Raw genomic sequence first — 72089 nt, 5'->3', positions numbered from 1 at the left:
TCGTCACACTCATTGTCAAGTGCTTCAAAGACGTCTGCAACTAACGTCTTCGCCTCTTTTGTAAAGCATTGCACTTCGGTAGGACGCGGTACGCGATAGGCGACTACTTCGGGGAACGCAATGTTTGCTCATGACGGTGCACTATTTCGCAGGAAGTCTCTGCTTCGTCTTTTTAGCGTGTGCTTCCTACGTTTGTTTAATGGCATGCAAAAAACATCTCACGACATCTGAACAATGGGCTCAAACCAGTGCGCAACTCATTGATTTATTTCCAGCGTAATTGAAACATAATATTCCAATGTGCATGCTTCTATTCTTGCGATGGCCTTGGCAGAAAGTCAAAAAAAACGAATTGCAACACAATTCCACATATTATATTGAGCTAAAGAGCTCAATATAATCAACATGAAGGCCTCTCTGTGGGTCTTAAGATATACCCAACACGCGCAAAAATACCCTACTAAAGTGGCTAACCAAGAAACAGAACGTGCAATGACCGCACTACTTGGCGCAACGCCGGGTCACCGCCACCCCGCTTCGTAGCTTCCTTCCTAGCAACCAGCTTGTGAGATGGAGTATAGTCCTTTTCAACATTATGCAACGTAACAAATGATTTAATAAATCGGAGGATCCCACGCGCAGTGAGAACTGATGTAAGCGAAAGCTTCGCATGGTGCTTGCTTGAATGAAGGTAATTAGTGGTGATGTTGTTGGCAAACGTGTAATTTCTTCAGCGTTTAGTCGAGCGCGCGAGTAGCGAGTTGATGTTACATGTTGCCACATGTGCGCCGCTGCTATTTGTCTGCGTAGTCCACAGAACACACAGGAAGCCTTGTTTGCTTGAGGCGTTGTGCGTCATTGTTCATAATATCCAAGAGGGCTGATCATTATCATCGCCTCACATGGCACATTGCATCGTGGCAGAAGTTTTAAACGATAATTGAAATATGAGGCTGCGCGTAATTCAATTATTATAATTGTATATATTGAATACAAACATTCATACTATGCGGCGAAGAAGGTCCTGTTCAGCGCGAGGCTTTCTTCGGGCATAGATGTCCTCGACGCTGAGTGCACGCTTTAGAGCCATTTTGCTGGCGCATGGTCACTGCTCCTTCTGCATACGGGGCCAGCATGCTGTTGAGACGCCGGCTCCAAGCAGTATTTCCGGGCTATGGGCAATTGGGATGTTTACACTGTCACAGCCGAGCACGCGACCTCCGCCGCACAGCACCTCCACTTTTGTCACAAAGGAAAGCAAGCATAGCACCTGCCATAGGCACAAACTGCGCAACGCTGCCACGGCGATGCCGGCTGCATTGCGCCAAGGCGAGCAACATCTGTTTGTGGTGCAAGAAACACAGCGGCAAGTGCTGCAAGACCACCACAGCAACAGTGCCTGGAAAGTTGGGAAAAGCGGCAAAGAAGGCTTCGCTGTACTAACCAGTATTAATATTGTCCGACGGTAATATTCGAACACAGGTTCTCTAGAGCAGAAGCCCGATGTTGAAGCCATTTCGGAGGAGATGCATGTGTCGACGAGCGGCATAAAGGAGTGGAGGATGCTTGAGCTTCGCCTTTAAAGGGACACTAAAGGCAAATACTAAGTCGAAGTGGAGTGTTTAAATACCTTTCAGAAACTTCGCTACGCTTGTTTCGTGCCTAGAAAAGACTTCTTTTACGAGGAGATTGCATCTGAAAGGTCCTAGGAATTTTTCCAAATTCAAATCTTCCGACACCTAACCAGAGGTGGGGTGACATCGCATACATCATCACCGCTCTTTGGCTGCCCTCGGTGAGTAAAACGGCGCCCGACAGACCGCGGCACCGAAACAAGACAGAGCGGCGGATTCGCCGCTGTAGCTGCTTTTCAGGCAAATTGCGTAGACCATTCGGGCATTCCGCGACGTAACACGGAAGTTGTATTCTCTCCTACTTGCAGTTTCCGCGAGTTTAGCGAGCCAGCAAAACATGCACAGCACTACCACCTTTCTTTTTTATCCAGCGGCCGTGGCACTACGCGATCAGGAAAGTGCTGAGACGCGGAAAGCGTCGGTGGCACAGAGTCGAGCGAAAAAGAAACCTTTCGACCGCCTGCGTCGTTGTCAACTGCAACTTCAATGAGTTCTTTTTTCTAAACGTGAAATAGAACTGGAGAAATAGCAGTGTTCCCTCTTATAATACAATACGAGGATGTTCTTTGCAACGAGTGGCTGAGTACTAGTGACAGAATTTAACTGTGGATTGCTTTCGTCATCGGGCAAGTGCTTGAATGTTCCGGGGGAGTCTCAAATCATGTCCTGCATTTACCTTGATTTCGCGATTATTAAGGTTCTGTTTGCCGTAGTATTGACGCCATAGAGATTTTCGAACACTAATCTATCACTTTAGCTTGACCTAACATTTGCCTTTTGCGTACCTTTAAGATTTGAACGCGATAGCATTCAAACATCCCTAAATGCTGCTCATGCTTCCGGGTAACTGCAGCTTATACATAATAGCAAAGGGGCGTTCGTAGGCCGAAGTTATCGGTGCGCGGGCGATTGTCACTGGACGCCGGGGGCTTCGGAATCCTTTTGCCGCGTCCTGTTACGTTGGACACGTAATGAGGAGGGAAGATAACCGATGGTCATTAAGAGCTACGGAATCGATTCCAAGAGACGGGAAGCGTAGCAGAGGGCGGCAGAAAGTTAGGTGGGTGGATGAGATTAAGAAGCTTGCAGGGACAACATGGCCGCAATTAGTACATGACCGGGGTAGTTGGAGAAGTATGGGAGAGGCCTTTGCCCTGCAGTGGGCATAACCAGGCTGGTGATGATGATGAGGCCTGGTCACGCTGAGCAGCACTTTCTTTCAGAAACAGGCAATCGTTAAGGGTCGTAAACTTGAGTCCAGTGAGCCTATATTTCTTAATTACCAATACACGTTGCGTGACAAATGCGGAACACTCCAATATAAGGTGCTCAAGTGTCTCCCAGGAGCCTCAAGACCTGCACGACGATTTGTGCACACGCTCTTGACGATACAAACGTTCGCGCACCAACACCGAGCCAACTGTTATTTTCACTAAGAGTGCTCTGGCAGTAGGAGGCAAGCCACGGCCACGAGCACGGGGAGGGAACGAACCCTTTTCAGCACCGTGGTCTGGGTACTGCTTTAGGAGGTATCGCCGGATTAACACACTGGCATTGTCAATAATACAAGAAATTTATTGGCAGTTACTCCTGTTGTTAGCACAGGCTGAAGAGAAGCGATCAGTCTCTTCATTTTCAGCAATACCCACGTGTGAAGGTATCCACTGGGCAATGCCGGACACCTCACGAGGCCTGTTATAATTACGGAAGATAACTGAAACATAAACTTAGGCTTCTTTTTTCTCAATAGGAGAGGGGAAATGGAGCGAGAGCAAGCAACGTGCAGAAATGACAAATCAATGCTATCCTTTCTTTTTCTACAGGGCTCACGGACGTTCAAAGAGCGATCGCCGTCTTATAAACGATCAAATCAATATTGTGCATGTCCGCCCAAATTATTTTCCATTCGACTCGAAGAGGAAATTTTTGTTTGTCAGTTGTTTGTCACCAACTTAGCCTGAATGAATCACTGAATAAACTTAATAAATCAGTTTAGAGTAACGAAGGATTGTATGAGAACCCTGCAGGCAGTCATTTCAAAAAATAGTTTGATTATTAGATAAGAAAATGAAGGTCCAAGTATCAGTATTTGAATTTCGCGCCCAAACCCCAGTGCCGGTACGTCACCATGACGTCAGGGATTCCAAAGTACGTTTTCGCATTTGGGCCGCGTTGGCTGAGTAAAGGTTCCCGAAACTTGCCATGTTTAATATTTGGCTCTCTTAAAAAACAATGTAGTCAATCTGTACCGCTATATATAATTACTAGGCCCTAGAAGATGCCCTCAAACTCCAAGACGTCACAGCCACCAGGTGCGGGAACTTAAGTAGGCGTCGCCACTCGTATATCATTCTTGCGCTTTTCCTGGCCTATCAAACGGCTTATCGTTGGAAGAGGTGTTGTAGAAAGGTAATTTACTGACGCAGAAGAAATAATTTTTCACTTTAGGGTCCGTTTAAGTGCATATAAAGTGCCATTTGATATATATATATATATATATATATATATATATATATATATATATATATATATATACTGCTTCGAACTCCCCACAGACAAGACGGAGTGGAAGTCAAATCTCCCTGCAGCCGCGCACGCAATTGCGGAAGTTTGAGCCAACAAGAAGATGTACATATACCTAGGGGTGTAGTGAACGCTTAGATCTGTCTCTCGGCAACTCTCAATACTAGTGAACTTTCTAATCAGCTCCGTGACATTTAATATAGGCATAGGATGTTCTTTCATGCGGCGTGTTTTCTTCGCTTTTGCTCGGCCCTCAATGCACGCACAGGACAGGCCGTACACGTAGTTGCAGTTGACATCAGCAGACATCAGCCACCAAGGTGCAATAATAAAGTTACATCCTCAAATGTGCCTTTAACATAAGGAAACAAAGATGCAAAGAGGCGTTTGCAGATTTTTGTTGTTTCACTTGGCCTACTCTGGGTATTCTTTATGCTGCATGTGCAACTAGAAATTAGTGAGGCTGAGCAGCTGTGTGTGCTCACTCATGTAACCCGGCAAATACTAACGGAGATTTGATAGTTAAGTGGTATGGACAGAGAAAGCAGGCTACTATTTATACATTGGAGAACCATATTCTCCGACGCTGAATGCTTGTTCCCAACCTGAATTATTTCTAAAATGAAGACCCTTCTAAATAAGGTGTGCATCAAGTAGCCGAAGAGGAACAGCGTCTGGAGCAATTACTACGGTTAAGGTTTTGCTTCCAGTCATGCGGTATGAACACGTCGGCTTGGTGATAAAAAACCACGTTTCTCTAAATGTCCCCTGCTGCATTTGCCACGGTTTATTTATATGGAAGCCTCGTTTGGCTGGCTGTGGGTATTTATGATAAACATCTAGTGTCGCTCGTACGGCGCATTGGTTTCTGGGCGGCGGTAGCACATGGTGGTGGACAATTACTCTGCATCAAATCTGTTGCATCGCACAGATGCATAACCTAAGCTCTGGGTGTGCTGACTTGGCTCGCAGCCGTGGAAAAGTCTGTGAGAGATCATCCTCTTTGTGGATGGGAGGCGGGTTTACTATGGCTGCGTGCTATCACGTTTAGCCAAATTTTGCAGATGTGCATGTTTCCGTTACTAAATCAGGGATTGGGAAACCTATGAAGCAGAATACATGCTGTCACAATAAGTAGCAACCCTGGCGTGGTAGGGGGCCGGTCGCCCTCCGCGATCAGCGGTGAGGAGCCACCGGGTCGCCAAGGGCAGGCCTGCGTGCGCTGCTGCGGGGGTCGCACGCCGAAGGTATCGCGACACTGAGATCCGAGAGGCAAGCTTCTTGAAGGCTTTAGACAGTGCTTCTCAGGAGGAGGACACTGCTTTTAGTAAGGCGCTTGTTACATTACTTCGCAAAAATTCGACCAAATGCGCCTCCCTCGGATCGAATTCTTAGGAACCACTACAAGTAATCTGACCTAAGTGCTAGCTAGGGTACCGGTTTTACTTTGAAATGTCAGGAAGTCTTATGCTCTTTTCCTTCTTTAAGGGACAACAGCGACGTGCTGACACGTGCAAATTCATTGCTACACTGAATGTGTCGCAATTAAGCTGCAGACCAGGAACCAACAGTTGAGCCCGTCGACCCAGGCTATGTGGTCGTCAACTGGGTATTCCACGTCATCTGAGTCACATTGTCGCATGTAAAAATACCATATTATCAGCGCATTTAGTATAAGCTCATTAAAACAGTTACTCTTGTGCTCAATTTTTCAACTAATCTGTTAGAAATGTCTTGATAAAACTGTCTTATGCTTTCATGTAACGTGCGCCACTTTGTCGGTTTTCGGAGAACTCATTTACTTATTGGAATTCATTTGCCTCGAGTTGTCGATTGCTTCAACCTCATCATTTTCTCTGGTTAGCTCAGTTGGTGCAGCAACTGTTCTCGAAGGGCCTTAGTGCAAGGTTCCATCCCGAGGTGGGGATGCTTTATCCCTGAACTATTCTGGTTTCCTTATATAAAGAAAACACGCACGAAGTACTAAGTTTCCTAGTAGCTTCCGACAACTTTGTGATGGATCTCAATTTTTTCCGTTCATGAAACTTCCTCTGCATTGCGGATATCCAGAGGACAGTGCATTTGCTCATACTGTGCTCACATCAAACTCTTTAGTAGCGGCAGTTCACTAGCCAATGTTCTGAGTGGGCTGGAAGGACAGTAGTTTGCCGTTGTAAATGCATTTTTGGATCTTTTGCACTAATACGAGCTGTATAATCCCAAGAATGTCTTTTTCTTGCATCCCGATCTTCTTACTTGTGATCCTACGTACCATACGGATGATTCCTTCGCACACGTTTCGGAGCTTAGTGATCACGGATGCGTTCACGCTCTTGTTATTAAGTAGCTGCCAAGCCTGTAATAGGTGTGTAACCTCGGAAATAGTTATGCCATGCACCGATATTTCCGGCGGTGCAGAATGCCCCTTCCTGCGCAGGACGAGGAGCTGTGACTTGTCCGGGGAACACCGCAGTACGCATGCAGCTGCATACATTTCAACAGTGAAAAAACGAGTTTACAGGGGAGATAATCATATTCTTCGTGGTACTCTTTGAAGTTGCTGATCTGCTAATGTACGGGAGTCTTGGTTTAAAGGGTAGAGCACCGGTTTCCTAAGTAATGATTACATAGAATGATGCGCAAAGTAGAGGTCCCAAAAGGCTGGTCTCATTCGGTTTCTGTGTGACTAACCCGTTTGTTAGAACAGTATAGATAAAAGATATGTCAATAAGTCTGCTTACTCGCTTTCGGTGTTGAAGGCGGTTATATCGTGGCAGGTGTCGTACACGTCTTTCTTGCACGCCCCACGCAACTCTTGAGCTGTTTTCACAACACAGCCTTGCGCATTAAGCAGCGCTGCCAGTTGTTGTCACAGCTCTTCCTTGCGCGTTGCCGCAAGCTGCGGGCTCAGCACGCACGGTGGCTTCACTAATTATGGCGGCAGCCGCACTTTTGGCAGCACGATGAACAAGAGAACATTACCAAGCTTGCACAGCAAAGAAATGAATATAAATTTATAACGACTCGCAAGGAATATACAGTGCCTACTCTATCCCACTAACATTCACATTGCGGTTGTTCAGGGGATTGAACAAATTGCGCATAAATTATTGACAACATGGGAAAGTAAACACTGAAATAAGTGGTACTATGTGCATAAATGGCACCACACATCCGCACTTAAAAACATACATAAATAGATGGATGGCCTCCGGAAAGTGGGGGAAGTAGCTTGAGAATCCTAACGCATTAATGCCTCGCCACATCTAATCAGCCACATTGCGTAATTTCAATCTACCTCTTCCCATCAATCACGAACATATTTGCAATCTTTGGGCTAATCGTGCGGAATTCCGCTGCGATGAAGACGGACCACTCCCTTGTCTCCATGGGAACCGCCCGCGAAGACACGAACCAAGGACCTCGAAATTGGTATGAACACAAACTTCTAATGCATACCCAGAACCATGTCTCAAGTGGCCCATGTCGGCGAGAAAGAGATTCGTTGGAGAGCACTACATAATTAGACGTTGTCAATGTAGGAGAGAATCAACACCGACCAAGTTCAGGACATGCTTCAACGTAGTGATATCAGACCATCCTGCAGTGCTTGGTCGTCTGCCGCAGTATAAGGAAAATTGTGAGCCCTTCCACCCTGTGAAGAGGCAAGTACAGCGAAGTTAGTGATATGTTTGGTTTTACTGTCACCGGAACCTTGACGTACCACAACGGAAGCGTTTAGATGGTGGGACCTCACATCGGCGACATGCGTTTTGCACTACGCGATATGCAGAGTCCTGCTATGCATCGCGCTTGCCTTTCGCCTCCATGGCCCGATCATCGTCGCTGGTATTCGCTCGACAGCTCGGCTCGCAAGGATGTTTTTGCTGCACGTCTGTGCTCGACGCGTGCGAATTGCTCGACTTCTAGAAGAGCTTCGCCGGTAATCGATGTTGTCAGACTATGTGCAGTGGCGACGTCCACTGCGGAGCTCCGTTTCCAGCCGTGGTTCCCCGCACTTCTCACCAATATGTTACGGGGATGTTGAGAGTATAGAATAGTGCATTTACAATATATATATATATATATATATATATATATATATATATATATATATATATATATATATATATATATATATATATATATATCCACAATATTGCTCGGAGCAAGATGGCTGACCACCAAGAACACGCTGCAGCCAGCGTTCCGCGATCTTCTTCTTTCTCTCTTCTTTCCTCCTTCCGTAACAATATTAGCAATCTTTCCTTGCTAGATGACAAGGCTTGGCCATGGGTTATGGTCGTGACAGGAGATTCGGCTTCCATTTCACGTCGGATGACAATATATTTATGCTGTTCGTGTGATCCACACACCAAAATTTAAAGAATATTTCATCACACTTAAGGAATGGTATTCCAGACAACTGTCCCTGCAACAGTGGGAGGAGACGTGCAACGAAATCGACGGTCGCATGAGAAAATGTATTAAGTAGAATCTGCTTAAAAGCCGCCTTAGCGACAAACAGTCCAGGAATGCGATAAATCTCGCGGTCGATGGGCTTATACATAGGTAGGTCACCTCGGGCCTCCTTACGAACTGGGCAACTGCGAATACCCTCAGGGCTCGGTCCTATTTCTACTATTCCTATCCTGGAAAAATTCCAATTTGAAAGTTGCAGAGCGGTTTGCAAAACGTCCGAATAAACAGCTTGTCTTTCCATGTGTTAAGTATTAGCGTTTTTCAGCTTACTGCGGATTCCAGCGAAATGAAAAAAAAACGCCATTTGACATGCCCGCTTTCGAGTCGTAATTGCACTACTCCCAAGCCTTCCGCGCACAAACGAACATACCATTTAGCCGGTGTGAACACCCGTCTGCTTATCGCTATCATAACCGCTGCGAGGGAAGCCCATCACTAGGATAAATAGCACAGCCAACGCCTTCATCACTGCCCTATCACCTTTTAAGTGGCAGCACGCCCTGCTAGGTGCTATGTTTGTTTATACGGAGACAATTCGGGTGCACTGCAATCAAGGCGCGCAAGGGTGTATGCCATGAGGCATATTTTTCGTGGGCATCCGCAGTAAGCTGGAAAACACTAATACTTAACAGACAGACAGACAGACAGACAGACAGACAGACAGACAGACAGACAGACAGACAGACAAATAACTGTAATTACAAGGTCCTGAGAAGCTTTGCCCTTGGGCAGAGCTGCGGGCCGCTCCCACGTAGGGACTGGTAAGCCTAGCCTAACCGCCGCATCGTGGGCTCTCTGGACAGCCCAAGTGTGACGTGAAAGTTCTGGGCTCTCGATGGGACAGCTCTATTATTCTTCCGGGAGGATACGATTGGGTCCCTGTAACAAGGGCATCGCCAGATCATGTGTGCGAGATTGCTAACAGCCCCACAGTCGGGGCACGTAGAGTTAAAAGCCTCTGTAATGATCGTGGGGAAAAGGGCCAGGTTTGGATAGCACTTAGTCTGAAGCATGCGTAATGTCTACGCCAGAGGTCTAGCCAGTTTGCTGTGAGGGTGAGGATAAGTCCTCCTACCTAGGTGATAGTGCGTAGTAATTTCCCTGAAAGTAGTGAGAGTGTCCCGAAACTCGAGAACCCCGGTGTCTGAGCTCGATCCTGCTCCCGCGCGATGGGTTAGTCCGCGCGCTTGGGAGTGGGCGATGTCATTGAGACTGGAAAAGGAGTCAAGCTGAGGGTCGAGGTGAGCCGGAAGCCACATGATGGTGTGCGGAGAGATTATCTTGTTCTTGAGAATCTTATGAGCCTCCTCAGCGATGGATCCTGAAGCGAAAGCCCTGACCGCCGATCTCGAATCAGTGAAGATCTGTGATCTGCTGCTGTCTAGGAGTGCTATAGCAACTGCAACCTGCTCCGCTCTGGCTGGTGTTGAGCACTTCAGGGAAGCCGCATTCACTATCTGTTCATTGTGATCAACGAGGGCAATGGCGAAGTTAGACGACTGTTGATATTTGGCTGCGTCGACAAAACATGCCTAGTAAGGATTGTCCTTGGTACGCTTCAGGAGGTTGAGGGCTGTTGCCCTGCGTCTGCCTACGTTGTTCTGAGGATGAACATCACGGGGAAACGGTGCAACTCGTATGTTGTTCCCTTTATCTTCTGAAATTTCATATTTCCGCTCTTCCATGAGGATAGAGTTGATCCCAAGAACCGCCAGGATCTTCTTTCCGGCCGGGGTACAGGATAAACGGGATAGTTGAGCTGATTCCTGGGCCTCCATTATCTCGTCCAATCTGTTGTGCACTGCTAGTTGCATCAGGAGATCCGTGCCCACCCGTAACGAATGCCTAGTACTTTTTATACTTTTTTTCTGAAGAGCGTGTTTAATCGTTTCTTCTCGGAGTTAAACCGGTTGTGCATGGCTGCCACATGAACTATATGACTCATGAGGAAGGAGTGGAGCAACCTGTGGAGGTTGCCTACCTTTAAGCATACACGTCTATTCGAGATTCTGTTGATGAGTCTAACCATGTTCTCAGTCTTGGTTGTGAGCTTGTTGAGCGTCGTATTGTTACTGCCATTGGATCCGATGAACATGCCAAGGACCCGAATAGTGTCTACTCCGGGGATGGTACAGCCGCTTTTAGTGTGGATTTTGATGTTTGTTTCAGACAACGATTTCCAGCCTGTAGGTTTGGGACCTCTCCTGACTGGCCTGTAGAGGAGGAGCTCAGACTAGCTCAGGGAGCATCTAAGCCCCGTATTTTCCAGGTACATCTCTGTTCGATCTACAGCCTCCTGTAAACCTGATTCAGCAGCTCCTTCGCTTCCTCCGGTGCATCAGATTGGGATGTTATCAGCGCAGAGCATATGATTGATCCCTTCTATGTTGGAGAGCCTTTGCGATAGTTTCTTCATGGCGTTATTAAAAAGCAGTGGTGAGACTACCGCTCCTTGTGGCGTGCCTCTGGTGACCCAACTGAAATTGTCGGACTTGAGGTCACCGATTTTGAGCGTCGCCTTGCGATCGCGTAGGAACGAGCTTATGTACCTGTGGAAGGCGTCTCTCAAATTGAGCTCCGAGATGGAGCTCAGAATGTGAGCATGCGATACATTGTCAAAGGCCTTCTCCAGGTCTAAGCCTAGGATGCCTCTTATATCTCTTGTGGTGTTGCCAATGATTTGACACTTGATAAGCGCGCGGTGGTTGTTCAATCGCAGGCGGAAAGGGGTCTCTGTTTGTCCGATATATTCCTGCTTACACAACTCGCATCGAATGTGATTCCAGTAACGTCGTGTACAAAATTCGATGCGAGGTGTGTAAGTAGGAATATATCGGACTAACAGAGACCGCTTTCCGCCTGTGGTTCAACAATCACTGCGCGCATGGGAAAGGTCCCCGAATTTACCCTTCACCAGGCACGTTCGGCTTCCAGATTACTCCTTTGAACGCGTGAAAGTTGCGCTCTTGCAATCTGGTTTCCAACGCACCTGTGCACGCGAGCAGAGAGAATCTTTTTTTCATCCATATATTTGGAACGTACGCTAAAGGAATTAATGAGAGTCCGGGGCGGCTGACGTGCCTCCGGGATATGCCGTGAGAGAGCATGGGAAGCGCGAGTACATGTTCTGTACTCTAAAATTGAGACCCTGGCCACTGCTTGCTCTTCCCTCCGCATGCACCTCAAGGGGGCGAGCGAAAAACAATAAATCCAGTTTCCTCCATCCTACCGCTCAAGGGGTCATTCTGAGTGACCTATTGGCCCTTCTTGGAATCCACACTAGCTGACGCGATATCAGTTGCCGGTTAAACGTTCAAAAACTGGACCACAAGGAGGCTCTTAAACTCGGCTCCCTAAACCTAAGCCCAGGGGCGCACTTGCTTTTCGAATCCCAGGCATATATTCTTTTTTGGAACAATATATTTTCTTGTGCCATAGCTGGACCACAGAGTCGCCGGAACGGGCGTGCCTTGTATATGTGTAATATGACGCTGTGTTTCTTTCCACAAGTTGCCGCTCTTCTGCCTTCTTCCTGGGCCCCTTCTCTATTGTTACCGCCACTGCCCGATTGAACTTGCCCTCTCCCGCTGCAACGGCAGCAGGCGCACTGGTGCGGTGCAGCGACCGTATTCTCCCTCCCTGCATCGTGTCAATGGAAACCTAGCTGCCGCTACTTCCCGCCCCCTTCACTCTCCGACTTATGTCTCTCTCTTCCTCTGTCTCTCTTCCTCCCAAGGCCAAGTCACGTAATTTGCACTATATGCGTGTCTACAGGGTGGGCAGGGGGCATTGTCCCCCCGCCCATTCTGTAGATACGTCTATGGTTCAAGTAACGTTAAACAACACCCTGTGTATATGCAATGGCGATAAACTGCCCAATAAAACAATATATACGTGCAAATGAAGCATACATGCACATGTGCGTCTGTTTTTCACATATACTTTGAAACTCACTGTTGTTGAATAGATTCAACGTTATTCAGCAATAAGTTAAAAGCATTTCGTCAACGACCTGATTGTTGTGAACACTCAACAATGGATCAATCATACTCAATATAAATCGACAATGTATCCACACATTTTAGTCAACGTCTTTATTGTTGGGAACAACTCAATAAAGGCTCAATAATGCTCAATACTATTCAGCTATATGGCAACAGCTTGCAGTCAACGGCTTTTTTGTTGTGAACTACGCAACAAATTTATTGCTGAATTATTGCTATGGGCTTTCAATAATTGCTCAGCCATTTTTAAAAGGCTATTAGGTCAACAATTCATCAACAATATGCCAACATTTCCATGTTCGATTTTATAAGGGAATTCCCTCATTGTTGATACGATGTCGGGCTAGCACCATCCTTACGACCGTCTTATCTCTATAACTACTGCTGTTGTCATATATGTGCTGCCACGCCGACGTTGCAGCCATCTCGCACCGCTGGCCTGCGCATGCTCCCAGAGAAGCACAGCCAACGGGTCCACGTTGGAGAAGCGCGGCGTAAACCTAAAGCTTATATACGTGTAATGTGCTACCACGACAGCAGCGAGTATTAATTGGATAATCTGTCGGACGAGCAAACTCAGTTCGCAGGAACAACGTGGAATGTATAAAGATAATGCTGTGTATCAGTTATTGTTGCCAGTTTTTTTTTATTCCTTTAACGTAGTATATCCAGTTGAAAAAGCAGAGTTTCTTTTCAAGAAACTGAGAAGCAGTGTTGTTAGGTTCCCAGCGTTGTCGAAGCCCTGTGCTACTCGACGGCCACGCAGCACTTCTTCAATAAATTTCTGCATTTGACGTAACGATTCGGAACTTCATATTGACGGCATTTCTTTCGGCATTCTCCTCCGATTTTGATGCATGATCTAGTTTTACCTGCAATGTAGAAATACTCATTTAGTTAAAATCATACTTAACATTTTAGAATATAGATTCGTAGGTGCAACTCATAGTCTGTAAGTAACTCGTAGTGTGTAAATGGTATCACGCATTTGCATAAAGCGGCATGGAACTGCGGATTTTTCAAGACGTGTCAGCTAAGGTGCAAGCTTGCGACACAGGCACGTTTCATAACTGTATTTTGAAGTTGTTTCATTATTCGCTAGAATGAGTGACCCCTGGATGACATGAGTAAATTTCGATTGCTTACGTACCTGTGACGATCTTCAAAAACTGTGCCATTGGAGTTGACTGCGGTTGCAGTGTAAAGAAACGACAATTTCTCAACCGCAATATGTGCACACTACGGTTTGATCTGCTGAAGTCTTAGGAAAGCAGTAAATGCAACAAAATTGCTTTACCGCTAATCGCATATCATGCAGCACAGAATCCTTAATACCGCACCCTTAAGCTGATAAGTAACATTTATAGACTTAAAATTACTATATCTTAATATTTTAATAGCAATGTGTTTCTATGTTCGCATGGCGATTCTTAAGATATGCAAGTATAAAGAAGGAGAAAATGTCGCCCCCTTTTCTTTTTGCAGCTATGTCGCTATTCGGCAATATCTCGCCAGAAAACTGCAGCGTCCGCTTTCTCTTTTATTCCTCATCGGCTTTGTAAAATACTGAATGACCCTCTAAAGCAACACCGATTCATAACAGAAAGCAGGAGCGTCGGAAAGAAGAGGGACGCCTGGCGGGAGTAGCAGAGTAATAGTGACGCAATAATGGCGAATTGAACAGTGATCGACTGGGCGCTTGGCTCAACAGGACGCGTTTTTCTACTATTGACTTACTGTCTTGAGAAAAGAAAAGCTGGGACTTACGGACGTTGCAGCACACATTACCGTCTCCGCAGCCACGGAGTCGGAGCCGATATTTTGGCTTACAAAACTCCAACTTAACACATTCATGCCCCAGGAACTGGCACTGCTTGGACACCCAGTCAGCTGTTAAAAGAGACAAGACGTCCATTATAATATCAAAGAAAAGAGGGCTTAATAATTCTGATTGCTGTGAGACTAATGTATTACTTTGTGTCCTTAGTTGTCCATAGTCACATTTTGGGAATTGCTCTATATGTAGATTTGATAGGTTACAAATTTGAACGAATAAATTTGCAACTTTCAAGCAGTTCGTTACAATTGCGTTAATAATAATGAAGTTTGAAACAACTTTATTGTGTTTGTACCTCAATAGGCATGAAATTTCATGCGCTACGGTTGTACTAAAAGCACGCAGTTTTCTGGCCAGACTTCTGTAGTCTTCCGTCGTAGATGCTTCGCGAATCAACTTATTCAAATTAACTGGGATACATAGCGTAAAAATGGCACAGGGACAAGCAGGAACCCAGGACGAGCGCTATCCTGTGTCCTATCATATTCTATCCTATCCTATCGTTATCCTCAGCGCTCGTCCTGTGTTGATGCTTGTCCCTGTGTCATTTTTGCGCTATGTATCCCAGTTTGTATGCATCCCACCAACACGCCCAAACCGCTTCCCTGTTATTCAAATTAGCTTACGAGATAGTCATCATTAGGCGAATATTGTGTTGAACGGTGTCTATTTTCGCTGCCATTCTTACGGAGTAGGAAGGCGCTGTTCGGCAGTTCACGTGTCGCTTGTGAAGACAACGTTCTGTAAGGCTGGGTATTTTTAACAATAATTTACCGAGATGTTTTAGACGCCGAGTAAAAAGAATTGTCTACGCGGGGTATCATAGTCGAAGACATCCAGTTAATATTGGCCACTACTTCTGCGACGGCAACTGATGCGCGTAAACGTGGACGTATTCTGCAAAACAAACACGTTGCATAGTGGTGCTGTTTTGATGACTCCATCGCTGTCACCGCGTCACCCTCATCCATTGTGGTTCGTTCAGATGGAGTCGCCATCACGGCCACGTATTGATGCTCTCGACGGCACACCATAGGCGTCAACAGAAGTCAAGTAATTGTGCTCATACTGTTCTTGTGATGCGCTCATGATCATTCCAGATTCGTCATCACAACGTCATCACGCCCTCATTGTCACACGAGCGTCACCATTAAAGCGTCTTCATAGCGCTATCGTCAAGCCGTTGCCACGCTGCCGCCATATACCGTCGTCATCCCACAGTTGCGTAACCACCGTTATTATACAGTCGTTGTCATTCCAACGCCCCCGCTGCTTAGTTGTCACACAATCGTCAACGAGTCGTTCCTTTGTGATGCTGTCTTGGCCGTCCTATCAATTCCAATCCGACTTTGCGCATTTGTCATCCCAATGTGGTCAAGCCGTCGTCCACCTACAGTAGTCGTCGTTCCAGTGCTGTCATCCCATTGTAATCATGCTGCCATCGTCGTCATACCATTATTATTCTGTTGTCGGCAAGTCATCGCCAATGTGTCAACATCATAAAGTCATTGTAATTGTGCCAGCCCGCGTTTGTTCTTAGTCCATGTCATGTTTCGCGCCTAAAACCATTTTTACTCATCGTCATTGGGTAGCAGTCATACCGCGACTGTCATCATTCCAAATCGTGATTATTTCTTCGTTGGGATGCAGTGGAGCCGCATGCCCAAGAGCTACAAGATTATATTGAGCTAGGAAACTCTCAGTGAAGATGAGTGAGCGTAGTCTTTCATTTCTAAAGGTGTTTATTTGGCAGATATAGGAGCAGTGCAACGTCGACGGGCAGGGAAGCCCCAGCTTCCAAGCACGAGGGCCGTTGCTGAGCAGGAGCGCTCGACCCACTAGCGTTTAGAGCCAATAGCGCGGAACCCACTAGCGTCTCTCTTCGCTACAATCACCACCTGGGAGCGAGAAGGGAGCCGTCCGGCGACTTAACAGCTCGTCACGATGAGCGGGTCGTAGTAATGCTTTCAACGGTCGACATGGAAAATGTCTCGTCCACGGCGGCGCATGCTTGAAGATGGCTCAACTGGTTCTATGACATAGTTCACAGGAGATGCACGTTCGAGAACACGATAAGGGTCTTCATACTTAGGGACCAGTTTTGATGAGAGGCCAGAGCAGTTAAATGGACTGAGAGCCACACGAGTGCGCCCGGATCGAAGGTGACCGTGGTAGTGGCGTCACCGCGAGTGCTCGCGGCACTCTTCTGCATGTCTGACCGTGGCCGAAATAGGCACGCACTCGGATGCATCCGGCCGGTATGGAAGAATAGTGTCGATGGTGTGCGAAGGGTGTCGACCATACAGCAGGAAATAGGGCGAACATCCAGTGGTGCTCTGCGTAGCGGTATTAAACGCGTAGTTGACGAATGGCAGAATGGCGTTCCAGTTCGTGTGGTTGGAGGCAACGTACATTGAAAGCATGTCGTCGAGCATACGGTTGAAGCGTTCTATGAGGCCATTCGTTTGAGGGTGGTACGCCGTAGTCGTACGATGAACAACGTGGCACTGTTTGAGAATCGCTTCAACTACTTCCGACAGGAAGACGCGTCCGCGATGGCTGAGCAGTTCTTGAGGTGGACCATGCCGCAGGATGAATCGGCAAAGCAGGAATGATGCAACATCGCGCGCTGTAGCTGCTGGGAGAGCGGCGGTTTCAGCGTATCATGTAAGGTGATCTACTGCCCGAATGGCCCAGTGGTTACCAGCCGACGTCAGGGGAAATGGCCCATTGGAATCGATGCCAATGCACCCAAACGGCCGGGTAGGGCAGGGTAGAGGCTGCAGACGAGCTGGCGAGAGGTGGGGTGAAGATTTTCGGCGCTGGCAGTCGGGGCATGAGCGGACGAACTTTTGAATGTGGCTGTACATTCCTCGCCAATAGTAGCGTCGTCGGAGGCGCTTGTAGGTTTTGAAAAGTCCCGAGTGAGCACATTGCGGATCAGAGTGGAACGATGCGCAGATTTCAGAACACAGGCTTGGAGGTACAAATAATAACCACTGGCGGCCGTCAGAGGTGTAATTGCGTCGGTGAAGCAGGTCGTCGCGAATGGCGAAATGGGGAGCTTGACGGCGCAATGCACAAGTGATGACGGATCAGCAAGGCAGTCTATGATGGAGGCAATCCAGGGGTCCTTGCGCTGCTCAGAAGCTATGGTCCCAGTGTCGACGGGAGAAACGTCAAGCTGGGATATTGCGCAGCAGGCATTGTCGTCTGGCAAAGCAAAATGTGAGAGGGCGTCAGCATCAGCATGCTGGCGTCCGTTGCGGTACAGTACGCGGATATCGTAATCTTGTAAGCGAAGCGCCCAGCGAGCGAGACGGCCTGAGAGATCCTTCAATGGCAACAGCCAGCATAGTGCATGGATGTCCATGAGGACATCAAATTGGAGACCATAGGAATAGGGCCGGAACTTGGTGAGCGCCCAGATGATCGCCAGGCATTCTTTTTCCGTGACGGTGTAATTGGTCTCGGCTTTAGTAAGGATACGGCTTGCATATACCACAACATATTCAGGAAACCCTTCTTTGCGCTGCGCAAGGACAGCGCCGAGGCCATCACCGCTGACATCTGTGTGTACCTCATTAGGTGCCGTTGTGTCGTAGTGGCGCAAAATGGGAGGAGACGTCAGCAAACGACGGAGCTTAGTGAACGCCTCGTGGCACTAGGACGACCACGAACGGAGAGCTCCGTTATTGCCAAGGAGCTTAGTCAGGGGCGATATGACGGCGGTGAAATGGCGAATGAGGCGCTTTAAGTAGGAACACAAACCTACAAAACAGCGCAGTTCTTTGACGGACGTCGGTTTAGGAAATTCAGCTACGGCACGAAGTTTGTCTGGATCGGGGAGGATTCCATCCTTCGAGACGACGAAACCTAGTGTCGTGAGCTGCCGCGCTGCAAATGGGCACTTCTTCAGGTCCAGTTGGAGGCCAGCGTTTGCTAAGCACGTCAAAACACGCCGTATGCCTTGAAGGTGCGTGGAGAAGTCAGAGGCGAAAAACAACGTCGTCGAGTTAACATAAGCACGTGTGGCACTTCAAACCGCGGAGAACTGTGTCCATCATGCGTTGAAAGGTTGCTGGCGCATTACAAAGTCCAAAGGGTATGACGTTAAATTCGTATAAGCCGTCGGGTGTGTCAAAGGCTGTCTTCCGCCTATCGTCGTCAGCCATAGGCACTTGCCAATAGCCGGAGCGTAAATATAGCGATGAAAAGAATTCTGCTCCTTGTAGGCTATCGATAGCGTCATCGATTCGCGGCAGCGGGTATACATCTTTGCGAATGATCTTGTTCAGGCGCCGATAGTTTACACAGAACCGTACCGAGCCGTCTTTTTTCGTAACAAGGATGACAGGGGATGCCCATAAACTGTTCGAGGGTCGGATCACTTCGCGGCGAAGCATATCGTCCACTTGCTCATTAATCACATGACGTTCTGTGGCAGAGACGCAATATGGTCGTTGCCGCAATGGCCGTTGGGAGCCAGTGTCAATATGGTGCGTGACAGCAGACGCACGGCCCAAGGAAGGTAGTCCGACATCAAAAGAAGAACGAAATTCTTCTAAGATGCGCCGAAGCTCCGAACGCTGAGGTGCGGTGAGGCCATCGGCATTAGATGAATCGAGCGCACCTGTCGGCAAAGGGTCGGACGTAGAGGGAAAACCGAGCGTGTTGCAACTGGCGCAGGACGTGTCTTCGGGAACATCCGTAATTTGTCACGGCCAAGACATTCGCCTTGAAGCAATATCACAGGGTATGGGATGGGGTTAGAGACAAAAATAGCTGTGGAGCCCTGTTTGACGTTCACAGTCGCAAAAGGCAGCAGCAGACCTTGTCGAGTATAAAGGTGCCCCGACGGAGAAAGTAGTGCGATGGCGTCAGAAAGGCTGCTGCAATGTATTCATACAATCACTGACGAGTTGGGAGGAACGTCGGTGTCGTTCCTGACAAGCAGTTTGTTAGCAAAAGAAGGAATATCGGCAAGCGTCATATCTGAGATCGGCGACAGTTCTAGTTCGGCCCATGCGCAATGAATGAAGGCATCGTGGCAGGCGAGAAAGTTCCACCCCAGGGTAACTTCGTGGGAGCACGTACAAATCACAATAAATTCGACGGCGTATACAACGTCCTCGATGAGAACACGAGCGGTGCGCGCCGCAATCGGGTGAATACGCTGTGCGCCTGCTGTGCGGAGGGCGAATCCAGCAATGGGCGTCGTAACCTTCCGAAGGAAGCGACAAAGTTTTGCGCCCATAACAGATAGAGTGGCTCCGGTATCCATGAGGACATATGTGCGCACACCGTCAGCTAACACGTCTATCACATTGGTTGGGCTACGTTGAGGACTTCCGCACGGCGTCGCAGCCCTTGCCTCATGGACTGCGACGATTAGTTTTCATCATCCCGAGCTTCAGGACGAGGCCGCATCGGTGATGGGGAGCGTCGGCGTGGAGAAGTTGATCGGCGGATGTTGGCGGACCAGCGGAATGGTGGTGAAGCAGCCCGAGGTTCGTCGTCGTAATAAGGGCGCGGAGAACCCGCCATAGAACTTCGCACATATGGCGTAGCGCTAGGCGACTGCACGCGACTACAGTGGCGTGCGACGTGGCCTGCATAGCCGCACGCACAACATATCGGTCGATTGTCCGCTGTACGCCACCGAGTCGTTGCGGCAGGTCCCATCCATGTGGAAGGACGCGTTCGACGTCGCGGCTGGTGAAGTGATTGGTGAAGGCTGTTCTCGGGGCATAGCGAGGACTTCGGCGGTCCCAGTTGAGGCAGTTGTTGAGGCTGGGTGCCGACTTCCGCGTAGCTGAGTGGCACAGCCATCGGTATCTGTTGGCTCCTGGCCATGACTTCGGCGTAGCTGTGAGGCGCAGCCGCAAGAACACGCTGGTGGTGCTCAGGCAAAACCTCGTGCAGTATTTGCACTATGACGCGACGAAGCAGAGGCGCGAAACTTGGCATAGGTGCGTGTACCGACTGCGGCTGTGCAAAATCCATCAACGAGAGCTGACGGGCAACTTCCTCGCGGGCGAACGCCTTGATTTCTGCGAGCAACGCTGCCTGGTTGCAAATGGCAGCCAAACCAGCGAGGTGTTTGGCACGCGGTAGAGATCGGCGGGTCAGTGACCGCTGCCTGCGGAGTTCTTCATAGGTCTGGCACAGTGTGACAATTTCAGCCACAGAGCGTGGACTTTTGGCCAGCAACATGTTAAAGGCATCGTCTTCTATGCCCTTGAGGATGTTTCGAATTCGATCAGACACCACCATGGTCGAATCGACTTTCCTGCATAGGTCCAGGACATCTTCGATATAACTGGTGAATGTTTTGCCTGGCTGTTGAGCTCGTTCTCGCAAACGTTGCTGGGCACGCAGCTTTCGAACAGCAGGGCGACTAAATACATCGATGAGGGAAGTCTTAAATTCCGACCATCTCGGGAACTCTGCTTGATGGTTGTTATACCACAGGCTGGCCACTCCAGTGAGGTAGAAGATAACATGGCTCAGTTTGGCCGCTTCTTCCCACTTGTTATGGTCGCATACCCTGTCGTACGCCGTGTGCCATTCGTCCACGTCAGTGTCGTCCGCTCTAGTGTAGATAGGAGCGTCGCGATGACGAGGAGGCAGGAGGAGGCATTTGCTGGGAGGCGTCTTGGGTCATGGTAGATGGTAGGGTACGGGACCGGAGTTCCAGGATGATCGTCTGAGGGTACCCCGCACACTCCACCAATTCTAAAACGCAAAGTCAACAGGCAGGGCAGTCACAGCTTCCAAGCACGAGAGCCGTTGCTGAGCAGGAGCGCTCGACCCACTAGCGTTTAGAGCCAGTAGCGCTGAACCCACTAGCGTCTCTCTTCGCTACACATGTATATTTGCACATCAACGCTCACTAGCCACTAAGCTCAAAGCTCACTAGCCCGACTCCATTATACGGAGGCCCTAGGTGAACTTCCGATGTCACCGTAATGTTCGATAAAAAGTTCAAGTGCAATAACATCGCGCCAGCGCACCGTGTGGTGTAGGTGCGAGCGAAAACCTGCGAGGGTCAGCCGAGGATTGCAGCTAAGATGCGGCGGTGCTTTCTCGAGCTCACGAGGAAGAAAAGCAGGGATGCTGCGCGTCGCCCCCCACGCGCGCGAGCGAGGCAGCGGGCAAATGTGCGCGCGCAAGGAGAGCAGTGGAAGGGGAGGTTAGGGCGCATCTCTTCATGTACTCCAGCTACGGTTAGAGATGTTATCTACCTGTGTTTCAAGTAAACTCACACAGAGTACATTTTTATTAAATAAATTATCACCGACTACTCAAACCTTACACAGATGGCGATGTTGTTTGCCAATTTAAGTCAGCTGAGAATGTAGTCGCATGGGTGCCCAATCTGAAAAGTTATACACCACGTTGTCTTCGGAATCCGGAATGACGCTCACAACGTGACGACGATCGCATGGCGACAATGAAATGACGACTGCATGACCATGACGGCGTGACACCGTCGCTATGACCATAATCAGGTGGAGTGCGAATGACGACGAGAGTATGCCAGTGTATGTATGATTTTTGCGGCACTGACGCAATAGCTACGGTGGCATAACGACAGCACTTCGATCGCAATTGTATGACGAGCGCGTGATTACACCGGAGCATCAAACAAGACGTGGAAGAATTGACAAAGTGGGTACGGCGTTTATGACATGACAATAATTGGATGACAATATTTAAGCGATGAAGAGGGTAGAACGACACCGTGACTAAAGATGAGTAAACGCCGACGGCGAGACGGGTGTCGCCTATCAAAGTGACAGTAACGACGGTTTAGCGTATGTATAACAGTATCACAAGGAACGGCATAAAGAGACTCGGATGACGCAAAGTATATGATGACTATGTAATAGCGATGATTACCTCATGAAACCTGTATGATGACACTCGCGTGATGATGACGACAGGACAAGGATCGAACGTCGAAGTTAGAATAATGACGATGTAACAATCGAGCCTTCATCACGACGAAGGTGTCACAACGTGTGCATGACGATGACTGTATGACGCCGATGGCGTTCCAATGGCATAAGGACCGTGGCATGGCGACGAATGTATGATCACATTTGCGCAAAGATAGCAGTACCATAAAACATGTATGACGACAATGGCGCAACGACGACGGCAAGACTAGAGCCGTATGACAAAGTTGACCAAGGTGACGAAGTATCGTGGCATGACTTCTTTCAACGGATGCGTGGTAGTGAGTGCGTTACGAGGACGGCATGAAAAGGTCGGCGTTATCCTCATCGAATGACATCCATTATAATTACAATATCACGAAGAAGAAAAGCTGATGCCGGTCGAACGACGAAGGCGGTAGCGAAAGTATGACAAATATGAGAGGATGCTACTGAAGAGATGACTATTATAAAACTACTGCCCGACGAAGACGGCACAACTACGATGCGGTGATAACGATAACGAGATGACAACAGCACCACAGTCAGATTACAAATCTGCAAACTCTACAATGCAACAACCATGATGACATCAATTCCACGAAGATCAATTCCACAATTCCACCTAGATGCTAAAAGGTATTAGAAAAGTTGGGCTATTGGGTCTGAGCTGAAGGTGTGACGACGACCGTATGCAGAGAGTCCCATTCCGAAGCTGGAATGACGATGATTGAAGGGCCACAACGGCATCACTACGGCGGTGTGACGAGGAATGCATGGCGACAGTATGGCGACGATGGCGCCGCGACAAGGGTATGAGGGGTGTAGGAAGAAAAAAGCTGTAATCACGACGATGTAACGAGCTGGACGGCATCATGACCTAGAGCTCACACCTGGTGGCCCAACATATTAGACAACGTAGATCATTGTGTTGGGATGAAAGGCGTGATGACGACAGAATGCCGAAACCAAGATCATGAAGCTGAAATAGTAACGATGTAGCCAATATGACGGCGTCACCATGACGATGTGGCGAAGAATGCATGACGGCTATATGACGGCCATCACCTGAGGACGCTGGTATTTTGTCTAGTGGCCAAAGTAGTCAACCTGGGTTAATGGGTCGGCGTAAGAAGATAGATAGATAGATAGATAGATAGATAGATAGATAGATAGATAGATAGATAGATAGATAGATAGATAGATAGATAAATAGATAGATAGATAGATAGATAGATAGATAGATAGATAGATAGATAGATAGATAGATAGATAGATAGATAGATAGATAGATAGATAATGAAGAATTCATTATAAACGCAACTAAAGAAACGCATGGCTTATAACCAACAGATGTATTACGCCATTTTATTCTAACCAAACTGTCGTTCTCTTTCTTTGTCCCCTTGGTTCTTCCTATTCTTTCGTGGCTTAAATGCAGCAGGCTTCACCCTCCCTCGTTGTTTTTGTTTATACCACCTAGTGCAGTACTTGAAAATATTTCCGATAAAGGAGCACTCTTTTTACTAGAGGTTCCTAAATAGCATATTGTCTTCAATATACCGTGTTTTGACGCAGTCTTTACCACCGTAAGGGGTGCCTGAAGTTTAGCATTTGAAGTCCCCACGCATTTTCTTATTGGGACCTAGTCATAAACCTCTTTGTCTGGTATTTCTTCGTTGCATCTTCGCTGAAAGCTTCTCTTCAGGCGTTGTTTGTAGACATCCTCCTTGTGCGTGCGTTTCTTCGCTTCTGTAATTAAAATTTTGTTGATGATACCCAGTTCGCGATCCGCAGGAAGTGTCCGCGGTACTACTGGGGTGGCAAAAAGAGGGATGCACCCCATGCCACTTGTCCATGAACAGGTATGGTGTCTCACAGCAGCCTCTAACAGCATTTCCAACGACCTGCAAGCTTTGGGTGCTTATAAGGTGCTTCACATCTTGGATGACGCGCTCCGCAAGGCCGTTTGCGGCAGGGTGGAATGGAGAGCAAAATGTGATAGACATTCCATGATCTCAAGTTCACTTCGCTAGTTGGGCACCACTGAAAGCAGGTCCATTATCATACACTGCAGCCTTATGTCTAAAACATTCGGCTTGAAGAATAGAAATGACACTGTAGGTGTCCTTTCCTGTCTTGGCCGCAACCATTTGGTACATTTGTCTATGCATAGCAGAAACGCTTGCGTTTTCCTGACATCTTTACCGGCTTTCTTTAGGTCCGCAAAAATCCACCAAGGGAACAACTTCAAAGAGGACTCATGAATGCTGCGGCATTACTATTATGTCTGTCGCCTGTGTGAAGTTTGCTTTGCTTACTTGCCATGTTTGACATGTCAGTGCGTAGTCGCTGTCTTCTTTCATACTTGGCCATGTAAACCGCTTCAGTAGCTTGTTGTATGAGCCAAAATCCATCATGCCCACCTGACTTTGGAGTAGCATTGTAACAATGAAGGGTCTTCGGAACCATTGTCGGTGGCACGATGTCCTTTATTTCTTCTGTACGTTCCCTTAGCTTCAGGTAATCTATCTCTTCCAGGTATTCACTTATTTCGGTGACGAGCGATCTAGACAAGGCATCTGTGTCATAAGCAGCGGACTAGGGCATTGCGAAAGGTTGAAATGAAATTGTTCCCGGTAGTTAACACACATTGCAATGCGTCCTCATGGTTGTGCCGTGTTAAAAAGGTGCGTCAGTGCCTGATGGTCAGTGAAAAGTGAGAATTTCTCTCCTGCTAGGTAAATTCCAAAATACAGAATAGATTGCAAGACGACCACTACTTATTTTTCGGTGATGGTGTAGTTCACTTCTGCAGGCTTCAATGTATAGCTTTAGTATCCCACCACATGGTACCTTTGGTGGCAAGGTTGGCTTGAGAGCTTCTGATAGAGCACTGCCTCAGTTGCGTAATACGATGCAGAACTGCTAAACGTAAATGGTAGAGAGAAGCCAAGAATTGGGCAAATAGGGTCGGATGATATAAACCTCACTAGTTCATGGTAGGCACTTTACCAGTTGTTATTCCACAGCAATAGCCCGTCTTTCTGTAGCACTTGTGTAAGGCACCTTGTTTTCACTGCTTATTTTCTTAGAAAGACTCTGAAGTGTCGAGGGTCCTAGGCCCAGGAAGACAGGCAGGGACTGTATGTCGTAAGATTTTGCCAACTTGCGAATTCTTTCAACGGATTCTTGTTTTGTACTTTTGCTACAGCTGTGCAGTGCCCTGTCTAGAAATGCCATTTGGAGGAATGCACTTTGCTGCAGTTTACTTTGAAATGTGTGACGTTGAGGGCATGGAGAACTAGGGAATGTGACTTTTATTATTTTTTTGTCTTCAAGAAAATGATTATGCCATCTATATAGACATTGAAAAAGCTGGCCAAGTATGGCTTGAAGATGTCATTCATGAGCTTTTGAAACCAAGTGCTGGTATTCTTCCACACGGAAGGTAGGCGATCATACTCAAACGAGTCGAACGGCGTTTAAATGCGGTCTACTTCTTGGTCTCCTCGCTCAAAGCAATCTGCCAAAATCTCTGCAGAAGTTCATTCAAGAGAAGTAGTGGCAACCAACACCTTCATTTAAAATAGTATTGTTTTTGTCATTTGAAAAGGCATCTGCTCTGTTTGGCGGTTTAGAATCCTGTAATCGGTGCAAAGTTGAAAAGTTGCATCCTCTTTCAGAATGAGGCTTATAGGTGAACCAAATGGCGAAAGTGATAGCCGGTTGATGTCGGCGTCCAAATTTGCATGCAGCTCCTTTTACAGCCTAGCTGTATGTGTCTAGGGAAAATGCTCGCGGTCCGACCACAGAAACCCTCCCGCAGTAGGTGCGGCACCATTGGCTACGACGACAGCGGCGTCGTTTCCCTATCGCAGCAGAGCGCGCTCGGAGCAGTCTCTCTGACTTGCCAATATGATGGCCACACATCGTTCGTTCTCGCGATGAGCAACTGGCCTACGAGCAACAGCACCGAGAGCAGTAGCGGGAGAGACCTCGTCGGTATCGCGCGAACGCCTCGGCAGATCAGGCCTGCGATACAAGCGAGCGGCACAAGGCCGTTCGACCGCAGATCCGACGGCTCGTGCGGCCGAACTAGCTCGCGAAGTGGAGCTGAAGAGACAACGTTACGCCGCAGACACCCCGACCGAGAGAGATCGCCGCGGTGACATCCGGACGAGGATCCGGGGTTCAAAAAAGAAGTGAACTGAAGACGGTTCAAAATTAAATGAAATGTATGGCCCCGGTGTGCTGCTTGGTAACTACGGTGCATACCCGAGTCATAAATACTATGATTAAAGCATTACAAAACACAAATGTGAAGGGTATTTCATAAAGACCTTTATGGACCCGCTGTATTAACACACTGAATGGTTGAGTGCGCGCCTCTGTGATGGTGATTATGCCAAGCCAAATATGTGGCCTTTGAAGTAAAGGCCGTAATAAACCCAAGCCAAACGTGTGCCTAACCTCATTAAGAATCTCCAAGACGGAACCAACCATTTAGAAAGAGTTGAATGAGGCACGAGATTTCAGCCAGCGATAAACAACAAAGTAGCAGCTTAGCGCGAATAAAACCACGGACACAAGGTCGACAGACAAGGAGAAGACAAGGAGATACACGACCAACTAGCCCAACAGTCAACTCTTCTAGATAAACACCGAGGCCACCTATTTCACCTTCGCTAGTTTACCAGCTGTACGGGATCCATGGGCGGTGTTTTTATCCAACCCAGCCTTTTCTCTCTTCACATATTCTATGGAGCATTCCAAACCACGGTTTTGTCTTCGAGTTCAAAGGAAACTGCATGGGACCTTATCGCGGGATGATGTTTTTATATGCATACGAGCTCTGGATGGTTTGTTCTGATGTCTTCTTCGCAGTGAACTAACCTGGAAGGCGAGCTGTCTCTACGCTTATCACCAGTTTAGTATTTTCTTCAGCCAAAGCTTTCTTAACCCATTAAACGTTTAGCTTTTTTATGTGAGGGCAAAATTATATGAAGTCATAGGTGACAAAACGTATTGCTTACAGGTCACTATTTATGCATTGACCTTGAAATTCAATCACGGCTGCCGCCCACTCATTGTAGGAGCTTAGTGCCCCATCCTAACCTTCGATACGTAGGGTGCTCCTTCTGTGCAGACTGCTGCTCTCTATTCATTTCTGGTTGATGATGGACAAAGACGCTCCACTGACCAAGAGTGTATTCATCTCACCAGCATCCATCTTGAGAGAGACATGAAGTAGGGCAGAAGATGTATAGTACACAGCATTATAGCAGTTTTCCATAAAAGGCCGGTCGTCTCCACCCTGTTCTTTAAGGCGTTCGCAGACAGTGGTAATGCGTAGAATGCTACTAGGATTATTCGAAGAGCATTTCGAGGACTTAAAATAGACGTTCTAAAGGTTCTCTGTAAATTTGAATGATCGTATATACGACTGAGGTTCTACGAGCTTATTGATTTCAATGCGGTCCAGGAGAAGTTCTCCCCAGGGACGAATTTACTGTGCTGGTTCAACATGCAAATTCTGCAGACACCTTGTAAGGTCGTCTATTGTATCGGTAGCTTTGAGCTTCAGCTGCTTTCAGAAAGTGAGAAAGAGTCCCAGCGTTCATCATCATCATCAGCAGCAGCATCATCATCAATTATCCAATGATCCTCCAATTATCTCCAATTGTCCCTGTCCTGCGCCAACCAATTCCAGCTAGCGCCTGCGCATTTCTTAACTTCATCACCCCACCTATTCTGCCGTCCTCGACTACACTTCCCTTCTCCTGGCACCCATTCTGTAAACCGAACGGTTGAGCGGTTATTTAACTTACGCATTACATGACCTGCCCAGCTCGATTTTCTTCCTCTCGTTGTGAATTAGAATGTCGGTTATACCTCTTTTCTCTCTGATCCACACCGCTATCTTCCTGTCGCTTAACGTTATGCCTAACATTCTTCCTTCCATCGCTCTTTGCGCAGTCGTCACCTTGTTTTCGAGCTTCTTTCTGAGCCTCCAAGTTTATGCCCCATACATCAGCACCGATAAGATGCATAGCTTGTGCATTCTTCTTTTTATTAATAATGGTAAGCTCCCGTCAGGATCTCACAATGTCTGCCGAATGCTCTCCAACCCATTTTTATTCAGTAAATTTCCTTTTAATGATCAGGGTCCCCTGCGGTCATCGACTTACGTAAACTTCCTCATTTACAGACTCTAGAGGCTGACTGGCAATCCTGAGCCCTCGTTCTCTTGATCGGTTATTGATCAATATCTTTGTCTTCTGCATATTGATCGTCAACCGCACTCTTATACTCTTTCTGTTAAGGTCAATCATTTGTTGGAACTCGTCCCTAGTGTTGCGGAACAGGACAATGCCATCTGCAAATCGAATTTTGCTGAGGTAGTCGACATTGATCCCTATTCCTAAGCTTTCCCAGTTTAATAGCTTGAATACTTCTTCCAAGCACGCAGGGAATAGCACCACAGATTGTGTCTCCTTGTCGGACACCTTTCTTTAAAATGAACTTCCTAATTTTCTTGTGGATAATTAAGGTAGCTGTGGAATATGGTGGATATTTTCCAAGATATTTACGTAAGTGTCCTGTACTGCTTGATTGCGTCATGCGTCTATGACTGCTGGTATCTTGACTTAGTGAAATGCATTTTTGTAATCTATGAAAGCCATATAGAGAGGCTGATTGTACTCCGCAGATTTCTCGATTACCTGATTGATGACCTGAATGCTAGCCATTGTAGAGCACCCCTTCCTGAAACCTGCCTGTTCCCTTGGTTGACAAATGTGCAGTGTTGCCCGTATTGTATTGGAGATTATCTTACTGAATATTTAAATAAATGGAAAGTAAGCTGATGAGCCTATTATTTTTAACTCTTTAGCGTCTCCCTTTTTGTGGATTAGTATAATGTTTGCATTCTTCCAGTTCTCTGTGACCCTTGCAGTTGACAGACAGTCCGTATAAACGGCCGCTAGTTTTTCAAGCAGTATGTCTCCACCATCTTTGATTAAAATGACTAGTATTCCATCTTCTCCTGCCGTTTTTCCCCGTTTCATGTCTTGCAAGGCCCTTCTTCATCACTAGGTATAGATAGAGCCTCTGTAACCTGTTCATTACTACTTCGAATTGGCGTACCATGGCTGATTTGGGTACTGTAAAGGTCAGTGCAGAATTCTTCCGCTGCTTTTCCTATATCATCGAGATTGACAATGATATTACCCAGCCCAACTTTCAGTGCATACATCTGGTTTTTCCTATGGATAGTTTCTTTCTCGCTCATTTCAGGCTGCGTCTATTTTTTACTTCTTCCTTAGTCTTTCTCATGTTATAATTTCGAATATCCCTTCTTCTCATCTTCTCCTCTCATCTCTTCATGTGTAAACTTTCATTCTTTATCCTTTCTTTATTAGGTACTTGGTTACTTGGCAGAGCTTACCTACTAGTTGCCTTTGTGCCTTACCTCCAACTTCAATTTCTGCTTCTGAAGCCAACCCAGTTACGGTTTCATTCATTGCCGATATGTCATCTCCATCTGTCTGTTCTAAGGCTGCATATTTGTTTGCAAATGTCAACCTGAATTTGTCTGCTTTTACCCTTACTGCGTCTAGGTTGGTCTGTTTCTTCGTGGTGGATTTTACTCTTTCTCTCTTGAAATTGAGGTGGATCCTAGCTCCTACTAACCTATGATCACTGCACTTTACCTTACCTAACACTTCTACGTCCTGCACAATGCTCGGACCGGCAAAAATTGTGAAAATGATTACATTCATTGTCTCAAAAGTAGGGCTTTTCTAGCTCCACTTTTTGCTCCTAGGCTTCCTGAAAGTGCTCATTATTCTATTCCTTTCCTTTCCTTTCACATCCTTATTCCTTTCCACAAATTCCACCTATGTCTCGCCTCGAGTGTTTCTAGGATCTACGCCGGAGATGCCAATTGTTTTTTCACCAGCCTGATTTTTCCCACTTTTGCATTGAAGTCGTCCATGCGTAGAGTACAATGAGTGCACTTTTCGCATCGCTAATTCAATATCTTCATAAAACTGTTCTATTTCTTTATCATCGTGACTGTAGGTTGGAGCGTAGGTTTGTACAACCTTTATTGTATACCTCCTATTCAGCTTTATTACGACTACTGCTACCCTCTCATTACAGCTGTAGAATTGGTCAACGTTGCTCGCTATGTCGTTACGGATTCTACTGCGAACTGCTTCTTATCTGGTACACCTCTATAGCAGAAGACGTGGCCATTTGTGAGCACTGTAAAACCTGACCTGTTCTTCTAAACGCAGCAAGACCAATGATATTCCAAACAATGTTTCATAGTTCCTGAAAAAGTCCTGCTAGTCTAGCTTCACTGGAGAGAGTTCAGATGTTAGTTTCTAATGTCAGTTTCCAATGGGCGGCCTGTTCGGGTCCAGAAATTCTTAGCACCCTCTGCTGCCCCAAAGGCTCGACCGCCGCCTTGGCCAGTTTCTCCGCAGCTGCTGGGGACTGAGGGTTATTGGGTAATTGAGTGAGTCATTTGGGAGGGAGTGACCGATCACTGCACCAGGGAGGCCAATTCCTGCTCTGGTGAGAGAGTGTCTTGTTGAAGAACCTTAGTTGGTTTTCCTAATTTTGTTGTACTTGCATTAGTATAGTCCCACTTGCTGTGGCCGTTTGTGCCCGTGTCACGCGCAATTCGCAGCCTAGAGATGTAGTGTTCTGAGGGAGGTAACTTCGAGTTTCACACCTTCAGGAAAAAACACGCGAAGAACGTCTGACTATGGCAACCGAGCATCCGAGCTAGCCCAATCATATAACCCTTCGGGCTGTTAGGCCATATTATGTAGGAGAACTCCAGCCCAGACTACCTTACGTGCCTGGAAACATGCTTGAATTATCCGCAGTATACAAGCTGTGCTGGTCGCCGCAGATGGCACGACATACTATTTCTAACACCGTGGTTTTGGAGTCTCCGGTACCCACGCGGCCATGAACGCGGCTATGTACACGGTATATTTTAGGCGAACTTGAACAGCACATAAAAGTAGTGTGAAAAAAAAGAAAATTATAAGAAGAAAAGCTTTCAGCCCTTACAGAGAATTCACTAGTCGCGTATGGACGGAGGTACACCAAGCAGTTCACGGGCTTGTCTGCCTGCCTCAGGCATCAGAGAAGTCTATAACTTTCTTTTACGATAGTTCAGGCTCGGCCATGCGCAATAGACGGTGCTTCTCAAGGTAGTACTACTCTAGTAGTACTCTAGTACAAGGTAGAACTCTAGTAGGTAGCCATGCGTGTGTTTGAAGCGTAGCCCAAACTCTTTTTCTATCCCATGCATTGCCTTGAACACCGCCAAGAAGGTGTTTCCACTTCTCCTAATGTGTTAGCTTTTGATCCAGGATCTGCAGATCGCACCATTTTCTGGCAGTGACACCAAGGTAGTGTAACGTGTTCAGTACTTTCTCTTCGTTGTACAACCACGCCTTACTCTGAGAAGCATACTAATAATACCATAACCATTCTTGCGGGTCTTCAGAGCTTCCTTCAAGGACATCAGGTTCAACAATATCCGGTGCTCGTTTTCCTTTCCTCAGCGACTTAGCTAGTGCTAGAATAGGCTGACTTTGTTGCATCATATGCTTCTGCTGTTCTTCAAACACTTGTAAAACGTGGCTCACCTTCGTCGTTGAAATATAATCTGCTTAAGAAGCACAGCACATGGGTGCCAGAATAAGCTCTTCTATCGTCGATAGCTACAGGTTAACGTTGACTGATCATGTCTGCAAAAGTTGCTCACGGCATGAAGGCGCTTCTTTGAGCACTGCGTCGGGGAGGCGGGAAGAACTGATATGGCGCAGAAGACTTGTTGAGGTCTCATCTTGCACTTGATAGCGCTGCGATGAGGTCTGAACGACGAAGAATTTAACAAACATCCTGTGGGGCTGTGCCAACTTATGTAGCGTCCGCATTCGACAGTGATATGGGTGTGGGAGATGCGGTGCTATTGGTATATCATATTTTAGGTTGCGTAACGCTTCTTACATGGCACATTCATTCTGCGCGATTAGCCATCTATGAAAGCATACCTATATCAGATAACGTAGTACCGAGATTATCTACCGACACACTTCCCACGCCAGATACGCATTGCCCTAAGTTGTAATCTAGGCTGCACACAAGCCAGCAGCACGATCTATATTCGAGCAAATCACAATCACACAAGCTACCTGCTGCTCATCAAGACAACGATCAGCAGGTAGCTTGTGGCCGCAGCCAGTAAAGTACATAGGTTGCTGAGCATGTGGCGCTGTTTGCTGCGCAATATCATTCAAACATTCATTGTGAGCAAACTAGCTAAGAAAAGCAAAAAGCCTATTTCTTTTATACTTACGTGTGACAATAGAAGATTATTGTGGTTGACAAAGGTCGGCTGCGTCTAACCGTGAAAGATGCTTACAGCATACACTAGTAGTATATCGTATATGAAATAGTAAGTGAAATGCCGCGAAAATTCTACATTGATTTCGTCATTGTACCATGCCTTGAGTAACAATCATTGTCAATTTGAATACAGGCCAATGTCATACGCGTCGCACCGGTTGCGGAACATTCAAAGCTCCGCCTTTTCCTGCGAGTATGTTGCATGAGAAGTATTCTCGCACCATGATCTTATTTGAATTCTCTTTAAGGTAAACAAGAAAAAAAAAGATTAGGGATAGTGAAGGCATCTCTATGCAAGCCCGCGGCAATTAGTAATCTAAGCGCTATACAGTACATACAAATCTTGCGCAATGCATAAATGCCTGCGTGCTGTTTGTTGCCGCAATTATGAACTCGCCTTGTGATGTGAGGAAATTCCTTTCATGTTGGCAGCAACATGTCGCTTCGTCAAATTTCAAATGTATAAAACAACGGAAAGAAAATTAGTACAAAGTATATGAATGGTTTTTGGTGTGAATAACGCTTGTTGTTAAGTGAATGGGTTCATAATCCTTAAAGAACATTATACACACCTCCGTGCCGACACCCTCTCGTCCTTGTGTTTCTGTGGCACAGCACCTTAACATTTTGGTGCGCTAGGTCCCTAGTAAGTTAGGTGGCCTTTTTGGACTTTCTGACATTCCAAGGAGAATAAAGCTACTTCGCAGCTACAGACACTGGAGGCTCTCATTGATTACAGCACGCCTGCGCCGGATTTACCGCTATCAAGTACGAAAAACCCATTGCATTTGGTGCACGTCAGCAGGACATTATGACAAAGCTTGTTTTTGACAAATAGCCATCCACCCAAATCATTGGAGAAAACGCGTCCGTATTTGATCATTTCACAATGAAGATATGAAAATCAAAAAGCGAATCACAAATTAACACCAAGGTTAACTAACGGAAAGCGAGAAGCGCAACTCTGCTTCGAACAGTTAGCTCCACTGACACATCTTTAGATCGCCGTCATTTTTCGTTCGCGAAAAGGCTCGAGTGTGTCGTTAACTTTGCTGGCCACAAGCAGTTTTTTTGCTTTCTTGACGCTTCGTCGCGAGACTGTTTTAATCATTGCGGTTTGCGGATCACTAATAAAAGGTTGGAAATTGATAGCGCCAGCTCCGGCATCCTATCAGACATTATGGTACTGCGTATGTTTAAACGCATGTTTCAAGTGGCTATTTGTGTCAAGTACGTTACAGAATTAAGGTGAGAGTAGAAATTCAGTAAAGTGCGCAAGTATTGGCTTTCGAAAATATCTTAATCAACACGAAGTATGCATGAGAAAGCACAACACTTTGCAGTCTGTGGTTAACCTTACAAGAACAAAAACGATTGGAAGTCAGTTTTTTCATAGGTGTGCGGCAGAATGTTCGATTACTAAGCTGAGCACACCTGCGTTTAATAGCAGTTTACTAAATTATTTCTTAGTTCATGATGGGCTGTTCTGCTTAAGCGCCGAAAACTTCTTTCGCCACTTACATCTGACAAGGCTTAATGACACTAACAACCGCATCCCCATGTCGGACAGTCACAATCACCGCAACCCAGGGACATGCCGTTTACGTAAGCTTGTTGCGCTATTTTCTTATAGGTGCTAGAGGGCACAGGTAAAAATAACGGAATAAACGTAGTGCAAAAAAGACGCAGTGAAGGTACTTGTATACATGACTGCACGCTGCAATAGATGTGACCATGTAGACTTTGCATTGGAAGTAGGGGCGCACAGCTTCCTGTAGACGAAAAGTATTTACCACCTCTGAGAAGGATGCTGCATGCAAAAAAAAAAAAACAGGTGCGACGGGGAATTCAACTCGAGACTGCAACGTGACTAGCAAAGCCGAACATGTAACGCCACCGCAGGAGCTTACAAAAATGCTTCGCCAGATGTGATTGCCCACTTCCTGGAAACTGTTCGGGGGTGTGGCACATTATTATTGGTGACACCTGCGTAGTGAAGGCCGTTTCTCGAACAGTTTACGTACACTCTAGTGGAACGTGTGATGTTTAACGTATTTAACACATGGAGCCCACTTGAAAACACCTCTTCCATTACAGTGACAAGCCCTCAGCTAGAAAAACACTGACTGCCGTCGGAGTGCGTTATACCACGTGCGTTCTCCCTCAAGCTTGCGCAGGATTCCACGAAGCACATTTGATGAAGGAAATCATGTGCCTGCATCATAAGTACCTATGCACATATTCTAACGGCTGTATTCTGCAGGTAGCGCGAGAACTTGTGCAATCAGGTTGCGGAACAGCTTTCTCTATGTAAATCTGCGATGTCTTGAAGAAGGCGAACAAGATTCCGGTCTTCGCAGAAACAACAATTATATTCAGAAAAGCTTGTGTTAATATATTTGCCGGAAGTTTCGTTCTGTACTTTTTTCTCATTCAAGAGGAGAAAATACGCGGTGACACATCCCCAGTTACCCAAGTTGGTCCTACGGTTGGTTTAAGACACTGTTCCAAAAGCAAACACCCCCGATGCTGTTAAGCAGTTACAGATAAAGACTGATTTGCCCCTAAAAAGCGCGTAAATTTCCCGAAAATTCGTAATCGCACTGAAAACATTATCTTTCTGGTGTTCGTGTCATGGATGTGAGGTATGAAAGGTGTCATAGCTCTTCCTAGCCCTGCTTACAGTTTTGTTTTTTCTCTTTCTAGATTAATGTGTGATGGAGATTTGGTAGTGGTCGTAGAGCACAGTTGCCTTCCCGATCTTCACTGTTGAGATTGTCGCTATAGTAGTAGCCAAGGTACATTGTGCCGCACAAGCGACAAAAACAGGAAAAGACCCAAATCTGAATGTAGAATATGGGTCAGGCATTAAAGCTTGTGAGAGAAAATAATAACAATACTCAAATTAGAAACCTAAACATATCGGTGAACAGCGGGTAAAAACCGTGCAAATTTTCAACCTCGACTGTAGTGTAATGTGTCCTATGACATAATGCTGGTGTTTTCATTCCATCATAAATTTTTGTTTTTGAGCCGTATTCCAGAAAGGGACGCTTCAATTTCTATTTGTTTGTTTTTTTGTTTGAAGCGGCTCAGGGCAGAGACAACGAAACATTTTTTGCACAACGCGAACGCCTAGGCATACACTGTACCAAAATGTGGGTCAAAAATCAGTTTTGTCATAGGTACAAGACCAAAGTGATTCTAAATGTCCTTGATTTTCTGGTGCTATCTTATCAATAACGCTTAGTGTCTAAAAAACGTTTAAACGTACTGAACGTAACAAAAATATCATCACTCGCGCTTGAATAATTTAAGTATTTAGGTGCGTTCACGAAAGAGTGAACCCGAAAAGATATGTTTCGTTGAAATTTGAATTAGCGGGCATTGCCTCAGCGCAACGCACCTTGGTATTCTCACGGCGATTGAATAGCAGCCACTCTGTTTTTCTTCATGACGCAATTATGTCACCACTTTATACGCAGAACTAGCCCTTCTTGGCTTAATAGATGAGCAGAAGTTTTCACTTTTACTTTTCGTGTTCGTGCTGTGAGTAATTTCGGGGCGGATGGTATTAAATTACTATTCTTACGTCTTCGAAGTGAGGTGATTAGATTAAAGAAGATGCTTAGTTGAGTTATTTTATTTCGTTCTTCTGATACAACTTTCTTTATTGGTTTAGCCATTTGTTGCATTGCAAGTAAATAAAGCGTGAATAAATTAGCATACCCATGCTCATTGTATCGCATAAAAGCGGTCAGAATTTATTTGAGGTGAACACCAAACTTTCGCGTAAATGCTTGAATACTATTGTTCAAAGTTATCAGCGTTTCTCGTGTCTTGTTCAAGTCAAAGATGAGTCATTGTGAGTAAAGGTCCTGGTAGGGGCCGAAGATTTCACAATTTGTTGTAATAGATATTTAAACAAATACACGCCACATGGTATCGCAGAAAAGAGTGCGGTTCCTGTAGGTAGTAATATAAAAATTCTTACTTTTGTCAGCGCGAACAAAGGAGGCAGAATAAATCAGAAACGTCATACATCAATGCGGCTAGTTTTTTTAGATTCATTTGCAGTGAAACCATGTTCGAATGCTCCACTCTACCTTATGTGTACCCAGCTGAGCAAAGGCATGCGGTAGAGCACATAGCACTTTCAAAATCACTTCGCCTTTCCGAAAATACACGGCCGTTCAAAATTCCGAATAAAAGGTTGCAACATATTAGATACATTGACTGGTCGTAATCTCGAAAATTGCTTCTCGAAGGAATATATATAATGACGTCACTTACCAGCTGGGGTCGTTGGTATTTCATTTGTTGATGTAGGTTCTCCTAATGCGACGCCTCCTTTTTGCTTCACTGGCGAACCTTGAGGTATTTCATTTCCTGCAGATACGATGACTCGAAATGTTCAGTAAGGAATGTATTTTTTCAAAGTTCGTAAGCTTGAAAAACATCCGGCTAGAACTATATGGCTTGACATTGCACTAAAAGGCGCTAACGGCGCCAAATTATCTTAGTATATAGATGAAATGTTTATTGTGTGATTGAAAAAGTTGCTTTTAAAATATACGCCCTTGCACAAACACACACACACACACACACACACACACACACACACACACACATATATATATATATATATATATATATATATATATATATATATATATATATATATATATATATATATATATATATATATATATATATATATATATATATTGTCATAGACAAAGCCACAAGAGACTTCGGTCGACGCTATAGATATCTTTATATATCGCTGTCCTGGCACCTTCGTCGTGCTCTTCTTCTGGGAGCCACCCCACATGCCTAACATGTAGCACCGAATCGCACCAAGTGGCTGTCAGCTGTGTCGAGGTCGTGACAATATATATATATATATATATATATATATATATATATATATATATATATATATATATATATATATATATATATATATATATATATATATATACTCAGTACTCACGTACGGGGCCGAAACCTGGAAGCTTTCGAAAAGGGTTCTAATTGAGTACGACGCACCGAGCTATGGAAAGAAGCATGATGGGTGTAACGTTAAGGGATAAGGAAAGAGCAGATAGGTTGAGGACACAGTCGCAAGGTACTGACATCTTAGTTGAAATCAAGAAAAAGAATTGGGCATGGGCAAGACATGTAATGAGGAGGGAAGTTAACCGATGGTTATTAAGGGTTACAGAGTGCATTCCAAGGGAAGGGAAGCGTAGAAGGGGGCGGCAGAAATTTAGTTGGGTGGATGAGACTAAGAAGTTTGCAGGGACAACATGGCCACAATTAGTACATGACCGGGGTAGTTGGAGAATTATGGGAGAGGCCTTTGCCCTGCAGTGGGCGTAATCAGGCTGATGATGATGATGATGAATATATATATATATATATATATATATATACCCGCTATTTACCACATGCTTCTCTGCTGTTTTCACTAATGAACTGCCGCTTCATAACACTCACATACTCAACAACCATTTATTAAATTCCATTTTTCATCCATCGTGATATCGAAACAGGGTGCCACTAATGCAACTGACAGGCTTCCTCTTAAAATCAACCCATTTCCTGACGGTATAAGTGCTCAACGTCTGAAATTAACATCGCGCTAGTCTTCTGTTCTGCTATAGTTCACATTTCAGTAATGACTATATACGGGATGCCTGTCGGAAGATTGGAAGAGCATTAGTGATAACATTAGTGATGCCCGTATTTCAATCCGGTGACACAGCAGACCCTAATATTTACCGACCTACACCACTGACATACTTTGTTTCAAATTACTGCAACACACCCCGTAGTCTCGCATTATAGCCTATCTTAACAAAAATAGCATCTTCCTCGATAACCAACCTGGCTTGCATCAATATCGCTCGTGTCAGACGCAACTATATGAACTTGTGACAGATATTCACATTTCTGTACTCTAATTGGATTGTACAGATGTGACTTTCATTGACTTTTTTAATGCTTTCCACTGGGTACCTCATAATCGACTAAAACTGAAAGTTAGAAAGCTACCGCTTGACTATACCACTAGGCGGTAGATTAAGAAGCACCTAACGAACTGATTTTAAGCATTGCTTTAAACAACTGCTTTTCTAACCACACTCACGTCATTTCGGGAGTTTCTCAAAGGTGCGCCCTTGGTCGACTGCTATTTTTATTTATATCAATGACATTGCAACTAATGTTACTTCACAATTACGTATCTTCACAAATGACTGCGTCTTATATAATGAAAGAAGCTGCCCTGCTTACGTCACTGTGCTGCAGTATGATTTAGCAACACTAACTGTTTGGTGTCACACATGGCTTATGGAAATTAACACAACCAAAACGAAACACGCAAGTGTGCTTATATAACTTGACTTCCCTCTGACCAGTATAATATACACGGTACTTGTCACGATCCCCTCGTGTTCGTGAACGAGGGAGGGCTCGAGGCACCCTCCTTTAGACAGACGCTTCGCAGCGGGGTGGTGATGAACGATGGCTGAACCCGAGCAGCTGCGCTCGTCGGTGTTTATTGGTGCGGTGACCAATGTTTCCCTCCGAGCCTGGCAGGCCACTGAGCCTGGTGGACTAACGATGATTATGCCCGAGTTTGCGCAACATGCTTGTTGCACCCCCTTACCCACAGTTTGTTTGTTGACAACAAAAAACATTCAAGTTCAAGTGCAAGGTTTGGTCGCGGACCCAGGGAAGTCGACGGTTCCTGCTATCCAGACGAGTAACGGTTTGGCGGCCTCCGCGGTCGAGTACTCCTCCTGGGCACCGGTTTTGACGGGCCGGGTGTGGCAATGCTGGACGCTGTCTGAGCCAGCCTCGCTCCTTCCGCAGGGTCGGCAGTTGTCGGCCTTGTGAGTGGCGCCGGACTCGGCAGCCGCACAACGCGTGCCGCACCAATGGCAACGCTTGCCGCCTCCGAGGACGGCGGTGCTGCGCTGGAAGCGACTGGTACTGCCGCTAGTTCTCCAGCGGGCTTGAACTCTGAAGCGGCAGTTGAGGGCGCTAGCCAGGTCCCGAGGCGAGGCCTGACATGGTCGGCATATCGGTGCCACGCGGCCCCATCTGACATGCGGAGGAGCAGCGATGAGGCGCTGGAATGCGACACCATCTGTCCTGCGGACCAGGGTGCGCCAGGATGGAAGTTCCAAGTGAAGATTCGAGATCCCGACTCCGGAAAAGGCCCGGGATGGCACCCTAGGTCAGCAGCCAGCTTCTGCTTCAGCTGCTTCAGGAGCACTGTGGATCGGAGGTCCGGATGCAAGACGTCAATGGTTGTCTTGACCATCTGACCCAGCAGGAGGTCAAAGGGGACACGGCTAGTGACCTCGTGGGGCGTGTTCCGGTACTGGAACAGTACCCGGGCAATCTACGTCCGGAAATCCTCAAACTGGCTATTCTTGAGCTTGTCCTTGATTGTCTGCACCACCCGCTCACCTGCACAGCTTGAAGCTGGGTGGTACTGCGGTACCATCTACCGACGGATCCTATTCTTCGTCAGCCAGGCCAGGTACTGTGTGCTGGCGAAAGCAAGACCATTGACGGACACGATGACGTGCGGCAACCCCTGGGCAGCGAAAACCTGTCGCAGCACCACAATGGTCATGCCTGCCGATGGAGTGGTAACAAGTAGAACCTCCACCCACACCGAAAAGGCATGCACCACTACCAGGAAGTAATGGCCCTTGAAGGGTTCCCCAAAGTCCACATGCAGGCGGGGCCAAGGTTTCTGTGGGAACGGCCAGGGGTGATTTGCACATGATCGGAGGCCCGCTGATGCTTCTTGCAGACCCGGCAGCTCTACACCATGTGAGCGATGTCCTGGTCAAAGCCAGGTCAACAAACGTGGGACCGGGCCACAATCTTGGTCTTTTCCAGGCCAGTATGACCCGCGTGCAGCAACTGCAGGACCCTGGACCGGAGACGTTGTGGGATCACCACACTTGAACCCCACAGTAGGCAGCCTTGCTGCAAGCTCAGCTCGGCGTCCTTGTGGCTATAGGCCTACTGAACCAATTCCTCCACACGCCGTTTCTTTTTCTTTTTTTGTTCGACGTTGAGAAATTTTTTTTCTACCTAACGTAATCTTCCATTATTCACATTGTACACATTACACTTACGCTACACCCTTTCTATCTTCCCCATCTAATGCCCAAACGGGCCCTTACGGAACTTAGACAAATAAATGGTCAAATAAGTAAGATCGGGAATGTGGCGTGTCCGGCATCAAATCCTGGCAAAAGCGCAGTTTCACCGATGTCTACAATCCTCCAAGAGGGCTCTGAACGTGGTCCTAGAGATAGCTTTTATTCCACCATTACCTAATATTTTAACACATCCTTCTTAGAGACTATTCGTGGATATTTGGTGGGCGCTTGAAGCTGGAGAGGGGAGTGCACGGTGGGAATGGTAAGGAGTAGCTCGCAGCGGAGTGGGGGGGGGGGGAGGAAGAAGGCGGGACGTCGCGAAGGAGCACGGTAGGTGGAGGCACGCTGGGTCCTCTGCCAGTCCCAACGGGCTCTATGCGCTATGGATTTACCGGGTTTGTCAAGCAGTCGAGAGGCAGATCGCCGAGCGGGAAGGATGGAGAAGCAACGCAAGCGGCAGGAGGCCCTGCACGAGTCGACCAACCCCGAAGTCGTCGGTGGGCGCCGGGCACGTGCTTAAGAAACCCGCCAAGGCGTGCCCAAGAGACTCCCGAAGAACATGCTAAGCGGCTTGCGACAACGTCGGTGCGTCAGGCAAGACAACGTACCTTAGAAACACCGGAACAGCATCCATACGCTAGGCGCATTACCCGTTTTCACGAAGTGAAGCGTCACTGTATATATATATATATATATATATATATATATATATATATATATATATATATATATATATATATATATATATATATATATATATATATGTGTGTGTATATATATATATATATATATATATATATATATATATATATATATATATATATATATATATATGTGTCTTTCATTTTGTGGGAAATAATTTTCACACTGCGATAATTCGGATACAGCACTTATTAGGAAGTTCACATATGGTGCATATCGCACCGCTTGCATTCAGAATAATTTTGCCCTTCTGAATTTAGACAACATCAACTACATTCTTTTTGTCAAGCTATTTGAACTCTTTTCACTGCTTTATTGAAATAAGGGTGTGAGGCCGCACAGGAAATTGTGTTGAAAACAATTAGAAGGCTGCGTCTTCCCATAACGAAATATAGCACTCCCCTGTATAATGTAGCCTGGAATTCATGCGATAAATCTTATTTGTATAATACTCCTAGAGTGACAAACTTACCAGGTTGGGGCATTCCCATTGCGGCTGTTGATAAAGTTGCTGCAGAAGCTTCTACTGGTGCTGCGGGTGCTGCGGGTGCTGCGGGTGCTGCGGGAGCTGTAGACATGAGCCGTTGAAACGTAATTAGGACTGTGTGCACAGTTTTTTTATATCACCAAATGATCAAACATCGATTTTGATCAAGTCATCATGACCTAACCTCTGTTGCAAGTGAACCGATGTGTTCATAAAGTTATGCGGAAACCATCGACAGTGAGCATCAATGCAAACGAATAGCCCGAACGAACGCGTGAATGATTGAACCGGTGCGCGAATAAATGAATAAGCGAGCGAGCAACCGAACGAACGAGAAAGCTGGCGAGCGAGTTTGTGAGCCAGCTAGTGAACGTTTGAACAAGTGTTTTGCAAGTCGGCTCCGACCACCCACCATGGATACATCGTTCAGTTCACGACTTTTGTTGCACATTTCTCAATACAAATTTCTAGTCAAATTCTGAGTGATCTTGCCTTTCCGAAACGCTAATGAAAATGTAATTCTATGAAATTAACCTATTGCCAGGGAAAAAATTCATATTAGTCTACTAGAAAATAAAGAAGGTAGCTGCACGTATATATGTTGATTTTACAAAATAGCTAGATTGTGTGCACAATGAGGTTTTTCTCAAAGCTTAAGTATCTCGTGCGTGCAAGAGAAAATGGCATGTTGTACTCGCACCTACATTACAAGCCCCCAATATACTATACCTCAAACTTTAACAAGAACACTTCAGGTGTCCGGAAGAGCAATATAGTAGCCCTAATTTTGTTCATCGTTTAAAGAAGATCAATTTTCTCCCTTATGAATTATATTCAATGGATAGGTTACGCTTATGACACCACAATCCTATTAAAAGGCAAGGTTTTATTCATTACCAATAATTCACTGCGGCAAAGAGATGATCTGAAGATAACTCTTTCAGAATTTCTGCCAAGAAAACTCAATTTCTCCCTTTTCCTACTATACGTATTACGTTGTTTTCGAAACAAAAGGTCTCTTTGCGTAAGGAAGAGGTAAGTGTAGTAACTGATAGCAAAGCTCCGGGGGTCTCTTCTTAGAAAAAAAGAACCTGATTTGGGCCCAGAATACTTAATATGTTTGCCGCAAAGTGACTAAACATCAAAGCAACTAAAATGCCACGGATATATTCTACTAAATTGGCTAAGTTCCTAATATAGCATTATTGTTTGTAATCATTGGTATACTACTGTCCTACTATGTGCGGAACTACATTTAGAAAAAAACAACATTCGTCTCCATTATGCCCTTAAAAGAAGACGTATATCGAAGTTATTGCCAACCTTAGAGAAGTAGCCCTTCCCAAGTGACGTTAGACATGCACCACAAACGACGTACGCCACACGCGCACGCACGTGTGTGGAAGTGCAGCATGCATCCTCACTCTGCTAGGCCCTCCACCAAGCACTAGTGCCTTATTGAACGGTTCAATATTTCAAAGCAAATTGCGTCAGGAAGTTTGTAAAATGTGACTTAAGCAAAAGCTTCAGACAAGATAGCTTCGAATTGTAATTCAAATATACACGAAATCATAATTCGATTACGCAGAAGCTCAAAGACAAAGCCCTTTCCCAAATGCCATTTGATGTATGCTTGAGTGGCCGAGGCCGCTAGTTGGCGGTTCTGTTTCATGCGCAAGCGCAACTGGCCAGCTCGCGAAATCCGCGGTGTGTTTCTGAAGCCGCGAAGCAAGCGAACGAGGGAAGTGCCGGGGCCTCGATGCTGGCTTTGGTCTGTCTGGAAATTTCATCTGAAGATTTAATTAGCATTACGGGCAACGACAACGCAGAAATTTGAGGAGAAATAATCGCCTAGCATCCTTCTTCTTCTTTAAGCTCACACTTTGAACACATTCTGGCACGGATATGCCTGAGACTGTGCTGCTGAAATGTTTGCTATTAATGGATAACGAAAAATTTATGAAGAGCCAACCCCGCTTACTCTTCAAGAATATGTTAAGCATGCATTGGGATGTGGTTATTTGCGGCACTATAATACACTCGCTTATAGGCAGGGGGGGCAGTGCGCCCCTTTTACACCATGCCTTACCCGTACGCGAATTCCAACCGGTACTTCGAGCGCCACTTTCGCAAGCAACGCGTTCGGAACCAGGTGCCGCGCTTGCCACTGCTTCTGACCGTAAAAGCTGTGACGAAAAGCGCAGCAGCTCAATGACACTGCCTCAAAGCAGCGGTAGTTCTCACAACGTATGAATGCGAGGATGCTCCCCTTGCCGCCGTGCCACCGTGCGGTATAGAACACTAGCGGTACCACCTCTGGCAGGGTAGTAGCTCGTAACTTTGCTTGCGCTGTGTTTTCAATTATCAGTTTGCGTTTAAACCATAGACAGCAAGAACGTTCGTGCCGCGATTCCACACTCTAGCTCGACGGGGAGTTTCCACGGACATCGAGTTTGAAGTGTTCGTGTTTGCGTGTGGGCGCTGACACCATGCTAGGTAATTTATATAGTAAGCCAATGTTTCCCACGGGCCCTTCTACTTCGGCGGCTGTTGAGGATAGCGCGCCTTCGAGAGCCCAGTCTTGAATACGATCTGCGATGCGGGCAGCGGAGGCGTAGACGCACCGAGGGCCGATAGCGTCGTGAGCGCTATAGCACCCACACGCTTGCTCATCACCCGCATTCATGAAGTGAAACGTCACTGTATTTTTTACAGTGTTTTCCGCAATGTCGACTACTGTCGCAGTGCACACTGTACGACAAATGCAACCGCCGGAGCGTCCAGGTGTCAAGGATAGATGCGTTGCGTACACATGTGCGTCAAGCGTGCACACACATGTGCGGAAGAGCAGCATGCATCTTTCTCTATGCCTGCCACCAAGCCCAAGTGCCTTATTAAAATAAATGTCTTTTGCAAAGTAAATTGGGCCAGATAATACTTAAACTATGATTTACACAGGAGCTGCGGACATGAGCCTCGGTTTGTAATTCACATGTACAAGAAAACACAATTCTGTTACGCAGGAACTGAAAGACAGATCCCTTTACCAGCTGCTGTTTGATATCTGTCTGAGTGGCCATGGCCGCTAGGTGGCGGTATTGTTCTTGTATGAACACGAAGCCATGAAAACTCTCGACCCGCTTAGAGGCCAACAGCTTCGCTATAAAACATCCGCAAGCTGGCCCTGTGCTAGAAGCGTGCCTTTCATGCCACTGCAAATATACAAAACAAGCCTAATATATTCAAATACTTTTCTGTCCATAAAAATAGCCCCTGTTTAAACCATATACCCTTTCTGTGCAGCTCGTATATGCCTATCAGTTATCATAACGTGCAATGGCGACGTACAAAATTGTTTATAGTGACGCATTACCAATATGTTTACAATAGGCGTTATAATGGTCTGTGGGTGGTACGTTTCTCCTTTACCGACCACGATTGACGGTCAAATTCCTTTTGCACTGCAACTATATAAAACAGCTTTACATGCAATGGTCTAAATCTCAAGTGATATCCACGGGCCCCCTTTATATGTAGTTTCTAGTCCAAAAGGTTTGTCTCTGTTAACCCTGTCGTTAATTCTTCTTTAGCGTTGGCGAGTGTTGTTGCACCCGCGTTTCTTGTTCTCTTCTTTTACACGTGCCCTCCCACTGTCTTTTTCAGTGTTTTATAGCCGCATGGCTATACATTTAATCTACCCAGTATGATCATGTCTGCACCTAGGAAATTAGGTGAACTTGATACGCTGCCATTTTCCTGCCCGACGCTTTTACTACAACGTTTATATAACAGTAGCCCTCAAGCCGTTTTGACTGTGTTCTGTCCTATAACAGCTTGAAAAAACGTTGAATGCTCTCCTCTTTTTTATACGTATGCTAATCAGCGAATGAGGGATTGCCGCTGTTTTCGTCTTCTTCTTTTCAACTTTAGTAACCGCAGAATTGCATAGACGTGCTCTGCGTCTGTTCTCATGCTGCATTGTTGGTCCTTGTATGTGCTTGTTACCAAAAGCATTTTTGCTTTTATGGGCAAAGTGCAGTGCATCTTCTATTCATGCCATTTCTAAGAGCGTAGCAATTGCTGTCGGCATGCTTGACCATCTTGTTTTGCTCCTACGCTGCAATTATTTCAATGGCGTCAAACTGTAGAAAGGGCCAATGGGTTTGTAAAAGTGTTTCTATGCAGCTTTTTCCCGACTATCGCTTTCTCCCTTGCAGATGGAAGGAAGACTGATTTCGTTTCATTTTACGTTTTTCGTGCAAAGTACGGCACACATGTCCTATAGCAGCTATCATTTTCCACAACTTCCAGTTTTTTTCGTAAACCATTTATGGCGCGAGTAGAAAATTCTTAATAGTTAATGATACCGAAATAAATGTTCGTACTTTAAATATATGCGCCTACATTTGGTTATTCGTGATTGGAATAAATAGTTGATTGGAATAAATATATATATATATATTTATATATATATATATATATATATATATATATATATATATATATATATATATATATATAGGGGAAGTTAGTAGTAATTGTGCACGCTGGTACCAATGTCACAGCTCCAGGAGACAGTCTACCACTTCCTTTTCGTCCCTCTCTTGCACGCAAGGTCCTCCCGAAATACAGCTAACGTAATCCCTTGGGGCTTGAGCGCCGTCCGAGTGCTTGTTAAATTGGTAGCCAACGAGGAGAATAGTATGTTTTCAAAGGAGACACGCGGAAGACTCACTTGGTAGGTGGGACGAGGACTGCGTGTTTTTAACAGGGGTGAATTTGTAGTTTAAGGGACCTAGTGTCCGAAATGCACGGCAGGGCCCGGTATGGCGTGACGGCAATTTTTCGGACAGGCCGACATAGCGACTTGGGAGTCCACAGAATAGCGAGATTTGCGGGAGAGAACTGGTGGTTCCGGTTGCTACTATCGCAGCGAGCCTTTTGTGATGCCTCAGCCGCTGCAGGTCGATCATATGTAATCTGGCGAGTTATACGAGCCCGACCAACGGCGCCACAGGCGCATTTTGTGGTATGTTGCGACACTGACGGTAGCAAGGTGTCAAAAGGCAGAGTGGCGTAACCACCAAATAAGAGGTAGAAAGGCGAGAAACCGGTGTTATCATGACGTGAAAGATTGTGCGCAAATCTGACGTAGGGCGAAATGCTGTCCCAATCGCGATGGTCTGCTGAGGCGTACATGGACAACATTTGTGTAAGGGTGCCACTTGCTACCGCTTCCTCTTTGTCTCTCTCTTGCGCGCACGTCATCATCGTCATCAGCCTGGTTACGCTCACTGCAGGGCAAAGGCCTCTCCCATACATCTCCAACTACCCCGGTCATGTTCTAATTGTGGCCATGTTGTCCCTGCAAATTTCTTAATCTCATCGGTCCACCTAACTTTCTGCCGCCCCCTACTATGCTTCCCTTCTCTTAAAATCCAATCTGTAACCCTTATTGACCATCGTTTATCTTCCCTCCTTATTACGTCCCCTGCCCATACCCATTTCTTTTTCTTGATTTCCACAGAGATGTCATAAACTCGCCTTTGTTCGCTCACCCAATCTGCTCTCTTCTTATCCCTTAACGTTACATCCTTCATTCCTCTTTCAACAGCTCGTTGCGTCGTCCTCGATTTCAGCAGAACCCTTTTCGTAAGCCTCCAGGTTTCTGCCCCGTAGGTGAGTACTGTTAAGACAAAGCCGTTATACACTTTTCTCTTGAGGGATAAAGGCAACCTACTGTTCATGATCTGAGAATGCCTGCCAAATGCACCCCAGCCCATTCTTATTATTCTGGTTATTTCAGTCTCATGATCCAGATCCGCGGTCATTACCTTCCCTAAGTAGATGTATTCCCTTACCTCTTCCTGTGCCTCGCTACTTATCGTAAACCGCTGTTCTCTTCCAAGACTGTTAAACATTAGTTTTCTGCAGGTTAATTTTATACCCAGCCCTATGTTTTGCCTGTCCAGGTCAGCGAGGATGCATTGCAATTGGTCCTCTGAGTTACTAAGCAAGGCCATATCATCAGCGAATCGCAGGTTACTAAGGTATTCTCCATTAACTCTCACCCTTATTCTTCCCTATCCAGGTCTCGGTATACCTCCTTTAAACATGATGTGAATAGCATTGGAGAGATCGTATCTTTCTGCCTGACGCCCTCCTTTATTGGGAGCTTATTGATTTTTATATGGAGGACTACGGTGGCTTTCGCGCACACGGTCCTACCCAAATGCACCGTAACAATATATACAATGACGTCCTTTAGTTCGAGCAGGTGTTTTAATATTGCCAACCATATTGTTTTGGCGCCTGTTGAAGCACAGATATCAAAGAGACAACTACCCCCCTACAAATTACGCATACTCATATACCTAGTTAAAAAGGACAACACTAATTACATTTATAGTTCTTCACTTTTGGGCAGATGTTGGAAATGAGAAATAAAAGCCAAGCAGTAGTAACGTGATGCCTGCTTTTAAGAAATCTTGAGATGTGCATCACTTGGGAAATATTCGGCTTTCAAATGCAGTATAAGTACACTGTCACTCAATTTAGATTTTTTAGGAAAATAAAATAATAAACGTGCGTATTGTAGTTCGCGATAATATGATACTTAATGCAGTTACAAAATTTTTGCAGACAGATATATTGAAGGTGGTTCAATTGCAGCTTAGCAGGCACCATTTCACTGCTGGTTTGTTTCAAATTCTTAACCAATACATGTGCCGAAACTTAATGACCTAAACGATATTTGATGAACGTATACACGAACTATCTCGCAAGTGCGATTTTTTCCGCGCAAGTAATACCCGCTTGAAGTAATAATGCTGTACCAACTAAAATGCTATATAAGTGTTGGCGAGTAACAACAGTTGACATTCACGCGCACGCACACACACACACACACACACACACACACACTTATATATATATATATATATATATATATATATATATATATATATATATATATATATATATATATATATATATATATATATATATATATATATATATATATATATATATATATATATATATTGGCCACAGTTTTGGAACCTTGTCGTTAAAGTTATACAAAACAGCCTGTAAAAAACATGCATAAGCTTACCCGGCGGGGTTGTTGCGTTTTGTCCAACCACTGCATTTGCTGCAAGTATTTCACAGTAAATGTAGACACGCAGACATGTCTTCGAGAAACCCACAACTGTCAAGGCATATAAACTAATATATCATTTTTTTAGAACTGAAGTGAAAATATTGCAACCATACATTATTCCTCCAGAAAAAATACAGTGTGCTTCACGTAACTTGATCGAAATTTTTAAAAAAATATACCAATGTACCGTAGGTACGCCAAAGCAAGGCAAGGTTGTTTGCCGTCACTTGGAGATACAATTCTTTCCGCAATCCGCCTTATTAGATAATCCGTCTTAATTATTAATCAACATTTAAATTATTATATTTAGAGGAAGAGTGTTCACGAGAAAATTGTACAGCAACGAAAAAGTAACTTACCGATACAGCTTTTTGCTGCTCAATACGTGCTACGTAAGAGTGTTTATTTCCGAGCTTGAAAGAAGCCCGCGTATACACGAGAAATTGCCACGCGACTGGCTGCTTGAGGCGGCTTGCGTGTATTGGGTGGCGCGGACAATCTGCCTCATACGGCACGTTGCAAAGTGAGCAAAGTGTGGCGCGACCGCCTCGTCAATCGGGAGATCGCGAGAGGTGGCGCGTGGGTCACGCGTGGACGCGATCCACAGCAGTCGCCGCAGAGAGGCCGCCGCTCATGCAGTGCTTTGTTTCCATACAGAAGATGCACGCTACTCGGGCGTCATCTCGAAGCCATCGTCGCCGCAATCCCGTCTGTCATGGCACTACGCTTTCCTTCTAACGCTTTCGGCGAATCGTCCTCCGCTTTCCGCCTTATCCTTACGCCACGCCCTCCTCCTTCACGTGTCTGTGCTCTATTCGCTGTCGCTGTCTTTCATCTCCTGCTGCTCTCCGCTTTCCCTTTCATCCTTCGCTGTGCTCGTTCGCTCGGTTGAGAGACAAAGCCGACGCTCGACGAAGGACCGCGCGCATAAGAGATGAACTCTAAAATAAGTTTACCGTGGCAAACGATTGGTATTGCAAAAAATTATTCACATGAAGCCTCGTCTGAAGCGCATGCGTGCGAAGCGTAATAGTAGCAAATGAAGCGAGAAAGGTCATCTCGTCACGGTGCTCTCTGTTAACCATTCAAAGTTGAGTTGGCTGGTGCAAGAGAACCGTATATGAAGGAGTCGCTAACAAATTTTATTAAAACAACACCGCAGGAATTTTGGCGCTATATACCCGCTCAAAAATCTAGCAATCTCTATTTAACAAGAGAGAATTGCACTGTCTCCGGTTGTTGCCATTGTTTCCAGTTTCCTGCAAGTTTGAGGATTATTTCTAATAAGTGTATACGAATTATGATAGCGTTCTACCGGATTACAAATTTTGCTATGCTGCTTTCAAGGTGCTTCTAAATCCAGATGATGACGAATCAGCCGGCTTCGATGAAATCCCGAATGCTTTTCTAAAAAGATATACTGAGTGGTGCTCAAAATGCGGTGAGGTAATACGGACGTATAAAAAGGGTGCTAAAGATAAACTAAACAACTAGAGAACTGTATTTATTTACTTCATTTATTTTATTTATTTATAGCATTTATAGCAGCCATATTGAACACCTTTTTCCAGTCAGGATGCACTTTTCCCAATCAGTAGGCTGTTAGGAGCACAGCTCGGCATCTTTTTTGTAGAGAAGCATTCGGGATTTCATCTAAGCTGGTTGATTCTTATTATCTAGATTTAGACGCACATTGAAAGTAGGACCTGTATATTTGAATAGTACATGTTGTAAAACGCTGGATAATTTACTAACTAAATGTTCCGCTGAATTTCTTTAAGAGCACAAACTAATTGGCAGTCACCAATATGGCTTCCGACAAGGTTGTTAATCCTCACGTGTTCTTACTAAAGTAACACATTACAATAAGGAATGCTAGACACTAGAAGGAAAGCCGATATTTTTTTATTTGTTTCAGAAAGGCCTTAGACAAAATAACACACCCCAAATTATTGTATAAACTGAACATGGTTCTGCCAAATGATATGCGCATAAACTTGATAGCACCTCATTTGTCCCAGAGAAAGCAGGCTGTTTTGTACAACGGCGCCACAAGTACAAGACAAACGGTCGGCTCAAGAGTTCCCCAGGGCTCCTTCACACAGCTACGTCTCTTCTCGCTTTATACTAATGACATATGTAATGGTTTCTAGCCCTATGTTGTATTAGGCCTTACGCAGAAGACACAGTTATTTACTTAAAGGTAGAATCCATATATGATAGGAAAAAAAGCATAATAACCCTTTGCACACAATAGCTGGTTGTTGCAAGAAATGGCCAATGAAACTGAATCCGAGCGAAAGAGCTTTATAACATTTACACAAAAAAGAACGGCCTTGTATTTCAATATGACACTCATAACAAACCTCTCAAACAAGTGTCCGAATACAAATACGTTGCTGTGCGCATGATGAACACCTTAAACTGCACTCGACGCGTAGACTTTGCTTGTGATACGCCACAAAAAAACTTCTGTATGCTGCGCCGAAAATTTCGCGGGAAACTACTTTTGCGCGCGTACGCGTTAGAGATTCCTCTACCCATTTGATTTTTGTAATATTTCGTATAAATGAACTTTTTAGCCATACCAAGTGAACAACTCATTTGTAAAAAAAGGTGGTTATATTTGAAGCACTTATGCAGATATCCCCTATTCTCGCATTGAGACCTTGAAGAGAAGAGTTTTGTGGGGGCAGTATAGCTTAAACATAAGGTTTTCATCGCGGAAAAATGTTGTTTTCTTTTACTTTTAATGCCGGAATTCCTCTTTCACTCATGACACATCATACTCAGCGTAGGAGAGAGTAGCGACGTTGTGACATCGAACTTATATACTGAAAGTGATCATTCAAATGAACTGGACTTGAGATGCGTTTAGCCTTTTTCCATGATGGCACCTCAAATCCTACCAAGCATGTAGTATTACAGACGCCTTAAATGTCATATTGAATATCATGCACGAATTCATTATCTATTTTTGAGATGTCAAATATGTGTTCTAAATGACAATAATTAGGGGTATCCTGGCTATATCTTCCAGAATTTAGCGCTGGTGCACAGGATGCAGGACAAAACTATTGCAAGATCATAATAAATATTTTTGAATGAAGGTGAGGGCGTAGGTTTATTTTTTTTGTATTACAGAAACAGGAGCAGGAGGAACAGTCTACAAAAGCCTGACAAGATAGTTTCATTTATATAACTTACTATAAGATAGATATGTCCAACCCTGTTGTCAAATAACGTTAAACAGGCTTCCCGAATTGAGCATGAATGAGGCGATTAGTATTCTGGACATAGCAAAAATATCACACGCTAGAACTCACTATTGCTCGCGCGGACACAGGCGTTTTGAATCTTTCCTTCACTTGACTTCAGTTTATTTTTACGTGGAAGTCAATGTTTCGAATAAATATGCCTGAGGCGGCCCATTCAGACAAAGTGTCAGTCTAGAGAGGAATCTTGGCGTAACTGCTACCGTTGCTAGGGAAATCGAATCAGCAGCATGGGAAATAATTTTTTTCGTCAACCAGTTAGGTAAACTGCGTTGTATCGCCGGCATGTCTGTCCGACTAATCATTGTATGGCCAGCAAAATAACCAAACATTCTGGCATATTGCCTTATAATCTAATATTTTCGAAAGATGAGAGGGCAGGAGTGAACATTATTTGCCACAAAAATGCTCAGCATACATATTGGAAGCACAATCAGTTATAAAAGGTTTTATCGTTTCTTAGTGAACACGCTATGTAATTATTACCGAGACGAATAGCTGTAATGGACTGTGCTTCTTCTTTGACTGAATTGAAGCACGTTCCTACTAGCTCATCACGCAAAGTGTAAAGTAAAACACAGAGCAAAGTAAGTTTCAGGTGCAATACAGCTATTGTTGTCCAAATCACAACTACGAAAAAAAAATGTTGGTACACATATACTACCTAAGCTTCGTCGATGAGCCCAACAGCCTCGCCTAAATCTAGAACTTTTTAATTTATTTATTTGATGGGTGAAATGCCGCGTCATGATGTCATCGCGCTACATATGAGCTAGCTAAAACACGTGGAAGGCGGGAGATGGAAATTCAAAATGATGAACAAAACGAGAACAAGGTGAAAGCAGGACCCAACGTTTCAACAAGTGGAATCGTCTTCTTCAAGGCGACATATGCTTTCCTCGCCACAGTATGTATAGGTGGGGTTCTTCTTAAGCGGAAAGGGCGTAAGATGGGTGGGTGCGGCAACGAGTGAAGGTGTGCTAGCGGCGAGGGTGTCGAATTGAGAATAGAGGAGTGCTGTGCACAAGACCAGGGACACGGGCGTATGTCAATCACGTGTCAACGCCCGTGTGTCATCCGGCGTGTCAACGCCTTGCACAGCGGCCCTCTATTACCTATTTCAATGGTGGTCGTGGGCTATCGTGCCTCTGAAAGAGATGATAGAAGAAGCGGCAGAAACCGGTGCTTGTGAAAAAAACAATAAAAGAATGAAATATGCTGACAAGGAAAACATAAATAAATGAGTCATAGGGAAAAGACGAAAAGAAAAAGAACAAACAAAAATGCTAAGAAATCAAACTAAGTGTTGCCTATAGCTTAAAATTCAGCGTAGTGAATAATTCTAAAGCTCCCTTTGAAATGTTTTTGCCTATTGGTTGCAATGTTTTGACTTATGAACACGGTATGATTCTCTCTATTTTCTTTCTCGTTCAGAACGGAAATTTTACTGTAAGATGTATAGTTTACGTTCATAAAAGTCAAGACCTGCTCGGTTGAAATGCTCGGCGAGAAATTTGTGAAGCTTTTTAGCTGTGTCCGCGCGATGTCCATTTCATCTCGCGTTCATTGGTTGGGCCGTTTCACCGATATATTGTTTCTTACAGTATTGCTGCTTACGGGACAATCAGTGAACCTAAGATTAAACAGACATCGTGCGGGCACAGTTAAGAAGCTTCCCAAACCCGTCGCCGAGCCTTTCAACCAACCAGGTCATAACTTTCCTGATCTTAAACTCTACATCTCACAGTGAAATTTCACTTCTGGACGAGAAAGATAATACAAAGAACGATCGAAATACAACGAAAGAACGAAACAAGAACGAACGAACAAGAACGAAATACAACAATCTCACCCAGCATTGTAAGTTAGTCAAGAGAACCATGCCGCTACCGCACAAAGCACTCAATAAAGCACAAGAAGTCACGTACAGGCAGTTTCAGGCGGGCACCTACCCATGCCCGGCCTTCCTGCAGAAAACCTTTCCTGACGCGCACCCTCACAATGCTTGTCGCTACTGTAAGGGTGTAGCTAGCCCTGCTCACTTGCTCTGGTGTTGCCCCCTCGCGCCGGAGGCCAGGACCACCAAGGAAGAGTGGGGCCGAGCTCTACGCAGTTCGCACCTTGAAGTACAGCTCTGGGCTGTCCATCAGACCCGCGACGCGACGGAGAGGCTCGGCCTCTTTGTCCCGACGTGGGAGCGGCCCGCTGCGCACTAATCGCGCTCACCGACGGACCTCAAGAAAGGCATTCATCCGTCCATCGATACCTTATCCATAAGTTCAAGATATTGGGACCAATAGGATCCGCCGTGGTTTCTCAGTGGCTATAGTGTTGGGCTGCTGAGCACGAGGTCGCGGGATCCGACCCGGGCCACGTCGACCCCATTTTAATGGGGGCGAAATGCGAAAACACCCGTGTACATAGATTTAGGTGCACGTTAAGGAACACCATGCGGTAGAAATTTCTGGAGTCTTCCACTACGGTGTTCCTCATAATCAGAAAGTGGTTTTGGCATGTAAAACCCCATAGTTGAATTTTCTTTGCAACCAGTAGGCATGAACGTTTCAAAGGAAGCTCTAGAATCTATTCGCTATGCTAAATTTCAAGCTATAGGCAAGAACACTTAGTTTAGCTTCTTAGCGTTTCTTTCTTCTTATTCTTTCCGGGTTTTTTTTCTTTTATTTATTTATTTCAATTGTGTATTTGCTATTCTTCTATTATTATTTTTCCCACAAGCACCGGTTTCTGCCGCTTCTTCTATCATCTTTTTCAGAGACACGATGGCACAGGACGACCATCGAAACAGGCAATAAAAGGGCGGCTGTGCACGCCATTGACGCGCCGGCTGACACACGGGCGTTGACACGTGATTTGCAGAAGTTTGTGTCCCTGGCCTTGTGTACAGCACTCCTTTATTCTCAATTCGACACCCTCGCCGCTAACACACCTTCTCCATTTGCTGCACCCACCTGCCTTACGCCCTCTCCCCTTATGAAAAACCCCACCTATATATATTGTGATGAGGAAAGCATATGTCGCCTTGAAGAAGAGAAACCCACTTGTCGAAACGTTAGCTCCTGCTTTCACCTTGTTCTTGTTTTGCTGATCATATGAGCTAGCTGTTATTCAGGAAACAATCCCGTCCTCCCTCGCTTTAACTACATTTTCCTTGCCGTTAAATCAGGATGTACAAATATTTTTACATTGTGTTGAAAAGAAGTATGGCCCATACAGAATGTTAGTGCGATTACTGATTAATCTTACTAGAACTTCTGAATAACATCATACCTAACGTATACTACCTCATTCTTTCCTTGTAAAATTATTGCTTCGTTTAGTCATTCCCTTTCTCATTATATCTGCGTGAATTTTGGAAGAAAACCGCACAAAAGAAAATATTTTGCGTCGTATGTCTTAACCCTTCGCATTTGTCCGTATTTTGATACTCGCAACGACATAAACCAGTTTTTTATTGCTTTCTGATAAAACACAGTGGCACCACATTAAGCAATTGTGAAACTTGAACAAAGCGCTAAACTTCGGCAAAATGTGTCAGGTATGTATGTGCATAACTGTTTTCCTTAAATTTTAGGCAATATTTAAAATATACACACAAAACAAGTTGTATTCTGAAGCTACCATGCCACATTTCAAGCGACCAAAATAACTACTGAGAACAAATCACACTGACGTGAAGGCATACAGCGATGCCACCGTATTTCACAGGTGTCTCTAACCTGTCAAATCCATAAGAGGTTATTGAATAACCTGTTCTTACTTACAAACAACGCATGATGCAAGGTACGCGAGAGACATGAGAATTGATTTCATAAGTGGTAAACTATATTTCCTTAATTGAGTTTAGACAAAGGCGATGGTGTATGTCATTATCGAGCACTATTACTTTGCTAGTTATCAATGGGGGTGCACCTTGTCGCAAAACAGATGAGGAAGAGAGTGGCATTTAAACTACGTCGCGGCGTACTGATCTGGCTCTGGTTTCAGGGCTCATAAAGGAAGCTGCTGGAAACTTTGCACAAACATGAAACAATAGTCTAATCTGTCATGTTTGAAAACAGTTCCTCATTGATCAGCAACTGTTTCCGTGCACTTTATTTGATAATAAGTGCATGACAATGCAACAGGCAGTCCAGCCGCAAGCTTTCTTTCGAAAATATCCACTCTTCAATTCTCACGTAGCTTCGGGGACAGCTGGTTTGCTTTCGCCAAAATATGTGTCCCGTTATTCAAAAGCTAAGGAAACTTTCTAGGGTAAAAGGTAACTTTGCGTGGCGACTTCGCAGCGACGTCAATTCGTTCGTTCGTTGCAGCTGCGCATGCCTGTTTTACGAAAACCTGATTCACACTGTTTTCACCTAACGATTGGTTGTTATATTGAAACCATTTATTTCATTGGAAAGATGGCTTGTTTATAACTTATTTGCCTGTTATAGCATGTACGCTTTCTTCTCACCAGTCAATTTTAGGCTAGTTGCCTCATCTAGGAAGCTATTGTTGTTTGAACAGTCTTTTGACGGCAGCTGCACTAACGTATCTTAACTAGAATTTTACACTGTAGTATCGTATAGCTTGCAGCGCCATTGAATCTATTTATTTTTTATTTTAAGCACTACCGATGACACTGCCGTATGGAACGTTAAGGTGGTGCATGGGAAGACAGGGAAGTGTTGCTACGCTAGTTGCATTATTAAGCATGCGGCTAGTTACTGGGACATATATAAAGCTTAGAAGATCAATGTAGATCAAATAAAGGTGATCAAAGGTGCAGGTTTGCAATATGAAAAACCAATTTCTTTCAAGTGACTAGGTTGGTGTGATGACGATGATTATAATTACAATATGAAGGGCAACAATAAGCTTTGTTCGTTTTCGTAGAATACGAGAAGTAGCTTGTCACAGCCACAACGGCTTGCAGAGCCGCGCCCGGCAGCTAAAGATGTCACGGTTTCGGAAATATACTTATTACTCATTTTATTCTACGTCCTACAGTGCAGAGAAATCCGTACTTTTGTTCTCCTTCGCGAAGAAAGACCATCCTCGGTCGCAGTAAGCAATACCACGTAAAGAAAGGTCTAAATTTCGTCCGGAAGGCTAATAATTCATATGTAGCGATAACAAAGTCTCGCATAAATACATGACGTAAGCTTTTATTTTGTCTGCCCTCTGAGTTGCAGCAAAGATTCGCTTACGTAACTAAGAAGCATGCTGTCACGCCTGCACAGACAAATAGAAACAGGCACGTTAAAGAACCCCAGGCGGTGGAAATTTCCGGATTCCCCCACTACGGGGTGCCTCATAATCAGAATTTGGTTTTAGCCCGTAAAACCCCATAATTAAGTTTTTTTTCAATCGAAGGCATGTTGGTCAAAAATCTGTTGGAGCGCTCGACGAGATCATATATCTGCAGATGACGTGAGGTCACGTGGCGAAATCGGCCAGCAAATAAACGCAGCAACTCTAGTTATTACGTCAATCGCGAGTTGGCGACCGCGATGCCAGACAATAATACCATAGGCTACATGACGCAGTAGAGAAGAGTACAAGAGCAAGCCCGAAATATCGATAGCCGTGACCATTGGCATTCCTGCTGTTTAAGTATAACGCGTTGGATACTCGATGCGGACTATAATCTAGCGGTTCTAGTTTGTTCAGCGCTCGAATTTGCTGTGAAGATGCACTTCAGCCATTTCGAAAGGGGTTGATGGTGGTGCCACAGGGTGAAGGAGTCTGACCGGAGCAGTGTAAGAGCACTTCAATTATTTGCACTTTTCACAGCTGCCCGCATATTTTGTTACATTCCGTCGCATAATAGGCGATTATTGGGCTTCAATGCGGTGGTATCTTCTGGGGAAATCCATGCGCTTAGCGGTCGCATCATCGTGATTAGCACAGAGAATGCGAGTTCTTAAATTGATAGGGACCACCAATTGGAGGCTGACACCATCAGGCCCGTATTTTTTGTAGAGCAGGCCATCTTGGATAGTGTCGTCTAGTGTCACCTTCTGACGAAGCTCGTGTCAACTGTTCAAACGTGTTGTAGTCTAGTTTGATTAGATGACGCACCCCTTTCGGTCACGTGTTTGGGTTCGACCAATGAGGTGGCAACATCTGGCTAGGAAGTCTTTGTGCATTAAACGTCCGCTTGTTGGTCCTGGCGTTTGTGTGGTTTGCTCAAAAGCGGTCGTCTGTCCGCCTCCCTCTTTCGTGTCGGCGTTGCCGGCGCTCGCGGGCGCTCTCAGGACGCTCTCCGGACGCTGGGTCCCCGCCGCCTGCCGCTGCCAACACAACAGATAGCAAAGCTATTGTTACCTGTCGGCTGAGCAGCTAAGGCAAAAACGACATCAAAACTCGGGTCGTGGCGCTGCTTTTTGCGGGAGGTGATCAGTACGCGAACTTCAGTTAAGGTAATGAGGAAACGCAATTCGCTATCCAGGTGAAAGGCTTATCCTTGCGCAGCAATGAAATTAGAAGGTGGGCAGTATCAGCGAATTTGGGCACCAAACGTGGGAAGTAGGGGCTAAGACTCGATAAATTTCTCAGCTCGCTTTGCCATTGCGGTTACTTGAAGAGGCTAACTGAAGCGGCTTTTTAAGGTTTGGTTACACACCACGCTGGTCCACGAGATGTATTAGTGCCTGTAGCTTGCCGAAGTGACATTTCTTTGAGTTGAGGGAGAGGGCACCTTTTGAAAGGCACGTCAAAGCAGCGTCCAGTCAATGATTATGCTCTGCAAAGAGCGCGCAAAAATAGCGACCCCGTCAGGGTAACGTCCACAAATCTCCCATTTAAGGTCGCGCGGTACTGTGTCCACAAACCTCTCAAATGTCGTAAGCGCGATTAACAAAAGGAACGGCACGACGTTGAATTCAATGAAGCCGTCTATTGTTGTAGCGTTGCTGCCACCGTGTCGGGCAGACGCACTGAAGGAAGAACACAATCGACAATCGGCCAAGCCTTAAACGAAGGATCCTGCCCAAACCAAGAAGATCTCCCGTTTATTGTAATGAATGGATGTGTGTTGTTTAGCGGCGCAAGGGCCCAGTAAGGCCAAAGAGTGCCATGCTAGCGTTCGTGACTTCGCAGCGGAGTGATGAGTTCTATGAAGGCGATGTGACGCCTCTGTAAGCGGCCCAAGAATAGTCGCTGTAGAGTGCCTAAAATCTTCGTGTAATAATACTCTGGTGATGACTAAAGGCGTGTAGTATGAGTATTAAAATGCACACTGAAAAATGATGCAAAATAAAAAATATGGCAGTGTGCAAAATTTAGCTCGAGCACTACTGCCTCACCAGAGCCCTTGAAACACTTGAGCGCTGTAAGCGTGTGCTACAAATAACTACTATTACAGCAGCATCCTGTTAAGAGAGGATGCGCTACAAATTTATTAGGCTAATAACATGTAAGACATTTTTCCGGCAACCTATTTTGTATCAGTATCAGAAAACGGTTCTGGGCCGAGAAACTTTACAGAATGAAGAGGAATGTCCTGCCATTATGCTAGGCGAAAATGTCTCTTTCTCTCAGATTCAGCTTTCCGACACTTCAGACGGACGTGGAGGACGGTCAGCCTCTCCTCTCATCTACTACAGGTTGGAGGTTCATTTCCAGTAAGTAGAGAATTACGGGTGTGAAATGTGTGTCCTATTCTGAGAGGACAAAATAGGACAACTTCTGGGCGTGATTTTGTTGCGGATGGCCATAAACCTAGCTGTCACTTTATTACGTTCAGCTTATTAATTATTTCCGCGTCCCACAAGCGTTGCCAGTGACTTTGAAGTTTTCTTCTAAGAAAGGGCTCAGATCGCTCACAGGGATAGCAGCAGTATCAATGCAATGCAACTGACGTGGTCATTTGGCCCGCTAGAACATTATCCTCGATGCCCCTATGGCCAGGCATCCAGCTTATCTTGACATGCTGAATAGATATATAAGCTTTACACAAGGTCGAAAACAGCTCAATAAATACGGGATTTTTGTGCTTACAGAGTGACATCAAGTCCACCACCATGCTTAGGGAGCCTGTGTATAAGTGCTTTTTGGAGCTTCGATGTCCTCGTATGCGTCACAGCCGATAATAAGTCATAGGCCTCGGCCGCAGAGATACTTGTTTCCGGATACAGTACATCGGATTCTGAAAAAGGATAGACCAACGGCTGTATAGGACACCTCGGCATGTGACTTCGAAGCGTCTGTGTAGAACCCTGTGCAGGGGTGCTTAGATTGGAGGTTTAGAATATGATGTCTGATTTCAAGCTCTGGAGCGTGCTTTGTAAGCACTAGAAAATATATGTCCCATTCTACCTCCTGGCACTCCGAAGGCGGTAACAGCTTGTTTAGATAAGTTATGTCCGAGGACTGCGACATACATTTCATCGCTAAGCTCCCCACAAGCAGCGAGAAATGTTGCAGCACACGTCATACCGCTAACGGTATTAGAACATGGATGTTTATGATTAGAGTGTATTAAGGTAAGCTTGGAGTCAAGTGAACAACCTAGAAATTTAAACTATTTGTTGACTAGTATTTGTTATCCTCACAGTTCTACACAAGGATCTGGGACTATACCTCTCTTGTAAACGGAAAACAAATACTTTCTTTTTACAGGATTGCAAGATTTGAAGCCTATCTGAATGTAGTCCACGAAGATGAACTAAAACATGGCCTGTGGTAATGAAGCACAGAGTGTAGTAATCTTAACGATAAAGAATGTGCAGCTGTGCACGCCCCCATGTGGTATATCAGTTTCCTGTGCAAATGGGCGAGACAATATATTGCCGATTTTGACGCGGAATGTGCGATTCGACAAGCAGATTTCTATTATGTTCAGCTTATTGCCATGGATGCCCATTCCGGACGAATCTCTCAAGTTTTCGTAGCGCCACGTTGTGTCATACGCCATCTCTATAACGAGGAGTATGGATAAGAAAAACTGTTTGTGTACAGATGCGTCACGGATATTTCCTTCAATGCACAGAAGATGATCGGTTGTGGACCGTCATTCTCTGAAGCCAAACTGATAGGGATCAAACATTTTGTTCAATTCATACAAATGTATAAGTCGACAATTAATAAATTTTTCAAAAGGTAATTTGTGAGATCTGGTGGGCAGTAACTTGCCCTCGAGGAAGGGTCTTTACTCTTCATCAAAGCATGAACCACAGTGACTTCATTCCATGCGGGTGGAAGGTATCCGGCAGCCTAAATAGGGTGCAAAATTGCGAGTAGTGTAACGTGCGTGTCAGTGTGTCAAACATGTCATACTTGATGATGTCGTACATGACTCTGTCAGATCCGGTGCAGAGTTCTTGCATGCGATCAAGACAGTGCTCAGCTCGGCAATACTGAGTATTGCAATTTCTGACGAAGCGCTTCCTTAACTGCCACGAAGGTGCGAATCAGTTAGCGCGTTGAGCGTAGCCTTTGCAGCTGATTAATAAAGCAGGTGGACGCAAAATATTCACATTATTATTGGAGAGCCGATCCCATGAAAAGGCAAGCAATAGCTCGTCTTACTGATGAAAGTGGGATATTTCAAAGGTTATATTTCTTACGTGCTGAATGGCCGTATATCTGTACGCAATCACAATATCTAAAAGTTCAGTTAAACGAGATCGTTTACAAACATATAATGTGGGAATTAAAGGAATTTCTAAAACTTTATAAAGGATGAAGCTGAGAAACCCTAAAATAATATGAATAAGGTTGTATAGCTGGACTCTTTGGTGCATATTAACTTTCAGGTGAACTTTTTTTTTAATTACGGAGATTTACGAGCCAAAACCAGCTTCTGATTATGAGGCACGCCGTACTAGGGGACTTCGAAAAGCTGGACCACCTGCAGTTTCTTAACGTGCGCTTAAATCTAGGTACACGGGCCTTTTTAAGTACACGGGCCTCAACATTGACATGCTCACAAAGACTAGCAAACAAACTGACCTGTCATACCTCCTTCTTTCGCATGGCCTTTCAGATGTTATAACTACCCCAGCTCGCATTACAGCTGCTACAGCCACCTTGATAGATCTAGTTATGACAAATTCTGCTAACCTACTACACCATGGTCCGATAAGTATACCTATCAGTGATCATTTGCCAATTTGCCCAAATACTCCGGTTGAAATTAAACAGAGGAACCCGGTGAAAACAGACATTTATATACAAGACATTAATTCACAATCTCTTTCTTGCTTTCGTGACGAAATAAGCTCGTTGAGCTGAGATGACATGTAGAATAGAATAGCTTTATCTCCATCTACTTGATGGAGGAGGCTGCAAGTAAAAGCTGCTACAGTAGAGGCAATTTGACGAGGCCCGCAGCCCCCCCCTACAGAATATTCGGCAACAGCATACATGCAAACACATATGCATCATACATATATATATCTATATATACATTCTCATGAATCCACATACTCGCATATGCACATGCACACCCATATCCATACAGACCCACTGGTGACTAAATCAAAATACTTAGGGTAGCTTGTGTGGTTCTCGTGGTGAGTAGAAATGAAACAAGAAGACGCCGCTGAACATTATATATATATATATATATATATATATATATATATATATATATATATATATATATATATATATAATATATATAATATATATATATATATATATATAATATATATATATATATATATATATATATATATATATATATATATATATATATATATATATATATATATATATATATATATATATATATATATATATATATATATGTATATATATATATATATACATGCATTCATATACCCGTATATGCATACACACTCGTATGCATACCTACATATATACATACACATATACAGAAGCATATATACACACTTTACATACATACTAGCCGAGAGGATGTACACTTAACCAGAAATTTAAAAAACCTGCATATACAAGTCTCTCAGTTGTTGGGCCGTTATTTGGGTGATATCAACGCCTAGACTACCATATTTATTTAGAAGCATTGGCATTGTGTGTGACAGCTTTTCCCTTAATTAATTTGTTCTGGGTGTGACCACCCGCCATATCTCTTTATGACGGGTAACATAAAATTTGTCATTAAGTTCAAGGTTACAAAGTTCTCGTAGAAAGGAGCAGTTCTGTTTTACTTCCCGCCTAAATGCAGTTGTTAATTTGTACTGGTATAACTTTAACACAGAAATTATGTTGGCTTCCTGAAATAAGTTTATAGTATGGGAGTTGTAGGGGACATTAAAGAGCAGCCGAACAAACTTCTTTTGCAAGACAAGTAGTTTATGCAAATTAATAAAAGTAGTTGTACCCCATACCAATAAGCAATAAGAGAGGTACGAATAAAAAGCGAGTTATAAATTAGAAGTTTAACTTTAAAGGCAATAGTGATTTACATTTCCACGTCACGCCAATGACCCTAGACAATTGGATTGTGACTGCGTCAATGTGTTCGTCCCAAAGCATATTACTACTCATACATACTCTCCTCTTCATCACCTGAAAGCGCCTATGACCGCTTCATTAAGATCGTGTGCACAGTATACCAAAAACACTTTCCTTACAGGCACGTAAAAAACCTAAACATGCTCGCAAGCCATGAATCTCTTCTAAGCTAATCAAAATGATAAAAGAAAAGAATAGGCTGTACCATGCGTTTTTAAATAGCCGTGACCCAGATGAATTGAAGCAGTTTAAGAAATATCGAAATAACCTGACTAAGCTGCAAAAACAAGCTAAATGCGACTATTACTACGCCATGTTCGATGGCATCGTTGATGCAAAACAGACTTGGAATAAGCTGAATTCTCTTATATCATCAAGGCGACCCGCCAGTACTATTAAAGAGCTCAAGGTTGGTAATGAGGTTCTCAAAGATAAAGCACTCGCCAATAAATTTAATGTTTACTTTGCCTCTCTAGTTGAAAGCACTTATGATCAAGATGCCTTGATGTATTTACCCAGTCCCCTTGGACATTTTTTGTATATTGATGAGACTGATGACACTGAGGTTTTAAATGTGTTCAAAAATTTTAGGCGATCTAAAAGTGAGGATGTGCACGGATTAAAAATACAACAAATTCTTTTTGTTATTGACCTGTTCACCCCTTGCCTCACTCACATTTACAACATCTCCCTAACCTGTGGCATTTTTCCTCAGAACATGAAAATTGCAAGAGTAGCTGTGGTGTGCAAAGGCGGAGAAAGGGAAAACTTAAGTAACTATGGACCAATTTCAATTCTTCCACTGTTTTCAAAAGGTTTAGAAAAAAATTATTCTCCTTATGATGAATGCCTTTTTTAACAAGTATTCTGTTTTAACACCATGTCAATATGGCTTCAGGTCAGGCTGCTCGACTCAAACTGCTCTTTCTAAACAAAAAGAACTAATGTTCAAAAATATAGAGGCGAGGAAATTAACATTGGGAGTATTCCTTGATTTCTCAAAAGCTTTTGTCAGAATTAACCATGGAAAACTATTAGAAAAATTAAACTGTTATGGTACACGCGGAATAGTTTTATATTTAATTCAAAGATACATAACCAACAGAAAGCAATGCGTATCAATAAATAGAAAATAATCTTCGTTCAAACTTATTAAGCAAGGTGTGCCTGAAGGTAGCATACTGGGACCACATCTATTTATCATTTATATAAATGACATTGGAAATATTCATGATTCGATTAACTATACTATTTACGCAGATGATACTAGTTCACTCTTTTCAGGAACTAAGGAGGATCAACTCATCAATTTTGCAAATGAAATACTTCACAAGATATATAACTAGTCTGTAAAAAATTATCTCCAGTTAAACTGCTCCAAGAAAAAAGCGGTCGTCTTTAGAGCGAAGTCCACGCCTTGTGATCTCACCCAATGCCTCACAGTCAATGACACAAAAATAGAACTTTCCGCTACAGCAAAAACATTGGGTGTTATCTTTAATGAATTCGTGCTATGGGACCACCACAGCGATTACTTACGAAATAAACCTAGTAAAGCGTTAGGTATGTTGCGCAGATGCCAGAGGCTACTACCAATACCACAGAAACGTATGGTGTATAACGCACTATTTGCCTCTCACCTGCGCTATTGTAACCTCGTCTAGTCAAATATTATTAAGAAATCATTAGGTAATTTAGTTTCAGTTCAAAAGAATGCCTTACGTGCTATTTCAGACTTACCTTACATTTGACATACGCGTGATATATTCCGGAAGTTCAAGACTTTACGAGTAGACCACCTTTACGAGTATCAACTTGTGTGTTCTTCTAAACGTGACATGATTAAGGGTACTAATCATATCATAAACATCGCGAACTTGCAGCGGAATCCTCCTTTTCGCCTAAATCGACATGCGGAACACTGGGAAGTCCCGCGCCCTCGGACTAACTATGGCCTTCAAGCACTCTCCTACTGTCTTCCCTCTACACTTAACATAGTCTAAGTGATGTAAACATACGCCATATATCCAATAGCACATTACTGCAAAAACTTCTGTGAATGATTAACATTTTGGTTTGTCGGTTGAAAAGTATTTCTTTGCTATATCAAAGTTGTCATTTCTGGTTTTCTTGCATTCATCTATGCGTGTATATATATATATATATATATATATATATATGTATTATGCGTCTGTAAATATGTATATATTGACCCTGCCACAAGTATGTACTACGAATATCTTGACATGTTGCTGCCTGCTGTTCATGGGGAGGTGGGACTAGTCAAGCTGCCGTTATGCAGGTTTTATCCTGCCAACCCTACCGCTTTTTATATATCAGTGTACTTATGTGGTAAAATAAACTTCTTTTCGCATTTCGCACCCACCAAAATGAGGCCGCCGTAGCCGGGATTCGATCGCGCTACCTCGTGCTTAACAGCCCGACACCATAGCCACTAAGCAACCACTGCAGGCAACTTTTAGGTGAACTGCATGAGCACGGGACAACAAAGGAAATAATTACGAGCGTAAGGTATCAACATATGATTTATTTTAATATACACAGAGCATATGTGCAGATGCGGGTGCACACATGGTTAGTCGGAGAATGAATCTATATCGGTTATTCAAGGTAGTCGAGCTCCATATTTGACAGATCGATTGGCGGAATGCTGATGCATTAGTATCGTTGGTGGCTTGCGTAGGCTTCAAATATTTCGTGTGTGAGGCGATTCTTTTACGTCTTCAATATAGTGCTCATCGTAAAATCTGGTTTACCACCGCTGCACGTCGGCACGTCGGCACGTGCACAGCCAGACTGTTTGGTTGGCCGGTCCTGAGCTAGCATGAATGCTGTCTGCGAGGGTAATTAATACAATGCCCCGTCTGTCCGATATACGAGAGACCACATGCCAGAGGAACGTTGCATACAATATCGCTGCGGCAATACAGCATTTTCATCACGTGCTTCTTCTTGCCCTTCTAGGTCAGTGCATCGTCTCGGTTGACCAGCCTGCATAGACGTGCTAGTTTTTTTGGGAGCCGAGAAAACAACCCTCAACCCGGCCCTTCAAACAATTTTCTTGATGCTTTGTGAAATCTTATGAATACACGGTATAACAATGGTCTTCTGCTTGCCATTAGTGATAGACTGCACTGTCGATCCAAGTTGCATTTCTTGGACTTCCTTCTCTCCAATGTTGCACTGAAGAAATTTTGGGTGCGCACTCCTATACCGCATGTGCGCTGGCGTCGTCAGTATGTACGCTCTCTGTATTTTTTAGTAAATCATATGTCGATAGTCTGCGCTCGCGTTTCTTACCTTTCTTTTCCCGTCCTCATGTAGTTAACCCAAATGTTAATCCTAAAATAACTATCTGGAGCTCCCTTGTTCTGGTTACATCTTGTATTAAAAAAAATATTCCGCAGTTCGATTATGCGGAGGAAACTTGCACTAGCATGAACGGATTCAAGATTGCTTTGTCCGTCCAATGTGCGTTTCTTGGACTACCTTCTCACCAATGAAGCACCGCGAAAATTTTGGGTGTGCACTCCTACACCACTTGTGCTCTCACGTAGTCAGTTTGTATGCTCTGTGTATATTCAAATAAATCATATGTTGATAGCCTGCACTCCTGCTTTCCTTTCTTGCACCGTCCTCAGGTTGTTCAGCGAAAAGTTAATCCTAAAATAACTATGTGGAGCTCTCGTGTTCTGGTTACATTTTCTATAAAAAAATATTCCGTACTTCTGGTATGCGGAGAAAGCTTGCACTAGAAATGACGGATTCCAGCCAGCGACGAACGCTAGCTAGAAGGATACGCCTGAAAGTATGGCTAGTCGGTGCTCATTCATTACTTGTCGCAGCGCGACAGAAAGACAGAGTCATAACTTACAACGCAAAGCGCTCACTGTTAACTAAATTTTATTTAAAAAAACACAAGATAACTTCCTCCATAGGCGTATTTGTTGCATTTTTTAAAACCACACTGCCCTTGGGCACAAACAACGCGTATTATGCAAACATTCCTGCAGTTTCTGTCGGTCTACTTTACAGCGCGCCGCAGTGAATAATGTAGCAAGACAGATTCTACAGAAACATGTAAAACAGATGGCCCGATGCATATGCATGAAGTGAAAGCGAAATTCACACGATAATAACAGCTGCGCTCGTGTAAAAGTAGCCGTTCCATTCAAGGGCATCTTTCTCTGTCGTCATTTTGGGAACAGCGCTGCGTGAGGCTGCATATACCAAAGACTGATTTGCTGAAGGAGGTTGCTGTGTGACCAAGAGTTTGATCTTCACGACCTGAAATATACTTAGAAGCTCAACCTAATATGTGCCCTTGCAAGGGCCATTCACTTCTTAACATTTTCGGGGCATCAAGCAGTAGTTGACTTTGGTTGTTTCGGAAGAAGCGGTATAACGTCTGCTAATCCGGTCGCGGGGACCTGGGGAAGCAAAAGTGCCTCGAGATGCGCCTTCATTTTACACAGAACCAGATCTAGCGTCGTCCGTTACCGACTGTCCCTTCCTCCAGGTCGTAAGTAGAGTCCATTTGCCTGTTCCCTTCTACAGGCGTTTATCTCTAGAAGTAAGGATTTACCACCTTGGGACTAGGGAAAGCCGTTGCTTTGAGTGAATGCACCTCGAAAGTATTCTAATGTGCTACTTATGTGTTCCTCAGCTGTCGTAAATATGCATTCGCATTCCTTCTTTCCTATTTCGGTCATCTCGCAGCAGCTTACTCCTTATCAGCAAGCCAAACTTGACCTGTAGAGAAGTATGATGGCGTGAGGCCGCTAGTTAGCAAAATCACCATTTGATAAGCACTGGAGCTGCATTCAAGTCACCCTTTCAGACTCTCAATAATCCCTACACCAGACGTGCATTTCTGAGCATTTAAGTGATTCCAAAGATTTTAACGAACTCCTAGGTGATACCTTTAACGTAAAAAGCAATTTTCGCCTAACCGATAGGTGGGCCCCACCCATCATATATCCCAACTGATATGGCCACCAGACGGTAGGGCAAACTCAGTTGGCCGGTCAATAATGAGTGTCTGCTATGTATTTTGAGTAGCAGTGTTCGGCAATTGAGTTCTTTTTTTTGCAGGCGAAGTTCTCTGCAATTATTTACTTCAGAAAGTTAAACGCGTCAGTTTCGGTAGGTTTTAAGCAAATGGGAACTCACTGGACGTTGAGGTCCTAAGCCAATGAACAGCAATGATTGTTTGAATATTGAAATGCTGAAATTCATGAAAAGTTAAAATGTTACTATATCGAGTTTTTTTAAATTGATTGGTGCTTTAGAAAAATTACTATATAATTACACAAGCCCAAGTAGAAATGTACAATGGTAGCAGAAATGTTGTTTTTAATTAATCATGTTCACATTATAATTCAATGGAGCAGCATGGAGAATGATTCATGGTGAAGGAGTGTTATAATAGTAATATTGTTTTGACCAGCAACGCTTTCATAATATCCTCAGCCCTAATACAAGAAAATACAGTGGTGTTTCTAAAGTGTGTTTTTTCTTTTTATTGCTTTACGGACGAATAATGCAAGTGATGCTAACTTAGCACAACGTCTAAGTCGATCTGCCTTAACCAGTCACTGGTTTTAATTTTTCAAATGCAACATGTTCCTAAGCTATATAGTTACTTTAATTTGGTAGATTGAAATATCTGCGAAAACATAGCTCATCGGAAATCAACATTTATTTCTCATGTAGGATATTTCCTAAGAATTTGCAACACAGTGAGATGCTACTGTTTTGAATCCCTCATTTTAATTATTCGAGGTTATCAAAGCGGAAACAGCCTTTATAGCGCAGTCTATGTTTGTCATCAAGCTTGCGCAAGCAATCACTGCCGAAAGATATTCTGCTAAACTGAAAATAATCCAGCTTTGCGTTAGCTTAGGTATCTGACTATTTTCTGGAGAGTAAATATACTCACCTAAAATGTCTGACATAATGTAGAAGAGGAAAGCGACAGCACGCGAATGCATAGCAATAGGAGATGCTAGTTGCCTCCTATATTCACACTTTAGACGGCAATCTTCGAGTGTCTCTCCGGATTGCTATCACGGTATTCGTTTTGTCTCCTTCCGACCATTCAAAAACATGCAGGCGTCGTCAGGCACTTGAGCGGCAAGGCTATAAAAATATACTGCCTTGGTAACTGCGTCCACTGCTATCACTTTTTATTATAGGTCACTGAGGCTTTCACAAAGTACGCATTTTTGTGCTTCACTCCTTTGAGGTCTAAAGGACTTCGGACACGAAACAATGATCCTCTATATCAAGTTTTGCGAAACTACATTGTCAATCTTTTCAAAAATGAGCAGTGTGACAATGCCACTACGTTTTCTTTGCAGCTTTCCGCTAAGCAGTCCACGACAAACTCTAGCAGTTGTCTTTCCTTTGAGCGCTAGCGCACAAGGCCACGGATTAAGGCCAATAATATGAGCCATATTGCCTTATTTTGAAAGCGTGAGTCTACTTCGCTGAGCAAGTATGAGCTAGGATTGCACCTATCTATCGTCAAGTAACATTTACTCGAGAGACTCCCGAAGGTGAACAAAAAATTATTTCACACATACTTGGCACATTAGCTTTGATGGCTGCTTCATAAAGCTGCGCTAATTCTTCAAATAAACTTATATGTGTGTCTTGCGCGGACAAAGGTTTCATTTACATTGAGGTGCCTTCAAACATGGTGTGACTGCTCTTTTCTATTTGAATACATTAATTAAGGCAATACATGGATTCAAAAAAGTGAAGTTACTCACTCCTACTTGCTGCACCCATAATTGTTTCTTATCTGTTTTCATATTGTCCCAGGTTACGTGACCCCAGGTTCTCAATAAAACGAGCGCAACATGCGATCAGACATACCATGTATAATAATGAGCCCCGTTCCACCACTAGGATATTTTTGTGTAATAATTAGGTGGCTAATTGAAGAATAATATTAAGTTTTTGTTGTCGAGCTAGGTAGTGACTTCCCGTTGGATGGTTGCTATTGTTCCTGTAAACCCTTCAGTCAGTAATATTCAGCGCGCTACGTCTCCCGTAGTTATTTCGTCTCGGATGTTATTCGTACTACTCGGTATACAAAATGTCCCGACTGATAACGCACCAAAAGTAACTTCAAAGTGCTAACTCCACTCATTGCCTGACTCTGAAAGAGGCGGATCAATGTGTAGGCTGCGATTATCGCACTGAACACGCCGCTCGCAATGAGCGGAAGGCCACAGCAAGAACAGCGACTTCCTACATCCAGGCGCACGCCAGTGGGACATGCAATGTGACAATCAGGCATTGCCTTGTCGCCAGAATCTGTCACTCGCGCACATCCGTTTGGAGCAAGTATGAGTAAGTACAACGTAAGATCAACCCTTGTGTCCCACTGTCTTCCCAGTTAACCCTTGGCTGCCCATTTGATGAAGCCGCATCTGTTAACGAAGCTATAGTGTGCGAACACTGGCAGCCAGCACCCGACTAGATCCAGTTGGCACAGCTCGACCTTTATTGCAGTTCTTTCGTTCTTTGTATCAGTTCTAGCAATCCGTGGTAATAGGCAGTTCCTTACAAACTTATTCCTTGGAATTTTGAGAATCGCAGTTCACAAAGAAATGCGACAGCACAAAACACCAGCAGTGCATGCTATTTATGGTAAATCTGCTCGGACTGAAATATTAGTTCTAAACCATAGAAGACTGGCCAATGCAAGAGGCCGCATTTCTACCAAAAGAACTAGCCTCCTTGCATGGATTTCGCTGCCAGCGTGGGTATTGCTTCGCACGTGGGTATTGCTAGAAATATAGGGGCTGAACTTGCTTTAACTTGTGCTCACAACCGGGAGTGACTGCCCAAAATTTTTTTTACGATCGACAGTGCACGTGTGTTAATCCTCCGAGAACTCCTAAGGCAGCATCCAGACCAGCGT

At 44.7% G+C, this 72089-nt stretch overlaps 1 protein-coding gene across 2 annotated transcripts; it reads right to left on the bottom strand.

The window, feature by feature from the left end:
- Positions 1 to 13265: 13265 nt before the first annotated feature.
- Positions 13266 to 70313, bottom strand: LOC142578007 (uncharacterized). 2 transcript variants are annotated; one of them, XM_075687436.1, is made up of 7 exons: positions 70095 to 70313; positions 60689 to 60836; positions 49362 to 49400; positions 42233 to 42328; positions 37157 to 37252; positions 14411 to 14533; positions 13266 to 13515 (listed from the first exon to the last, which is right to left on the bottom strand). In XM_075687436.1, exons 2-7 carry the CDS (start codon positions 60711 to 60713, stop codon positions 13391 to 13393), a joined length of 504 nt encoding a protein of 167 aa, XP_075543551.1. In that variant the 5' UTR covers positions 60714 to 60836; positions 70095 to 70313; the 3' UTR covers positions 13266 to 13390. The 2 variants fall into 2 exon arrangements, with proteins under 2 accessions (XP_075543551.1, XP_075543550.1); XM_075687435.1 differs by lacking the exon at positions 60689 to 60836 and having other exon boundaries at positions 70095 to 70311.
- Positions 70314 to 72089: the final 1776 nt, after the last annotated feature.

This window comes from Dermacentor variabilis, chromosome 4, assembly GCF_050947875.1.
Source record: "Dermacentor variabilis isolate Ectoservices chromosome 4, ASM5094787v1, whole genome shotgun sequence".
In the NCBI taxonomy this organism is placed as follows: domain Eukaryota; kingdom Metazoa; phylum Arthropoda; class Arachnida; order Ixodida; family Ixodidae; genus Dermacentor; species Dermacentor variabilis.
Note: the sequence above shows the minus strand (reverse complement) of the source record. Positions and strands in the feature narration are given on the sequence as shown.

Excerpts from the sequence above, each read along its gene's own strand:
- LOC142578007 (XM_075687435.1), bottom strand. The coding sequence starts at position 70,146 with ATGCATTCGCGTGCTGTCGCTTTCCTCTTCTACATTATGTCAGACATT. Across the intron at positions 49,401-70,094 it reads CATTATGTCAGACATTTTAG|CAAATGCAGTGGTTGGACAA; the intron begins GTGAGTATATTT and ends AAATACTTGCAG. Across the intron at positions 42,329-49,361 it reads AAACGCAACAACCCCGCCGG|CTCCCGCAGCACCCGCAGCA; the intron begins GTAAGCTTATGC and ends TCATGTCTACAG.